General features: G+C 41.5%; 2 protein-coding genes across 2 annotated transcripts; one reads left to right on the top strand and one right to left on the bottom strand.

The window, feature by feature from the left end:
* Positions 1–13,182: 13,182 nt before the first annotated feature.
* On the top strand, positions 13,183–40,186 carry LOC145353936 (serine incorporator 1-like). Its single transcript, XM_080204946.1, has 10 exons — positions 13,183–13,339; positions 18,111–18,272; positions 19,274–19,467; positions 20,210–20,289; positions 23,198–23,335; positions 26,969–27,138; positions 30,891–30,981; positions 31,833–32,016; positions 37,177–37,407; positions 39,295–40,186. The coding sequence occupies exons 1-10, from the start codon at positions 13,301–13,303 to the stop codon at positions 39,431–39,433; spliced, it is 1,428 nt and encodes a 475-aa protein (XP_080061072.1). The 5' UTR covers positions 13,183–13,300; the 3' UTR covers positions 39,434–40,186.
* An 8,716-nt stretch (positions 40,187–48,902) lies between these two features.
* Positions 48,903–71,162, bottom strand: ttpal (tocopherol (alpha) transfer protein-like). The gene is made up of 5 exons (XM_080204428.1): positions 71,075–71,162; positions 66,133–66,610; positions 62,967–63,160; positions 52,909–53,019; positions 48,903–50,971 (listed from the first exon to the last, which is right to left on the bottom strand). The coding sequence occupies exons 2-5, from the start codon at positions 66,602–66,604 to the stop codon at positions 50,693–50,695; spliced, it is 1,056 nt and encodes a 351-aa protein (XP_080060554.1). The 5' UTR covers positions 66,605–66,610; positions 71,075–71,162; the 3' UTR covers positions 48,903–50,692.
* Between the last annotated feature and the right edge of the window lie 927 nt (positions 71,163–72,089).

Here is a 72,089-nt window from a genome sequence, read left to right as displayed (position 1 = left end):
GGAGGAAACCCACGCATTCATGGGGAGAATGTGCAAATTCCACACAGTCAGTGACCCGGGACCAAAATTGAACCCTACTGAGGCAGCAGTGCCACCATGCTGCCCTAAAGTAAGTTCTGAAGTAGGTTCTTTTTATTGCTTGCAACTGAAGAATTCCTTCTGCTAGAGGAATACCTGATGTGGTGCAAATTTTACATACCATATAAGGACCCATGCCTGGATGTTATCCAGGCCTGCTGTATGCTGGCATGAGCTACTTTATTATCAGAGGAGTTTGTAAATAGACTTGAACATTGTAGATGCACTAGCAAACAACCCCTTTCCTAACCTTCCAATAGGGGAAAGATGGACACTTCCCTATGGGACTTCTGCAGTGAAATTCTGGGGCTGTGATGATTCACCCCAACAATCATCTTCCTTTGCACCAGATGTGACTTCAACTACCATTAGGTTTTTGCACATTGTGTTCAGCTTTGTATAGGCTCCTTGGAGTGATTGAAGGCAGCTACTGTCATTTCTCCTCTTGCATTCAGCTCTTGCACCCATGCTTGCACCAAGGCTGTAATTAGATCGGGAGATAAGTGGCTCTGGTGGAAAGCCAAATTGAGCTTGGTGAGGAAGTTAAATAATTGTTATTCTGAGTTTGTCTTGGGATTCCTTTGTTTTGTACTCAAGGGGAGATCTTGCTGGACTGCTATCTGATTAAAAGTACGGGTTTGATTTGCTCTGTAAATTTCTTACTTTTTTTCTGGCCCAACCATGCTTTCCCACCATGTCATTTGGTAGCAATGTGTGAGGAAGAAAAGGAAGTTGTCCTTAGCCTGCAGCCCATCAGAAGCTCACTTGGGGCAAAGCCATTCTGCCAAGATGTAGAATGGTAACTGAGCAGAGTGATCTTCAAGTCATCATTCTTCCTCTTGGAGGGGCGGCACGGTGGCATATTGGTTAGAACTGCTGCCTCACAGCTTGAGAGACCCAAGTTCAATTCTGGCCTTGGATGACTCTGTGGAGTTTGAACGTATTCCTTATGTCTGCGTGAGTTTCCTGCGGTTATAATGTACAGGTTAGGTTGATTGACCATGATAAATTGTCCCTTAGTGTCAGGAGAATTAGCAGGATAAACACATGGGGTTACAGGAATAAGGTCTGCGGGGATTGTTGTCCATGCAGGCTCAATGGGCAGAAAGGCCTCCTGCAGGGAATCTATCATTCTATGTATTAGAGTATGTACTCTTTGTTCAACTTCTCCATTAGTCTGAGGATATTTTGACCTATACAAATCCAATGCTATGAAGGATTGGAAACACTCATTGCTAAATTGTGATCAATTATCAGAGATGATAATATCCGAAAGGCCAAATAGAGAACATCCTCTTCAAGAAGCTAATAATAGCTTTAGAAGTGAGGCCATGGAGCTTGTGCACCTCTACTATCAGGAATAATAGTCCTATTACAGACGCATCTGCCGCTACAACTGTGGGAAGTTTAGGAAAGCAGTAGGCATTCTAAGGGTGTTAAACTACAGTTTGAGATTTTGGTTCCTTAGCAAGCAGGTCATATAGGCTTATCTCCAGGAAGATCCCATGCAAGATTCCATTCCCCGCTGACAACCATTTTATCTACTCCTAAAGGAGGCAGTTTAAAATTTAATCTTCTTTTGAGTCCAGCATTTGTAACAACTGTGCTGCCCTATTGCAGTCTTAAATAGAAACACTGGATAACTTAATGTGAAGCAGGAGTGAACATATATCTACTGGGTAACGTTCTTGAACAAGTGCTTGTAATTGTTACTTGAAATAGTATTTACTTTAACAACCAGAATTGCACACTAGCTATGGAAACAGACAAAAGTCTGCCTTAGTTCACTGGTGAACTAAGGCAGACTTTTGTCTGTTTCCATAGCTAGGTGCATAATAAGTGCGTGAAGAGAATTTGAATGGGAAAGTCCATAATGGTTGTTATTATTGTTACAATGGTGTATCAGACTAAATGATGCACTCAAATTTCTGTCGTGGAATTTAAAATCTCTGAAATTTATCAGTTGCTGACCCCCTCTTGAGTGAAGGAAGGGGTTGATTTATTTAGATCAATGTCCACACTGCATTGTTTAAGTTTAAAAATTTACTTATTTGTGTCACAGGTAACTTACATCAACGCTGCAATGAAGTTACCGTGAAAATCCCCTGCTCACCACACTCTGGTGCCTATTTAGATACACTGAAAGAGAATTTACCATGGCCAATGCATCTAACCAGCATCTTTCAGACTGTGGGAGGAAACCGGAACACACAGAGGAAACCCATGGAGACAAGGGGAGAATGTGCAGACTCCGTACAGACAGTGACTGAAGCCAGGAATTGAATCCAGGTTCCTGCCACTGTGAGGCAGCAATGCTAATTACTGTGCCACCATGCCAAGAATTGCCTTTGCTTGGAAAAGTTCCAAGTTAGTGAAGGAGGCTGCAGTACACAATTCCTGTCAGTGAAATGGCACTTCTGTTCATTTATATGATTGCTTTGGTCTGGAGTTTGAGAGGGCCTAAAGACAGCGATATTTAGTGTTTCCAATTTCGATTTAGTGGAAATTCTGTTGATATTGCTAAACTGGGAACTGGTATGTCAGTGAGCACAGGGGTGATGGGCAAGCGGTGCTCGGTGCAGGCTAAGATTTCAACAGCAGAGTTTTGGTAGAGTGCAAGTTAATACAGTGGAACATGGGAGACTGTCCAGGAAATAATTGTAATAGTCAAGTCTGGAAGTAACATGAACATGAATGAGTGTTTCAGCAGTGGAGAAGCTGAAGTAGGTCCACTCATTGTTTAATTGGTGGAAATTGCAATTCATTCAGTACTGCATGTTCTTCAAGCAGTCTGACAAAGCAAGGCAGTAGAGAGGTTGAGCATAGTGGTGCTGAGATAGAGCTGGACATTGTCATGGTATGAGTGTAATCTGACGCTATATATTTGCATTATTTCGCTGAAAAGGAAGAGAGGTGATTTGCAGAACATTCTCTGGCAATCACTGGATAAGCAAGAGTGGATATAGGCAAAGATAGTCCCACTCAGTTCAACAAGTGAAGGCATTGGAACGGGATGGTGTGGTCAATTATCTCAATGGCTAAGAGGGGAGAGATAAAAGGCTGTAAGCATGTAAAATATCCCATGTCTCTCTTCAAAGAGAATGGAGCAGTTCATAAAATCATAGGACCCTACAGTGCAGAAAGAGGCCTTTCAGCCTATCAATGCTGCACCAACCACAATCCCACCCAGACCCTAACCCCATATATTTTACCTGCTAATCCCTCTAACCTAAGCATCCTGAGACACACTAAGGGGCAATTACTAGCATGGCCAATCAACCTAACCCACACATCTTTGGACTGTGGGAGGAAACCGGAGCACCCGGAGGAAACCCACACAGACACGAGGAGAATGTGCAAACTCCACACAGACAGTAACCCGAGCTGGGAATCAAACCCAGGTCCCTGGAGCTGTGAAGCAGCAGTGCTAATCACTATGCTATTGTGCCGCCCATGAGGAGTTCTCCTCATGCTTTGATGAACATTTATCCTTCAATCAACACAATTGAAAAAAAGCTGTCATCATTTATCACAATAATAATTGTGGAATCTTGCTGTGTATAAATTGGGTATTGTATTCATCTGCAATACAACAGTGGCTACACTTGTTAATCACTAACCACTTTGGTTATGTCCTGAAAGATGTTTTATAATTGAAAATTCTTTCTTTCCCATTGGCTCTTCTTTCCCCAACAACTCTTGCATTTGTTTCAATTCAAAGTATAATTACCCCTCCAACTTCGAAACTTGCAGTGAAACTGCTAGCTGATACCCTTGCTGATAATGGCTTGCTTTGCCTGAACATACTTATTGACACAGTGACAATATCTTACGCGACGAACTGATCAGTTCAGAATGTCATGTAATTGCAGGCCACATTACAACATGTTAGTGTCCACACGCTTTCAAATGATGCAAACATCTCACAACTTCATGCTATTTCTGCAAAATAGTTCAAATGTTGCAGATAGAACCTGAATGACCTTGATGCAGACATGTGAGTTGTCCAAGATTAATCCTGCACAAGATTACCATTTGACTCTGCATTAGTTCTATTATCTTTTGTCATCTAAAAAAACGTCAAGTAATATTAACTTTTTCAAAGCGATCAAATCAAGGTAAAGTTCAATGCTTTGCAGAGCAGCTAAAGCTAATTTTTCCCCTACAAGGAGAATGAATTATTGATACATGAAGACATTGATCTCCAAAGCAAATGACAGTTTATGTAATATATGACAGCACATTTCAGTTGAAAAGCTGATTAGAAGTAGTAAGGAAATCAGTTTATTTTGGCTTCATTGTGCTAGATTTCAACAAATAGCACATATTAGTAGCACTGTGACACGACATGTAAATACCCTTCCTCCGTCTGCATGTTGTGATCATACTTTAGTTTTCTACAAAAGCATTTTAGTAACTACATCAGCTGCAACCCCAACTGAGATCATTAAGAGAATTTGTTGTTTGTTTCATCTTTCCCTTTTCCTGCCAAAGGATGAATTAGTTTAACTCTCAAAATGTTGACTCAGTTTTAAAACAAAAAAAGATAGATAAGAGATAACATTATTTAAAAATGACCCAATCAGAATTAGGTTTACTTTCAATAACATGCCATAACCGTACTCTAAACATTCCAGGAAATAGAAGTTATGTGACACTTTTAGGTCATCTTTCTTCCAGTAATAAATACCATAAGCACAGAAAATATAATATGTACCAAACCAGTTTTGATAAATAATCCTGTTAAACTCTTGTAGAACAATACAAAATTACAAAAAGTATCCAAAAATATATACACACAGATTAACTTTAATTAAAACACTCCTAGGAAATGAAAATTCATGAACAAAATTCAAATAAAGAGGAAATGTAATCCTCAAAACCTTGTATTATCTTGATGTGCTGAAAAAAACACATCATAATGGAAACAAAATCTACCCCACATAAAAGTGAACATATAATCTATTCAGCATATGAACATTACATGTTAGTTTCACCAACCGCTGAAAATAAAACAAGCAAGTCTAGTTAGTGATAAGAAATTAATGAAATGTTAACTGTTACAAAATGTTGGGGTACAATATTTATAAGTGGAAATGTAGTTACTGAGAAATAAAATTTTGCGTTGGGGCACAGAGGCCTACCCACCTCCAACAGAAGCTTTATACAATTGCAATCAGTAACCTTAAAATATGATCTAGAAATGAATTACAAATCACAAGATTAACATACCTGTAAATTAGTACTTTAATATATCGGTGTCATTGCTTGTTTTAAATGATTATCCTTTGTGACCAGGCCTGTGCAATTGCCTTCCATCGCCTCAAGCTGAACAAGAATATTAGTATTTTATTTGAATTCATAGATTGGATATGAAAAAATAATATGTATTGACTATTATAAAAGGTGTGGGGAAAAGGGGAAGCTGTTAACTAAAAACATGTCACAAGCACGCCTTATGACCTAGTTTTGTCGAGAGTTTTTCAGTAGAGAGGATATGTGGTCATAAAGGACTTTCAGAATTTTAGGACTAAGATGAAGGTGCACCAAATTCCACTGTTGCTATCCCCTTTGTAATACAGTTGCAGTACAATTCAGAAAAAGCCCTTTAAGCCAGATCAATTTCTTGGTATTGCAAAGAAATTCAGCATCACTCCCCTTAGAATCAATTATAAGTGGAAATACATTGAAATCTTGTCCATGGATTAATAACTTGTTGTTATATTGATTTACTGTTTAATATCCTAACCTGTCTGATTTTATAAAAATACGGTTGCCGACATTCTTTGTTGTATATAAGAATTGGATTTCTCTGCATAATGGATATTCTTGATATACAAACCAGCTTTGTTTTCTAAATTTAGCTTAGTCACATGCTATCCACTGTTTTCAAGGAAATGCATGAAGTCAGTGTCACACTAAAGACTTGCTTGTTTTTCAATAGATGCACCATTATTTCCAATTCCCTTTCTCCTCTAGAATAACATCTTTCTTATTCATCTTTTAAGGTGGAAAAACTACATTGTCAAGATAAGGACAGGCTTTTTCTGGATATAGTCTACTTGGCAAGTCATCGGTAATTGCACTAGTGGCAACTTGGTACAATGGTATTTAATATCAAATTTCACCCAGTTAAATTCACAGAAAATTAAAAGCAAAAATACTTGTAGTTAAAAATGTTGACTTTCTGCACTGTATTTGCAAAATCTTTTTTCAGCACTGATTTTAATTTGCAGCCAGAATATTTGGAGGCAGACAATATTCTTGTTCTGATAAAAAGTCATTGATCTGAAGCACTGGGAGGGAAACTGGTAGTAACTCCACCATGGTCATATCCAGGCTCTTAAGTCCTTCGAGAAGGGTAGAACTCCCAGAAGTGACAGCTTACTGGCTGAATTGTATTCAATTCTGTGGGACTGGATCCACAGAACCTGTTGGAAGTGTACGAGAGTATGCTTATCAGAATCCATGAGGAAATTTCTCATCTATAGGTGGAGGGAGAAAGGTAGGAAATTAGAAATTGGTCATCCATTTCACCGTTGAATTATAAAATCCTGTCCAAGATTAATACCAATTAAGTCAGATCTGCTTTGGATTCAGTGATCCACCCTGTCCAGATCCTTGCTGTACCTGGCAAGAAGATCTCTGATAGCATTGCACAATGCAGGGATAGGATTGTTTATGTGCGGGTCAGTGGCATGGACACCTGCCTCACCAGCTTGTACCAGGGGAAAGCATTCGACAGAATATTGCGCTCCCACATGACGGATGTAGTCTCCAAAATGGGATTTGGGGAGGAAATGCGCAATTGGATCCAACTGCTCTAAACAAACATCAGTAGCGCAGCTTCAATCAACGGGTGGGAGTCAGAAAGCCATTTAATTAAACCTGGAGTCAGGTAGGGCTGCTCTCTTTCTCGTGTCCTGTTTGTGTGTCCATTAGAACCCTTTGCTGAGTCCATCAGCAAGTATTCGGGCATTAGAGGAGTGATGATATCAGGCAGTGGAGGCACTCAGGTTCAAAGCCTTCCCGTACATGGATGGAATCACTGTCTTCTACTTGGATCTGCTCTTGGGGTGCAGGCTGAACAACGTTTGCGACTGGTTCGAACTGGCCTTGGGTGCTTCGGTAAATCATGGCAAAAGAAAGGCCATATTCTTTGGGAACTGGGCTGACTGATTCTCTTGTTCCCTTAACCATCAGGTTAGACTGCTTGAAGGTTCTGGGGATATAGTTTGGAAGGAGCAGGGCATGTGTTAGAAACTGGAAGGAGTGAGTATCTGTAATGAAACAAAAACTGGCCTAGTCCACACTCCTACATTGTGGCTATCACTCGTCCCATCTTTTACTTTATCCGGAGATCAAAAGTGGACCAAGTTGGCAGGGATATAATGCATAAACCCGTAGGTAAAGGGAGAGAATCATACTCAACATCACCCTAATCTGAAGGGTCACCTTTGTTTCTGACTGCATCAAGCTGTGTGTGGACTTTTGGTGCACAAGCACCAACTCTCACTGCTTGTTCAGGTTTTACCTGTCCCCGGTATTTGCGAAGGATGGGTCTGGCAATGCTGCCACAGAATACTCTGAATAATTGGACTGTGCCTTACCAGCTATCCCTCATGGAAAAATTTATGCCTTTGGCCACAAGTCCTTTAGGTAATGATCTGCATTTAACATCCTAGAGACCCTGTGGGAAAAAGAAATGGTGGATCCTGTTGGATGGCACACTGAGCAGACAATCAATGTTGTTTGGCAAATTACCTCATCATCAGAACTTTCAAACCAAGCACCAAGACCTAGCTTGGCTGGTGGTGAGAAAGACCCTCCCCATCAGGTCCTTCCTACTTGCTTGAAGTCTCACCTCGTTTGCATGTTGTCCTCGAGTTGGCTTTGTTGGGAAAGAGACTCTTTGTGGAATATGCCTCTCTGGAGAGAGTTGAGGTTGTACTTGTCCTGGTTCATCCTGAGCAGCATTGTGACACATGACTCTATGCTCTATGGGCTGTTCCCAGGGACGCGTACTGAGACAAACAGCAACTGCTGCTGAAGAATCATCAACTTGGTGAAAGATGCTTTTTGGCCTATGCGAAACTTATTGGTCTTCTGGTGCAAAGAGTTATCCCTGACCAAGTTGCAGACCGGCACATTCCAAGGCTCAGGACTACATGAGGGATGCACTAAAACATAGGTTAGGCTTCTCAGAGGTGCAATGGGGGAAGGTCGCTGTCGAAGACCTTTCAGTCATAGTGAACTGAGAGGAGGGAAAATGTATAGAACTCCTCAGGACTCATATTGAATGGATATTATGAACACTGCATGTATCACAATTGTATTGAAGCACCTCAAAGTGCAACATGATCTAGGTAGGAAAAATGAAAGTTATTGCACTTTCTTCTTGAAATGTTTATTTTTTTAAAATATGTTAAGAATAAATTATATTTTTGCAAAAAATATTACCTGGGAGCCCATTGGGATTAAATCCCAATTAAACAACCTGCTGGTTGCTGTTGGAGTTCCTAGCTCCACTGGGGCAATCTTCTGTTCTACTTCCTGGAATGGGCAAATGTCCGACCTCTGAGAGTAATCAGAGGCCCCAGCTGTTCAGTATTGGTAGCACCACCAGGAACAGTGGCCACTACCGGTACTGCAGTCGAAGTCGAAGGATCTTTGCTGAACCGGGCTGAATGGGGCAGGATAGCCGGGCCAGTCAACGAGATTCTGGTGTGGTGGGGTGGAGGTGTGGAGGGGCATTGTTACCCAGGGAAGGGGGCTGGCTTGCCAAGGGTCCCTTTATTGGAGTAAGGATGCTGGAGAATGAGAGTTTCCCTCCACCAGACCATTTGACAATGAATGGGGGAATGGTCTTCAGCTTCTTAAAAAGTAAGTAACATGGAAAGTTATTATCTTAAGGCGATATAGTTTTACAGGACATCTACTGACTGATACCTGAGGAGAGATCGAATTGTTATGTTACCTCAGCCAGTATGTTGAAAAGGAATAGGTGGTACTGTAAAAACATGACTGGGAAGTTTCCCAAACCATCTTTCTCAACAATATTTTTTGTAAGGTTGTTGGTTGCTAGAAAGTAAATTCGTGTTAAGTTAATTAAATGTCTTTCCAAACAAATGGTTAACTAGTTAGCAGGATTCCATTACTGAAACCTAATTAAATGGAGGTGAGGTTTAAAACAGCTACCAGTCTACACTGCATTAATGGAATGCAATTTTTTTCAATTCCTTATCAGAGCCAGCAATTGCCCAAAAGTATTGGCAGTAGAGAAAATGAGCCTTCATACTTAAATGATTTTGTTACTTAAGAATGTCACTGCTGAGAAAATAAATGATTCCATTTAGGAAACTCAGGTGTTATTACAACTACCGCAGGAATGTTTTCTGTGCTTTGCAAGTCATTTCATCTAGAAAATCCTATTTCCTTTTCGGAACGCCCTGCAAGCTCATAGCTTACATTAGCCTCTGCAATTACCTGGTCAATAATATTTAAATAAAATATGCTAGAAGTTAAAAAGATGACAAAATACATTGTACAGTTTGGACTATGGTAGTGCTCTCTATGAATTATGTGCAAATGCTGCAGCAATGACATGGTTATATATGGAAATCTAGACGTTGCTGTCTGAGATATGTTACACTGAAGTCATTGGCTTCAGAAAAAAGAACATTTCATGGTCAGTCTCATCATCGAAATGCATTAATTGGTGGACAGTTGCTGTTTCTTTGAGGTAGTTATGAATTAAATGTGCCACAGGAAGCTATGCCTTGTTAATTTCAGACTAAGTGACCTTTTAATGACATATCAAATGACAACCTCCCTGGAATTGAACATGTGGGGCAGAATTTTCCCATCCCGCCTGCCGTGGGAATCATAGACATGGACTATGCAAAGGTCTGTTGACCTTGGATGAGATTTTCTGGTCTCGGGGCGAATGTGGCCAGAAAACCCCACCCATGGAGTCTAATTTCTTTGTGTTTTAATTGTTACTGAAAATGTTAAGTATCTATTTAAATTTTTCTTTCTATCTCTTTTTTTGCTCACTCATGGGGCTTGATTTCATGTTTTCAAATCTGTACTGTTGCCATTCCATGCGTGTGTCAAATCTGGTGTGATAACGTCAGGTTGTGAACCTGACTACACCATGCCAAATTTCAATATAGGAGCTAGGCAGTTAAATGGCAACCTAACTGCCATTAAAAAAAATTAACAGGCAATAAACTTGTTAATAAGCTAATGACTGAATATTCTGCTGCTCTTGCCATTATGCAGTTACCATGGGCAGACAAGAGAGAGTAAAGAGTTTGCTTTTTCATTACTTGCGGTGAAAAATTAAGAAGGGGATGCATGCTTTATGGGGGTGTCCTGTGCACAGGGTGGGTATGACTAGCCCAAGATTGTAATCTTCTTTGTGGTTCCTTGTCTGAACTATAGCCTCCCCAAGCTTCTGGGTAATTGAAAAAGGGCCCAAAGTTTGAATATTTTCCTTACATTTAAAGAAACTGGGTCTCGGTATGAATTCATGTTACTTCTAGCAAGCACAAATGACTGATTATCTTAAATTGTTTCTTACTGTAGCTATCAGTTCCCTCAGGGTCGTTCAGCAAGTGCTGCCCAATCTCATCTAACAGTAGATGCTTTGTTTTGGGATTTGCAAGCACGGGCTGATTTTGTTCTCGGTCTACTATGAACAACCGAAGAAACATTGTGTCTGATTCAATCAGTCATTCTACAATGCCCCTGACCTTGGAGTCAAATATGGGTTCTAAGCCAACACAGTGAGGGAAACAGTCAGTCAGCAGTGATTGTCCCTGAATTGGTCAATTATTGACTAAAGGGCATGCTCTCTGCCCAATTTAAGGATGATTCGAGGGCTCCCCAGTATGGAAGGAGTTGCAGCCTTCAACTTGAGGCATTCAACTTAAGCAACTTTTTAAACATTATTATTTGAAAATGGCTGGGCCTCCACTGGGGAGGGGAGATCCACTCAACATGGTTATTGTGTCCAGGTACATGAGAAATTTGATTTTCCTGCTCACTTGTATTGTTGCCCCCCTCTCCCACCCCACTGCACATCCCCTCCCTCCAACCTTGCCCTGTGGCATGAGGCTCAAGTATTGATCAGGGGTTACTGGTCTAATCATGAATTCACTACTATTCATTGCAATATCCTGGTGAACATTTAGATGCACAAACTGAATTAATCAGCAGTGCCTAATCTCTACATGTCCTACAACTGCAGTTCTCAGCTGGCAGTGAATTGACAAAAGAAGTAGTGTAAATCTTGAAAATTAAATCAATTTTCAGACAATCTGGCAATTCTTTACAAAGAAAACGCCAAAAAGGCAGAACTTAAAAGACAATGAACCTCTTGAATGACTTTATTTTTGATACTGACCACACATTATAATTTACCCCCAGTTCTGTAATTTCAGCAGAATTAGATCTGCACATTCCTTAAACATGGAAGTGGGCCATGCTGAACTTTATAAGCCCAAACACATTCAAACAGGTGACAGACACAGGAAAACCTAGTTCAGCTTATTGTGCAAAAACCAGAGAGGTAGCAACTCTTCAAGGGCAAAAGCTTGTCAAAACTCTGGACTGAAGTCACCTCCGTATGATTCCATTGTTACAGCTCCTCCAAAAATGAAACAGCTCATACCAACTTACAACAGAACATAGTTAACATCCCAACATGTGCTAACAAAGCGTAGGTAACATATGTGCTGTTTAAGTGTCAAACATGAAAGTAACCAAAGAGGGTGCTCAAGGTGTTGAAATCCCCCCAAAACACTTTGGACGGAATCTTACTTGCCATTCACGCCTTGCTCCCGCTGCAGCGAGGTCAATTTGGTGGCCAACTGCGATTACTGCGGAATGGACAGATCCCACCATTGTGAACAGTGGTAAGATCTCAGCTATCTTTTTTGGAAAGATCATGCCTGGGATTGTTGTTTAGAATGTTCTTCTAGAGCCAGACACAGTTGCTACAGTCTAAATGGTGTAATGCAATGAAGCTATTGATTTGATTTTGATTTTATTGTCATATGTACTGGGATGCAAAAATTAATAGTGTACACATTCTTGACCGTTCCATCAATGGATATGTACAGCTTCTTTTAGTTCAATACCAAAGAGAAGATGCTGGAAAATCTCAGCAGGTCTGATAGAGTCTGTGGAGAGAGAACAGAGCCAATGTTTTGAGCCAGGGTGACACTTCATCAGCTCTGATGGCTCCATTTGAAACGTTGACTCTATTCTCTCTCCACAGATGCTGTCGTAGCTGCTGAGATTTTCCAGCATTTTCTGTTTTTGTATCAGATTCCAGCATGCACAGTATTTTGCTTTTCTCTTAGTTCAATCTGTCGTCTTCATGTAGGAAAACGATTTTTGATCCAGATGACCTTTATAACAGACATTGGCTTATATGTGCTCATTATCCCCAGCATTACGTGGTGCACCATGGATTGCAAATCGCAACATTGCTGCAGAGAGAATCAAAAAAAAATGCAGACAAAAATCAGTCAAAAGAAAATGCAAAGATAATCTTAGAAACCCTACAGTGCAGAAAGAGGCCTTTGGGCCCATCAAGTTTGCACCAACTACAATCCCATCCAGGTCCTACTCCCATATATTTACCCCTTAATCCCTCTAATCTACGCATCTCAGGATACTAAGGGGCAATTTTAGCATGGCCAATCAACCTAACCTGCATCCTAATCTTTGGCCTAGTGGGAGGAAACTGGAACACCGACAGGAAACCCACACAGACACGATGATAATGTGCAAACTCCGCACAGACAGTGACTCAAGCCAGGAATTGAATCCAGGTCCCTGAGGCTGTGAAGCAGCAGCGCTAACCACTGTGCTACTCTGCCACCCAGAAAGAAATGCAGAGACGATCAATCAAAAAAAATGCAGAGATAATCAATCAAAAAGATGCAGAGATAATCAAGCAAAAAGAAATGCACAGAGCAGCCCCAATATACTAAATTGCCCTCCAGCAGAGTGAAGCTGCCGCGCATGCGCGCTCAGCGGCATCAGGCGCCCGCGTCACAGGCACGTGCTGGCGTGATGACGCAAGGGGCGGTGCTGGCTGGCTGGGGGATCCCGGCTGCCTGGTAACGGGAAGGGAGGGCAGCCATTTGGAGAGAGTCAGAGGCTGGTACCGCCGTTTGCCTTGCTGGTCATCCGCTAGCGTCGAGCGATGGGCTCGGTATTGGGAGTGTGCTCCCTCGGCAGCTTGGTAAGGATGGAATGTGAGGAGGGAGTTGGTCTGCCGGCCAGGGGGCCGAGGCCGCGGGGCTGCGAGCCGGGAGTTGTCATCGCCTCACACACCGCCTTGGCTGCCGGACTAACGATGAGCTTTCAGTGTCATCCGGTGATGAACCCACCAGGTCGCCAGCCGCCCGTCCCCTATCCCCGATCCCCCGTCCCCGCCGCTTATCTTCACTCTCAAAAAAATCAAACTTAAAAGCGGCTGGCGATTCCGGATAAAGGCGGGGCGGCGGCCGCTCCGTCCTTCACAGTCTGCGTTTACAGCGAGCCAGCTGTGAGCTGGATCCCGTATTCTGCTTAATCATGTTTAGAGAAACTAGCAACCCCCTTCTCACCTCTTCCCTCTTATATTTAGAGAAAGGAGCACCCCCTTCCCTCCTCTTGTAATTAATCATATTTAGAGAACGTAACACCACCTTCTCACCTCCCCCTTGTCGTTGATCGTGTGTCTTTCTCTACACTCAAGCTATGACTTCACACCACATTTTGCGTTCCTTTCTTTTCTTTATGTACGGTGTGTTTTGTCTGTATAGCACACAAGGAACAATATTTTTCACTGTATGCTAATACACGTGACAATCATAAATCAAATGTGTAGTGAAACTAAACCTCCCTTTTCCATTTCCCCTCTCAGCTGCTGTACAACTCAGTTACAGTTATTTCCTGGTAATCATGTGATGTTTTTAAACATGAGTGTATTAAATGAAGAACATAAAAGGACTTGTTTGTCAAACATTTGAGTTGAAATCCTGGCAAACACTTTCTAGAAAGCAGTGAAGTTGGGACTCCTAATAGGGGGCAACCCCCCCCTCAATATTGAACTGTATTCTTACTTTACAGTTTTTACTGTTTTTTTAAACCTGGATGTTGCCAGAGTTAATATGAAAAGTGTAAATGACTTGTTGATATTGATAGCAGTGTTTGTGACCTTGGACGACCAATTGTTCTAATATGGGAAATGTGACAGCTGGTATACACTCAGCAAGGTCCCATAAATTTTAGGATGCCAGATAGAACCTTCCTGTTCTTTTAATGAACCAGGGCATTGGACCTCTTGTATTCGTATCAGGGCACTTCAGGTTAATGCTTCGTCTGAAAGATGGCCCCACCCAACAGTGCTGTGCAGATTTTGTTGTATGGAAGTTAAAAAGCTTTAATAATGGATTAAATATAACCAATTTATGACAAATGCAGGAAAATGGGATTTGCACGCCTTTAGTGGTGGATATTATCTGTGCAGACTCGATAGGTCTTTGCTACACTGTATGATTCTATGACTCTATAACTGTTTTATTGATTTCATTTTGAAATTTTCAGTTACACACACAACTGGGTGTACTGCATCTCAAAAACATTCCTTGTAAGCCTTCAAAGTATATGCAGTTTGCTTAAATGGTACATTTGGCCTTGAATGTCATGTCCTTGCATGTCTAATTCATCAGTGGTGGATTTATGCCAGTGTTACGAGATAATTTATTAGACGTGCTAGACAGCGTGCTAGTTAGCAGATAATCTCTGTTGATTGAGGGACAATGTTAGCTGTGACAATGGGTTAACTCCGTTACTACTTTTCAAGAGTGTCATGGGATCTTTTACAGCTAAGTATAATACCTGCCAGTTACCACCTTCCTCAATCTCTAGGGCCCCGAGCTCTCAGGCAAAGCAGCAATTCATTTGCACTTTCAATTTGGTCCACTGTCTTTTTCGTTCACGGTGCAGTTTGTTTTACACTGGGGAGACCAAATAGACTGGGTGACTGCTTTGTGGAGCACCTTTGCTCAGTCCACACACATGACCTTCTTATTGCTTTCTATGTTAATTCAACATCTTGCTCTTATGCTCGCATTTCTGTTCTTGACCTGTAATGTTCCAGTGAAGCTCAGCACAAACTGGAGGAATAGCACATTTCTAATTATGCACTTTACAACCTTCTGGACTTAACATTAAGTTCAGACCATGAACTCTGTTCTCCATTTGGGTAATTTTATTTTTCCTCCCCCAACCTCTGCACCCGCCTCCAAAAGACTACGTAAAGTTTGTTTTGCTTTGAGAACATTAATCTTTGTGCTGCCATAACACATTTTGCCACCTGACCTTTAGACCACTTAACACCTTCCCTGGTCTTTAACACTATCACTAACACAGATGTCAGATCTCACCTGGGCCCAAACCAGGTTCATTTGGTTTCTTCTCTTTCAAAGTACAAAATCCATCGCCTTTCTACCTCTTCAGCTTTGAAGAGTCATGTGGACTCAATGTTAACCCCTTTCTCTTCCTACAGATGCTGCCAGACCTGCTGAGTTTTTCCAGTATTTTATCTTTATGAACAAGATTTTCCAGCCCTCTGTGACATATTTTCCAGAAGTGGCCTGCTGTTGGCTTGCAGGATCTTTTGGTCCCACAGATGTCTAGGGATTTTGCATATGCCCTGCACCCAGAAGGGAATGCCCTACAGGGGGCCATTAGCAGGACTGGAAGATCCTGCCAGCGGAATGGACTGGAAAATGTTGGCCTTTGTCTTTCACCCCAAAGTGGCAATTCATTGTCTTTTTGCACTGATTAAAATGTAGCATGTTCTACAGTAAGGATGGTGCCATTCAAAAGCAGCACCACTGAGAAATGTTTGCTCTCCATTCTGACGTTGAATGGTATCTTGTTGGTTCACTTTTTCTGTAAAGCATGTTTGACCACATTGTAGTAAATCATTGAACTGGATTTTGCTTTTAGCAGCAAACCTGTTCTTATACTTGCACTTGGCTCACAAACTTTGTGATTTTACACTGGAACTTGCTGCAATTAGAGAACAGTTTTGACATGGTGTCCTCTACAAAGATCCTGGGACCTGTATGACCTGAGCTAGCAACTGTTTATCTCCTTAACCAGTCGGTTTGAAGAATCATTAATGAGTAGCAGTGATCCTGAATCAAGAAGTGCCAATTAGAGTTGTTAATTCAATATCAAATACAGTACAGAAATTAGGAGTCAAGAAAAATGAAAAAAAGTTGAATTTCGTCCATAATTAAGATCTAAAGCAACAAGACGCTACGTTTGTAGTTAATTTTGAGCAAATGGTTTTGCATTATCTAAATAGATCAGGAAAACTCAGTGAAGGACATTTTTCATTAAGGGAAAATGACCTTTGAGCAATCTTGCTGCTGCCAGGTCGCCCTTGACAATCTGGTTTAGTCCATAAGTGGCAATGGTTACAATTCAGAATGTGCACAGGTCACGTTTCCTTTATCCAAAATCTTTGGGACCGATTGCATTTTGAATTATAGATTGCTTATGTTTTTGGCTGCTGCATGTAGGCCTTGGCCTATTTACATTGCAATGGCTGAAGCCTATGCCAGCAATATTCCAATCTAAATGAAATGGCTTGAAAAGCAAGAGGTATCACTGAATAATAAATTCAGGGCACCTGTAACAAGTTCTGACCTGTGCTGCCATCTGCTAAGTGATGAATGTGGTTGCAGGGTGTTTGTGCAGACTCGAATCGGAGACTTCCCTACGCCAAAGGTTTGTTGTGACTGGTGAGGTACACTTAGCTCAGGTCAGAAGTTTCCTCTGATAAAGATTGGGTGCAATTAGTGAGGTTCATATCAGCTTGAGTCAGACACTTCCCATGCTAAATGTTGGGTGCAGTTGGCGAGGTTCATGTTGGCTCAGGTTCAGCGACTTTCTGTAGTAAAGGTCAATATGCTTTTTAAAACAAAGTGTGGCTATTGGACTTGTTTATTGGATTTATGGATATAGAACAGCAGATTGGACAATCCCATTGGCATTTTTAAGGAGTGGTGATGTTGTGAAAAATTAATTGTCACAATTTTGGGGAGGTTCCTGTATAAAAGGTTCCACAAAGTTTTGGCGTTAGTAAAGGCTTAACTTGCTTATGCCACAATTTTCTAAAAGTTTTGTGCCATAATAACAATGTCTTCTGTTCAACAAAGGTAGAAGACTGGATGTAGGAAACTATAGCCCATTTAGCCAAGTATCTGTCATTGATAACATGCTAGAATCTATTATTAAGGCGGTTAGAGGATATTTAGAAAATCATAATATGATCAGACAGGTCTCAATTTTCTGTAAGAGAATTAATGTTTGACAAATCTATTAGATTTCTTTGAGGATGTAAGAAACAAGCAATAAGTAAATGTAGGGTATTTGAATTGCCAAAATGGCGGACCAGGCTCATTAGGCCAAATGCCTTATACCTGCTCTTTCTTATGATCTAGTGCATGCAATTAATACATCAAGGGTGGTGAATCTCTGGAATTCTCTGCCTGTTGAAGTGGTGGAGGCTGCCTCGCTAAATATTTTTAAGAAGCGGGTTGATGGGTTTTTGATAAGAGAGGGGATTGAGGGTTATGGGGAGAAAGCGGGAAAGTGGAACTGAGCAGCGACAGATCAGCCATGATCTTATTGAATGGTGGGGCAGGCTCGAAGGGCTAGATGGCCTACTTCTGCTCCTATTTCTTATGTTCTTATGTTTTCAGAAGTTTCTGAACCATAATCATAAGGAGTGATGTGCGAATAAATTTGTTGAAGTTTTAATATGCTGTGATAGGATCTGAATGTATGAATTAGATCCCACATCCTAAGCTAATTACTTTTTCTGTAATATGTAAGATGCAGATGTGTATCTTGATGCTAGCACATGCTTTCTGAATCTATGTTCCAACTTGGATTGCGTTAAAGAATTAATTGTTTGTAATACCCTTGTTTGTGATATTGCCTCATAGGTGCCATGTCTGTGCAGCAGTGCTCCTTGTTTGCTGTGCACCTGCTGCCCCAACAGCAAGAATTCCACCGTGACCAGATTAATCTATGCATTCATTCTGCTTGTGGGCACTCTTGTGGCTTGTATTATGCTGGCACCTGGAATGGAAACACAGTTGAAAAAGGTATGTTTCATGCAATCGTTCAACTGTATTTAAATTTAAAGAGGAATGGCGTTCTTGTCTTACATGTTTTATTTGGTATTGTTCAAGAAAAGGACGTGCTGGCAAAGCTTTCTTATCAGCACTCTTCTCATGCAGTATAAATTGTTGTCTCTTTTACTATTGGTATTTTTGCAAATCTTTCCCTGATGAATGCAAGATGAATAGCTTGATAGCATATTTCTTTTATTCAGCAGTACTTAAATTTTGTACTATCAAATGACTGTTGTGTTTATTTAATCTCATTTGCTGCAATTCCGCATTCTTTTTCACCAATGGTCATGCCATTTGATGTCTAGACGAACTTTGATTTTGTTCCTTTCGTGCTCGTGTTCCAAACTATTTACATAACTGGAATGCAGTGGGCCACAGCAAAAGTTTATGCAACAAGCCACTAATGTCCTTAAAATAGATAAGAATTGATTTATCTCTTGCTTTTGGTTGCACACACATCTCACTATTCATGTGGCTGAATTCCGTGTTTGTTTTAGTTTTTAATTTTTGGAAGTTTTTTTGACATGTTGGGAAATATGTATGGAATTTGACATACAACATTTGTTAATTATCTTGCATTAACTTTTATTGTATTGATTAACCCCTCTGTACCTTGTACTTGTGTGAATCTTGAGTGCATGTTTGTGTGAAAGTCAGTGTTTTATTATTTTTAGTTGGACCAATTTATTTTTGTTACTTAGTATTCATTGTATTTAAAGTATAATCTATTTTCTTTTATAAAACCTACAAGGAAAGCTATCTCTTTGTGTCTCAGTCACAACCTGTAAACTATTCGACACCTGTTGAATTGGCAAGCATATTCTTTAAAAAAAACCTATTGTGGTCAAACAGAGTGGGAAAGCAGGGGAACCATTCTACCCCTTCTCACCTGATTGTAACAGGCTAGTGTAATGAGAAATATGTTGAAGAAAAAACATTCAGTTAATTTGTAATTTGATGCTGCTTGATAGATTCCAGGATTCTGTGAAGATGGCTTTGGTACCCAAATTCCAACTGTTCATGGATCCGTGAACTGTGATGTCTTAGTTAGCTACAAGTCAGTTTATCGTATCTGCTTTGGATTGGCTGTCTTCTTCTTTCTTTTTTCGTTGCTTTTAATCAATGTGAAATCCAGTCGGGATCCCAGAGCTGCAGTACATAATGGGTAAGTAATCGTATGTTCTTTGTTCACAATTTAGTCGTAAAAGAGAAGTTGATGCTTTCAAAAATTATTGCAGCTTAGCTCCTGATTCAAGTTCTAGTCTTGCAACAGATAAAACTGCTTTGTTTACATGATAGTGATTCTAGAACAGCCAGAGTGGAGGGAATGCGTAAAAAGGTATCTATACCCCCAGGCTGAGTGGATGTGGATATCCAATTCTTGACTCTGAGGATGTGGGGGGGTGGGGTGAGTGAGACAGGAGGAAGGTGACGCTTCTGATCCTTGATCCTGTGGTGGGGTGGGTGTTCTGGGTGCTTCATCTGATTGGACGGAGCTTGGGAGGCTGGTGGTCCTGCTCTCTGAGTGTCTTTGCCTCCCTTAAGCTGCTGGGTTTTCTGAGGCTGAAAAAGCTAGCCGATGATTGTTAAATATGAAAACAGCTTAAATCATAGGCTGCCAGCTTCTTTAAATATTTAATTGGCCACCCCGTCTCCTGGGAGTGAGCTGGCTGCTCATTCTGTCTTTCACCCATTAAAACTCAACCTGATCAGATTTTGGTCTGATGTCAGAGTTTGCCATTTTTAGGTTTGTAACATCTCACTTGACTGCAACCCTCATGCTTTTAGGAGTTGAACTTTAGCCTTTTAACTCTGCAAGTTGTATCTGGGGTTCTCGTTCTGGTTTCTCTATATTTCCAAAGTTGCTTTATTTGAAAGTTTGAGATCTTTTTCTTTGCTTTTGACAGGTTCTGGTTCTTCAAAATAGCTGCCATCATTGCTATTACAGTAGGAGCCTTTTACATCCCTGAAGGACCTTTTACAAGAGGTAGAGCAATAAGATTCTTTTTAAGGGGAAGAATCTTGATGATGTATTTATAATTTTCTTATTTAATCAGCAGTTAAGATAAAGAAAATAATGTTGTCTTAGATAGGAACTTTGATAATTGATTACTTAGAATTGGACAAACAATTGTGAATTTTCACAGAAAGGCAAGATGCCAGAGATACTAGTAATAAGAAATAAAAACAGGATGTTGGAAATACTCAGGTCAGGCAGCATAAGAACATAAGAAATAGGAGCAGGAGTAGGCCATCTAGCCCTTCGAGCCTGCCCCGCCATTCAATAAGATCATGGCTGATCTGTCGTGGCTCAGTTCCACTTTCCCGCCCTCTCCCCATAACCCTTAATCCCCTCTCTTATCAAAAACCCATCAACCCGCGTCTTAAAAATATTTAGCGAGGCAGCCTCCACCACTTCAATGGGCAGAGAATTCCAGAGATTCACCACCCTTTGAGTGAAGAAGTTCCTCCTCAACTCCGTTCTAAACCGCTCCCCCCCCCCCCTTTATCTTGAGGCTGTGCCCCCTAGTCCTACTGTCTTTTTTGAGCGGGAAGAGTCTCTCCACCTCTATCCTATCCATCCCATTCATCATCTTATACGTCTCAATGAGATCTCCCCTCATTCTTCTAAACTCTAACGAGTACAAACCTAGTTTATTCAGCCTCTCCTCATAGCTCAACCCCCTCAACTCCGGTATCAGCCTAGTAAACCTCCTCTGCACTCCCTCCAAGGCCAAAATATCTTTGCGCAGGTGCGGCACCCAAAACTGCACACAGTACTCCAGCTGCGGCCTCACCAATGCCCTATACAGCTGCAGCAAGACCTCCCTACTTTTATATTCAATCCCCCTCGCTATGAAGGCCAGCATCCCATTCGCCTTCCTGACCACCTGCTGCACCTGCAAGCTGGGTTTTTGCGACTCATGCACAAGGACCCCGAGGTCCCTCTGCACCGTCGTCTTGGGGGAGAAATGGTTAATGTTCCAGATTGATGACACTTAATCAAAACTGAGGAAAATTAGAAATAACTTTGGAGCAAGTGAGGAGGAAGCGCAAAATTTAAGGCCAGGGATAGTTGTTGGGCAGTTGAGATTAAATGGCAAAATGTTTCATGGCACAAAAAACAAGGAATAGAAATGGGTAAAGAAGTAAAAGATGCATCTAGATGAGACGTGAATGACCAATAGTAATTGTCCTGATGCAAAGAAAGGAGTTAAAGAATCGAGAATAAAAACAAAACAGCAAAGTAAAAGAAACGAAATGGAGGCAAAGATGATGGTCTGAAGTTGTTGAGTTCATATTGAGTGTAGATGCCTGGAGAGTACCAAGTCCAAAAATGATATGTTGTTCCTCACGTTTGTTGGACTTCATTAAAGCAGACTGAGAACAGAAAACTCGGACAGGGAGCCAAATGGAGAATTGAAATGACGAGTGATAGAAAACTCAGGGTAAAACTTGTGGGCTGAATCTGTAAAGCAGTCATCTAGTATGTGGTTGATCTCCCCAAGGTAGAGGAGACAACATTGTGAGCAGTGACTGCATTACAATGTGCCAAATTAAAAGATATACAAATAAATCATACTTTCATTTTGAAAGGAATGTTTGGGGCATTGGATGGTGGGAAGACATGAGGTAAAAACACAGATGTTATATCTCCCACGCTTGTATGTTAATTTTCTTATTTTTCCAGGAATGCATACTGATGCTGGGATCATCTCAGTAAATCAGTTGTATTCCATTCTGCATTGCCACAAGATATCCATTGGATATCTTTCAGTCTGTAGTGAAAGCTCTGCACTTTTTTTGTTACCTTTTTCTCTTCTCTCCCCTTGGCCTCACCAAAGAAAACAGGAAAATTTGAATCCAACTGTGTTTCACACTTCTGATTGCAGGCATCTTTAAGTTTTGTGGCTGGCCATTCGAAGCATATGTATTCGGATGATTCCATTTTTTATCGCCATTACCACCTCTGCCCCGAAGAAAGTTCCATGCTAGAAATGTTATGCATCAGAATACAATTATCTTTGTGATTGTTACCTCTTGTTACTATCTCTGTTTTTGTCTCTCTGTTTCTGGTACTTGTTAATTTGTTCATCTGTCTCACACATTCCCTTTTTTCTCTTTAATTCCATCTCTCTTGCTCCCTCTGCCTTATGCCACTGCTGCTCTGCTTTATACTTGCTACTTGCCTATCATGATCTGTTCCTTCTCAATTTTTATCTGATCCTTTTGACATTAAAAATAAATCTGTTTTCCTTTACTTTCATATACGCTACTAACTTAGAATCATAGAACCCTACAGTGCAGGAACAGGCCCTTCAGCCCATTGAGTCTGCACCGACCACAATCCCACCCAGGCCCTATCCCCACACATTTACCTGCTAATCCCTCTAACCTACACATCCCAGGACACTAAGGGACAATTTTTAGCCAATCAACCTAATCCGCACATCTTTGGACTGTGGGAGGAAACCAGAGCACCTGGAGGAAACCCATGCAGACATGAGGAGAATGTGCAAACTCCACACAGACAGTGACCTGAGCTGGGAATTGAACCCAGGTCCCTGGAGCTGTGAAGCAGCAGTGCTAACCACTGTGCAACTGTGCCGCCCCTTGTTTTCCAGAATTTCATTCATAGTAGACAACATGAACCCAGTTAAGCCAGAACCAGCATGTGTGCAAAGTGGTCCCAAATATGGTAACATCTTGGTTGGATGTTTGAAATTATGGCAAAAGTGAAAGAATAGAGAAGAGGAAAATATGTAACAGCAGGGAAAGGAAAGAGCAATTAAATAGAAAAGTGAAAGAGAAGGGGAGAGATGAAGAAGCAGTGTTTCTTCTTAGATGTTAAATGTCCAGTTTGCTAAATTCTGTTTGGTTTATTTTCCCATTAGCCTTGTTTGCCATTGGTACAGCTGGTGCATTCTGTTTCATACTAATCCAGCTGGTTTTGTTGGTTGATTTTGCTCATTCCTGGAACGAGTCATGGGTAGGAAAGATGGAAGATGGAAATTCAAGATGCTGGTATGCAGGTGAGTAATAAATGATCAGTACTAGCAGGAAACAGTCTTCAGGAAATATTTAACAACTTTTATATCAAGCAGTTAAAAACTAAGTTTTCTTTAGAAGCTCATTGTATTGGACTTTGAGCTTTTGTTGAAAATGTTATTCAGTTTATCATTAAGGCTATGAATTACAATTGCTTAATTTACTTGTTGCAATTTAGTTAATTTGGCATTTCTGATGGTTAGCAGTGATGGTTACAGGAACATTTTTGCATTAATGCATAATTTCCTGTAGCGTGCCCTTGTTTGTTTAGCTACTGTGCCTTTTGTTCCTTTAGTAAGGATAAATCTACATGAGTTGGCAGTTTTCTTGTGCAGAAGTAATGGAAATATTTTAGATAAGGATATTTTGAGGGTATTGAAGACTTTTTGAAAAATATCATTCCAATCTGCTTGTGTAATTTATTATGTAATATGTACCAACCTTAATTATAAACAGAAATATCAAGATAATTTTAGCTTCCAAAGTCTGAGCACAAATGTGCTTTAAAAAATCCTATATAATAATATGCTGAAACAAGCAAAATACTGTACATACTAGAAATCTGAAAAATTAAAAATGCTGGAAATACTCAGATTTAACAACGTTTTTGGACAGAGAAATATAGTTGGAGCTTTAGATTGACCTTTCATCATATTTGGAGAAGGTTAAAAACAACAGAATTAAGCACAATTATACAGGCAGGGAATGGTGAGTGGCTGGGGTGTGGGAGAACAGCAAGAGAATGTCTATAATAATGTAGAAAAAAGAAAGGCATTAAATGACACAAGGGATGATGTTGCAACAATAATTGAGAATTGCCATGTTTCTTAACTTGCCCCATTACCAAAGGTGGAATGGGAAAAGGAGAATTATTATTAACAACTGTGATCCAAAAGCAAGAGTAATTAAACAAATAAAAGGACAAAGGTGGGTTGTGGATATGGAGGTAACAATTGTAGAATTTGTTTGCCCACTTACTTTGATTCAGACAAGAATTACAAGGAATAATGGAGAACACTCAAACTTGGATTAGTTATCCAGCCCTAGTGCAGTCACACAAAAAATCAAAACATTCGATGCAAATATAAGATCAATGGACTACTTTACCACGAACAAAAAAATGAAGCAAGTTAAATATTTGCAAATATCTGCAAGTGATCAACTTCTTGTTGATTGGACTTCCTTGGTGCTTGACCAAGTTGCTCTTTATCTACAGTTGTGATACTGCTGTTTCTTTAACAATATATTTTATGCTTCAATTCTGAGAAAGGTGTAGGTAATATTGACATACTTTATAGTTTAATAGTATTTGTTTTAGGTCAATATACTTACCTTTGTTTAAACAAGGCTGCCCTTTTGGTTCCAATCTTCTTTAAATGTCCTTCAGTCAATTTCCATTAGTTGGAAGGTGCTTGGGATAGTTCTTAACCTTTGATGTTTGGCTAGAATCAACTGAATTGGCATTCTACCAGAAGGGATGGTGTCTTTAGCCTGCCAGCCATTGTTGGTATCTTGTCTGAACTGGTCGAACTCGTTAATTCTCAAGGTCTGCTAGCACATTTCAAGCACGTTTCATCTCTGAACACTGACTTTGTTCAATTTGATAGAACTGTCTGGGAATACGTAATTACTATGGAATAAGAGTTAGCAAATTTGAACAGAAACAACTGTCTGCAACACTCAAAGCATGATGGTAATTTGGTCAACCTTTAGCATGAAGCTAATTTTTAATAAGGACATAACTATCTTAGCTTAATGTTATCTCCAGAGGCTGTAAATTATATAATTGAAAATTTAGATGCTGTTCCATGAGCTTATGTTGAACATGATTGGAACAGTGTGCATGTGTGTGACAGAATGGGAGCAAAATAATGTGTGACCAGAAGTTTGGAGCCACGCTAACAGAATGAACTGAACAGTGTATTCTGCGAAACAATACTGTAATCTGTGTTGGCTACCTTAGTATCAAGGAAATTGCATCACGATCAGCTAGTATAGTATATAAAATTGAAATACAAGTAAATCATCACTTCACCTAGAAGCTGCTTTTGCAGCCTTGAATAATGAGAAAGATGGAGGTGAAACATAGGTGTTGCACCTTCTGTGCTTCCATGGGAATGTACTGTAGGTGGAAGTGGTGATGAAGTGTTTTGGCAGTGATTAAGTATCAGATCAGGGAGTCAGTGTGACCACTTCAGAGTGCTGAATTCTGCTGCTCATATCCTGTTCTGTATTAAGTCTGCTTGTCTGACCGCTTTGCTCAAGTGGACCTACAAACATTTCCCTCTACTCATCAAGTTTAATATACTGGTCATCTACAAATTCACACTCTCACTGTACTCCATCTCAACAGCCAATTCTAACCTTGCATTTCTAAATGTCTGACACTGACCTTCAGTGCATTTATTCCTTTTTTCAACATTGACTAGTTTTAAATGATCTTAGTCCTATCTGCAACTCCGTCCCTAAAGCTCTCTGCCTAGTTCTGTCACTGATTTTAAAATCTTAACCTCCATCTCTGAGCAATTGTTGGTTGGCATCCCATAATTGCCATGTAAGTGGCCTTGTAGCACAGCGGTAGCATCCCTACCTCTGAACCAAGAGCTTGGAATTCAAGTCCCACGCCAGGATTTGTTGGCCAAGGAAGGTGCACGGTCAGACTGGTTATATGTCAGTCTACAAATCCTTCCAATATGCGAATGGCTGGTGGTAAGAGTAGGAGAGACTCCTGTTCATCCATGTTAGATGTGGAGTGGTACCTCTTAAACTTTAAGCCCATGGCAACAGACTAGAACCTGTTCTGGACACTACTATTGTGATAAGACTGTGCCTTTAAGAAATATACTTTGTCATGTTTCTGGTAAAGGATGTGTTTATGCTTCAGCACTGATTATGGTGCCGATTGTTTACAGTCCACCTGCTGATATTGCACAAGATTAATTGCTTCTAATTACTGGAGTGTTTATTTTAACTAGACTTAGAGAAGTAACAAGTGGGTAGTATCAGTTTGCATTTGAAAAGAACAGTAGTCCTTGTTCACCCTCTCTCCTCCCTTCCTTCTTGAAAAAATCTTAGTGTTGGAACAGTACCAAAACAGATTATTTGATCATCCATTTATTTCCTGTTTAAGAGACATGGTTGTAGACAAGTTTGTATCCTTTTGTCTACCTGAAAATAGTGGCTTGCTTCAGAAGGAGTCCTTTGAGGTGAAATGTGACCTTTTAAACCCTTCTACCTTTTGTCCTCCTTTTGCAGAGCTCCATTCTGTACAAATCTCTAGAAAAGTATGCTGTGGCTACCACACAAAGGCCTGGCTTGACAGGATTGTCCGATAAAGAGATGTTGAGGAAACAGGGCCTACTTTCCCTAGAATTTAGGGGAATCAAAGATAATTCAATTGAAACATTAATTTCTTTAGGGACTGAAAGTGTAGTACTCTTTCAAAGTTGTTTTGCAGTGACCTATAATTTAGGCTGAGAGAGAATATTATGGCTGTTTTTAACTTGATTGACTAGAAGTATGATGTTCAAAAAAAGTTCCGTCAGTTGATAATTCGTTTTTTTCAGTTTCTATTTTAAGTTATAATACAGATTTACCTTTTCTGAATTCTTCTACAGCTTTGATCTCCATCACTAGCCTGAATTACATCTTGTCTTTCATCGCAATTGTGCTTTTCTATGTGTTTTACACTAAACCTGAAGGATGTGTTGAGAACAAGTTCTTCATTAGTTTCAACATGATTCTTTGCATTGCGGTGTCTGTTACGTCTATTCTTCCAAAAGTACAGGTAAGACTATATTTGTCTGATTTCATGATACTTTTGTTCTCATGCCACGCACTAATATGAAAGCTCAGGATCCGTTTGAGTTTTCCATCTGCTTTGTTCTTGAACCAACTGCTTGGGTGCCTGAAATGATTTCCCTAGTTTTTTTTCCCTTGGTTTATCTGTATTGAGGGTTGGACTGAATATTTTTGTTGGGAAACTTGTTTAAATTGAGAGTTGTAATTTAACGGGACACAAGTCAAATACTCCTGAAAAGTCAGACTAAGTTATTTGCAGAAAGCTCACCATCTATCTCTTGTGTACTTAGAGAAGTGTTTTTTAAATATCAAAGAAGAAATTGAGGCAAATTTTGAGGCTTAACCTTAAAGAGGAGGTCCTACCCACAGTAAAGAGTCAAAATGCTTCTGTAGGAGGCTGAATTTTGGAATTTATCTCTATAATGTTAGTTTCAGCTTTTAAGAGTTTTTGAGCTAGACATTCTTGTGTCCAGTATCAGTAGTCTTCCCATAAACTGGTTTAATTGTCGAAGATCTGAAATAACCTTTCTCTGCGTATTTCTAGTTAAGTGACAGAATGATTCAGTGATGGTGGCAGAACCCTTGATTCATATATTGACACAAGAATCCTCATGCTACTACATGAATTCTATCTCTTATAGAAGGTGATTCTAAATCGTTGAAGCATAACTTCAACCATTTCATTATATAGTTATTGCACAAGATAGGTGAATTAACTATTCCGCAGTACAAACAATTTGTTTCTCTATGCTTCTAATTCAGGTAAAGAAATAGCTCATTAATTCATTATGACTCCTCTTTAGTTAAACTTCTCAAACCCTAACTGGTTCAGATTTGCTTTAAAACAGATTGGGTGTGTAGTATGCTTGCATGTGTTTGTGAACAAAGTGAATGCACTCTGAGTTGTCACTTAAGATTGGAGGATTTGTCAAGCACACTTAAAACTCAGGAGAATTCCCACCATCTGATTTGTTAACTTCCAAAGTTCTGCTTTAGCCAAGCAAGCAGCAGTAATTCAAATAGCATGATGTCTAACTAAAGAACAATTGCTTATAACAGTCTGAAATATTCTACGTAACAATCTTTCTATTGTAATTAATGTCATGATATTATGAATGTAAATGAATTTTCAGACTGCATTGTGTTTAAGAAAACACTTGATTACTCTGTGTAAGCTGATGAAACATTTTTTAAAAAAAATATTTCAACACATCAAAATTTTTGGTATGAGCTCTTTTTCAGTTAACTTTCAAAATTCAGCTTGGAGTACAGCAAGTCCTCATTTAATGTTGCTTGTTTAATGTGTTTCATGTCAGTGTCATTAATGTTGTGTCAGTATGTCTGTGTAACTCAGCCAGTTTCATATTAAAATAGTTCGCTACAGGCTTCATCTGTGCTCTGCCTGTGCACAGAACCTCTGCCACAGTACTTGCGTCCTTGCCCTCAGTTCCTCTATCCCACCCCCACGGCCACTTTGTCTCCCAGCATTGCTCTCTGTCCTGTCTCCCTTCCATCCCCACCGATGTTGCTGTCTGGTCTGCCTTCACTACCTGATATTGCTCTCTGCCTCCTCCCACGCCCTCTGTTCCTACATGGGTCTGTTTTCAGCTGCTTTGTTCCTGACTTTGCTCCATTATCCAATTCTGAACTGAAGCTCCTGGTCTCCATCTATTGGCACGAGTTAGTCAGTGTCAGTAGTCCCAGGATTCCAGCAGCTTCCACTGACCAACTTCTGTTGGAGCCCGATCAATCTAAAATTACTGTGCCGAGGAAAGTGTAATTTTTTAAAAAAATGCATTTTATTTATTTTACATTTAATGATTTATTCTGTTTTGGAAGTTACCTCAGCATAACATTTCACACTTGTGCAGTGTAGTATTTTAACTTTTTATGTTGGTTTACCACGCAATGATTGTTCAAAGGAAACAAACTCTGACTTTAAAATTGATTCCTCTGGGATCCCATGATCCACAAAGTTGTTTAATTTATTCACAATTTTAAGGAATACAGCCTCTGTAAATTTGAAAAAATTGCAAGTACAGATCATATTTGGGAACCTTTTTCCAATAACTCTTGTCGTTACTTGACTTTTCTTCCTAAATTAGTATGTCTTTAACTTCTGTGGTATGCGGCCTGTTACTTGATGTTGTCAAACCATTGCACCTGAAAAACTTCTTGACTGACTGAAGCAGGAAGGCAAGAAAAAGGAACTGGTGGGGGAGGGAAGTAGAAAGAAGGATTTCTGATTTCAGTGCATGGCAAGACAAAGCAACTTTGCTGCATTCATTTACATTATGATTTTTTTTCTGCCATCTCAAATTTTCGTGGTATTTCAGTGCTTTTTTGCTAGTTGTAAACCTTTTACTGCCAGTTTGTAGTCAAATGATAGAATGAATCAGAGATTATCGTAGAACTGAAAATGATCCTCATGCTGCCATATGAATTGACCTGTTGGTGATTCTTCCCAATCCACTGACATTTCTTCCCATATTAGATTTATTTGTACTATAGAGTCAGAGGTTTACGTTATGGAAACAGGCTCTTTGGCTCAACTTGTCCATGCTGCTCAGTTTTTACCATTAAGCTAGTCTGAATTGCTCGCATTTGGCTCATATCCTTCTATACCCATGTAACTGTCTAAATGCTTTTTAAAAGACAAAATTGTACCCGCCTTTATTACTAATTCTGGCAGCTTGTTCCAGACAGACACCACCCCCTGAATGAAAAAATTGCCCCTCTGGATCATTTTGTATCTCCCACCTCTCTCCTTTAACTTATGCCCTTTAGTTTTAAACTCCCCTATCTTTGGGAAAAGATGTTGACGATCTACCTTATCTATGCTACCCATTATTTTACAGACCTCTATAAGATCACCCCTGATCACCTTACACTCCAAGGAAGAAAGTCCCAGTCTATCCAGCCTCTCCTTACAACTCAAATCATCAAGTCCCAGTAGCATCCTAGTAAATCTTTTCTGTATTCTTTCTAGATATAATATCCTTTCTATCATAGGGCGATCAGAACTGTACACAGTATTTCAAATGTGGCCTTAGTGTCTTGTACAACTTCAACAAGACGTCCCAACTCCTGTATTCAGTGTTCTGACTAATGAAACCAAGGATGCCGAATGCTGCCTTCATCTTTGTGTCCACCTATGACTCCACTTTCAAGGAACTATGAACCTGTACTTTTAATTCACTTTGTTCTATAACTATCTCCAGCGCCCTACTATTACCTGCCCTGATTCAATCTACTAAAATGCATCACATCGCATTTATCTAATTAAACTCCACTTGCCATTCATTGGCCCACTGGTCCAATTGATCAAGATCCTGTTGCAATCATAGATAACCTTCACTCTTCACTATTGCAGATGACACCATCGTCTGCACACTTGCTAACCATCCCTCCTAAATTATCATCCAAATCATTAATATAAATAACAAATAACAGTGGACCCAGCACTGATTCCTGAGGCACAGAGCTGGTCGCAGGCCTCCAGTTTGAAAAACAACCCTCTACGATTACCCTCTGTCTTCTGTCAACAAGCCAATTTTATATCCTATTGGCTACCTCATCCTGGATCCCATAAGATTTAACCTTATGCAACAACTTACCATGTGATACCATGTCAAAGGCCTTACTAAAGTGTGTTCTAGAAATGTTATTATGTTGGGATTTGAAATCTTTATGCACTGTTAAAATATTTTTCTAAACTATATTGTTTTAACTTTATAGGAAGCACAGCCTCGGTCTGGTCTACTTCAGTCTTCAATCATAACATTGTATACTATGTATCTCACATGGTCTGCAATGTCTAATGAACCTGGTAAGCCCTGCATGTTTTACAAAGAGTTTATTGGCTAAGAATAAAGCTCTATCTGCTTTTGTGCGATGTGGATAATGCTGGCTCTGGAAACTGATGCAAATTTCATAGAAGGGTGAAAGAGGAGTGGATGAGAAGGAATGGGGAATCTGCTTACTTCCAGTTAACGGTCCATTAAGCTCATTGTTAATTTGCTAGTGAAGGTGAGAATACAATCTTCAAAACTGAAATTGCTAAACCCAAACAATTTGATGCATGTTATTGCAGGACATTTGGGCTCAAAGTGGGCAGAAGTTTTTTTGTTGAAAAATGTTGGGAGCTGGGGGATATTTTTCTAGATCCTGAGCTGCAACTTGCATTTGGCCATTTGACTGCCTTTCTGTTCAGTGAGGCTACTGGTCCTTCCAAGGTGCAACGTACCTGTTCTTTTCTGCAAGGCAATAGCAGGCCCAATTATGGCTGCTGCCTGCATACATGCACATGCTCTGAGCTTGCCAGCCTGTTGCAAATTTCATTGAACTTACAGAATGAACTCCTGAGTACAGAAATTATCGGGGTTACCAATCAGAAGTTCAGCTTTGTGCATAATTTCAGTTTTTAATTTAGTTTTGTGAATAACCTACTAAATATTTTGGCCTGATTTTAGTACTTAGTGAGTGGATTCCCAATGGATTTAAATTGGGCTCATTTCTAGCATCTTAATCATTGGAGCTCCTTACTATTCAACTTATGCAGTTTATTTCATTAATCAGCAACTAAACCATTGTTCATGTACACACCCACTTAAGATTAGCGTAACTTTTAGGCCAAAACCTAGCAACGTTTAAGCTAAGACCTTGTATCTTATTTTTCAGACCGACAATGCAATCCTAGTCTTTTGAACCTTATTAAACAATTGGCCGCACCTACACTGAGTCCAGCCAATAAGAGTGAACCCTTAGTAAGTGCAACACCTTCACCTCCAATCTCAATGCAGTGGTGGGATGCACAGAGTATTGTTGGACTTGCCCTCTTCATTCTGTGTCTACTATATTCAAGGTATGGTCTGAACAGGAACATTTAAGCCATATTATCATTTTAAAAAAAAGTTAAATCTGACACATTACTTCAATGAAAATGTATTTTTCATTTGGCTGTTTCCTGGAATTGGGTGGATGGCTATGCATCTGGTCAATGATCTGAAGCAACCTGATTTCCCTATTTTTATAGAAAAGCATTTAACTTAAAACCTTTGGTTGTAGGCAGACTAGTTGTGTCAGCATGTGAAGGAAAGGTAAGTTCACATTAAAAGGAATTGTAAATGCATCAATATTAATCATCATTTAGAAATTGGTGGATCTGAATGATATATTTGGAGAAGTAATAGGGCAGAACTTCACTTACACCCAAACATGAGCACAAAAATCGATCCCCGTATTCGAATGGGGCCAGAGACCAGCTCATTGATCTGGCAAGCTGGGGACACCTAATGGATGTAGTCAGGCAGCTAACTTGAGAAGAAGCCTTGAAGATCAGCTTCACTCCGGTAAGTCTTTAAAGGGGACCAGAAGAGGGCATCAGTCAGGAAGATAGAGGTGGCCAGTAGGGCGATGAGTAGAAAGTGGTTTAATCTCACAGAGCGGTTCCCAGGAGACACAACTTGTCGCTTATGACCCAACATACTTTTTACCTCCACTCTGTCTCCCAACTCAAGTCAAAGGCCAACTCTAATTCTGTGCATTCTCATTTTTGTTAATCACGTTAATGGAAACTTACTGATTGCCTTCTGGAAATATATGTAGATAACACTCACAAATGTATTCCTTGAGTGTCAGGTTTCCTGAGCCATGGAGAGCCTGTGCAGGGGTTGTTGCATGCAAATCACTGCTAAAATATCAGGAATGGAGCCTTACTTAAATATAATTACAGAACTGCCTTTGCAGACTGTTAGAGGCACTCAAAACCCAACTTGATCAAAACTGAAACATGCATGCTGCTGGCCTGTTCCCTGAATTTGTTGATTTGAGGACCCCCCCGCACCCCACCCATCCTGAAGCCGCTCTGTCCCATGGAGCAGTTAAAACTCCCACTCAGTGTTCTCTGATTGGAGCTGTTGAGTAGTTCCTAATCTGTGAACATTAGAATCTGTAGTTGCGGCATGTACTCTGGGTATGGAGGTTTGAGTATTGAGCCTAGTAGCAGAGCACTTTTTTGGATGGCGTTTGAGTTTAAGCTGTTGCAACTGTATCTACCCATGCAAATGGTGAATTTTCCATCCATTTTTTGAATTGAATCTTGTAGCTCATGGGAGACTTTAGAGATTGGGGCGAACCGTTCACCACAGTATCTTCAATTTCTGCCTTTGCTTATATGGCTAGTCGATTTAAGCTTCAGGTCATTGGTGACCAGGATAATGATGGCATTGGTTATGGTGGTTCTGCTGAAGGTCAAGGAGAAGTAGTTGGGTATTTTCTCGAGAGGGATGGGTGTTGTCTGATCTTTAGATTACAAGAATGTTGCTAGGAACTTGTCAGTCCATAAGGATGCTATCTAGATCCTGCTGCGCGCTGCCCCAGATTGCTTCATTTTTGAAATGGATATGAACGCTGGATCATTAGCAAACAGTCCTACTCCTGATCTTATAGTGGAGTAGGCCATTGATGAAGCGGTCGAAGATTTTTGGACTGAGAAGCTTCTGAAAAAAGTCTCCTGGGGACTGCAGTCGTTGGCCTCTGGAAAATTGCAATCATCTCCCGTTTTAAGTAAAACCTGATTCTAACCTCTGCAGGATTTTTCTTTTTAATTGACACCTTGTTTTTGAGAGGGCGCCTTGTTTCCAGACTGAGTCAAATGCTTCTTTAACGTGAAGAGCAGCTAATCTTAGCTCTCCTAAAATGACATTCCAGCTGCAATGAGCAATGTTAAAAAAGTCTTCTTTAGTATGTGACTATTACTGGCAAAGCCAGCATTTATTACCATTGCTCTTGAGCAGATGGTGGTGAACTGTCATCTTGAACAGTTTTAATTCATCTGTTCTAGGTACGCCCACAGGGCTATTGAGAAGGGAATCCAAGGCTTTTGACCCAACGAAGTGAAGGAGTTGTAAGATATTTCCAAGTCACGATGGTGTGTAACTTGGACAGGAGCTTACACGTGGTGGTGTGCCCACATTCAGCTGCTCTTGTCCTAGAGAGTCGAGCTTGGAAGGTGCTGTCAGAGGAGGTTTGGTGAATTCCTGCATCTTGTACATGGCACACATTGCTGTCATTGTGTGGAAGAGTGCTTAAATTGGGGGATGGGGTGCTGACCAAGTGGGCTACTTTGTCCTGGATGGTACCAAGTTTAATGAGTGTTGTTGGATTTGCATTCTTCCCAGGCAAGTGTTCCATTGCATTCCTTGTGCCTTGTATATGATGGGCAGGCTTTGGGATATGGGTAAGTGAGTTATTTGCCACAGAATTTCCAGCTCCTGATCTTCCCTTGTAGCTGCTGTTTCAAGTCAATGGCAACTCACACAATGTTGACAGTGAGGGATTCATTGAAGGTAATGTTATTGAATGTCAAAGGGAGATGGTTTAATTCTGTCTTGTTGAAAGTGGTCATTGGCATTTAGGTGACAAGAACCCCCTCACTGCACATCAGCCTGAGCTTAAATGTTTTCTGGGCATTGGTACATCTATGATGTGAAGAAAACTCATCTGAGGAAGGAGCAGCGCTCCGAAAGTTCAAGGTTCTAAATAAACCTGTTGAACTTTAACCTGGTGTTGTAAGAACATAAGAACATAAGAACATAAGAACATAAGAACATAAGAAATAGGAGCAGGAGTAGGCCATCCAGCCCTTCGAGCCTGCCCCGCCATTCAATAAGATCATGGCTGATCTGTCGTGGCTCAGTTCCACTTTCCCGCCCTCTCCCCATAACCCTTAATCCCCTCTCTTATCAAGAACCCATCAACCCGCTTCTTAAAAATACTTAGCAAGGCAGCCTCCACCACTTCAACGGGCAGAGAATTCCAGAGATTCACCACCCTTTGAGTGAAGAAGTTCCTCCTCAACTCCGTTCTAAACCGCCTCCCCTTTATCTTGAGGCTGTGCCCCCTAGTCCTACTGTCTTTTTTGAGCGGGAAGAGTCTCTCCACCTCTATCCTATGCATCCCATTCATCATCTTATACGTCTCAATGAGATCTCCCTTCATTCTTCTAAACTCTAACGAGTACAAACCTAGTTTATTCAGCCTCTCCTCATAGCTCAATCCCCTCAACTCTGGTATCAGCCTAGTAAACCTCCTCTGCACTCCCTCCAGGGCCAAAATATCCTTGCGCAGGTGCGGCGCCCAAAACTGCACACAGTACTCCAGCTGCGGCCTCACCAATGCCCTATACAGCTGCAGCAAGACCTCCCTACTTTTATATTCAATCCCCCTCGCTATGAAGGCCAGCATCCCATTTGCCTTCCTGACCACCTGCTGCACCTGCAGGCTGGGTTTTTGCGACTCCTGCACAAGGACCCCGAGGTCCCTCTGCACCGTCACCTGCTGCAGTTTTTCGCCACGTAAGTAATAGTCCTTCCTACCATTCTTCCTACCAAAGTGGACCACCTCACACTTGCCAACATTAAATTCCATTTGCCATTTCCTGGCCCATTCGCCCAGCCTATCTAGATCCTTCTGCAGACTCTCCACACCCTCCGCACATTTTGCCTTTCCACCAATCTTGGTGTCATCAGCAAATTTCGACACCCTGCACTTGGTTCCCTCCTCCAGATCATCTATATAAATGGTAAATAGCTGAGGCCCCAGCACCGACCCCTGGGGCACCCCACTAGTCACCAACCGCCAATCCGAATAGCACCCATTGACCCCCTCATTTGTCTGAACTCCAGTGAAAACAGTTCTAACCTGGTCAACCTCTCCTCATACATCAGTCCCGCCATCCCCGGAATCAGCCTGGTAAACCTTCACTGCACTCCCTCGAGAACAAGAACATCCTTCCTCAGAAAAGGAGACCCAAAACTGTACACAATACTCTAGGTGTGGCCTCACCAAGGCCCCTGTATAATTGTAACAACACATCCCTGCTCCTGTGCTCAAAACCTCTCGCCATGAAAGCTAACATGCCATTTGCCTTCTTTACTGCCTGCTGCACCTGGATGCTTACCAAAACTACTCCTTGGTGCATCAGGGCATAGATTACTTCAATATCTGAATAAATGATGAAGCAAAAGTCATTGAAGCAGCTGAAGATGGTTGGGTATACAATACCATCCTGAGGAACTCCTGCACCATATCCTGGGGCTGAGACAATTGGCTTCCAACAAGGGTAACCATCTGCCTTTGTGCTCGTATGATTCCAACCAGTAGAAAATTCTCCCCCTGATTTCTATTGGTATTAACTTTGCTAAGACTTCTTGACACTTACTACATCTGCCGAATGTTGCCTTGATGTTGCATTTGGAATTCACCTCTTTTGTTCATAGCTGGTCTAAGGTGATGACACGTTCTGGGTTTAGTGATCTTGGTGGATCTCAAATTGAGCATCAATAAGCGAATTATTGCTATGCAAGTGTAGCTTGAAAACATTGTCCACAACACCTTCAATCACTGATGCCCGAGAGTAGATTGATGACGCAGCATTTGGTGGATCGGGTTTGCTGTGCCTTATGTGGACAGGAAGAAATTGTCCATTGTCAGATAGATGCCAATGTTGTTGCCTTACTGACACAGTTTGACCAGAGACATGTGGCTCATTCTGCAGCACAAGCCTTCAGCAGTTCACCCAGGATATTGGTGGTGCCTATAGCCTTTCCTGTATGTGGCAAACAGCCTTCAATTGTTTCTTGATATCATGTGGAGTAAATTGACTTGGCTGAAGATTTGTGCCTTTGTTGCAGGAGGAGGCCAAAATGAATCATCCATTCAGCATTTCTGGCTGAAGTGGTTGCAAATACTTCAGCCTTGTTTTTTGCATTGGCATGTTGAGCTTGTTCATACTGAGGATGAGAATGTTTGGTGACCTCCTGCTTGGTTATTTATGCCTGTATTTGGCAGGACTGCAGAGCTTTGATATGATCTGTTGGTCGTAGGATTGCTTGGCTCCTTGGTTGTATGTTACTTCCATTGTTTGGCATGGATACAGTCCTGTGTTGTAACTTCACTTGGCATCTCCTTTTTAGGGATGTCTAGTGCTGTTGTGCTGATTATTCTAATTTTCTGTTTGCAGCATTCGTTCCTCGAACAACAGTCAGGTGAATAAGCTAACACTTTCTGGCAGTGAAACTGTCATGTTGGATGACTCCTTGGCTGGAGATGCTGCTGGGATTGAAGAGGGAGATGGAGTACGAAGAGTCCATGATAATGAGCAGGATACAGTCCAGTATAGCTATTCGTTCTTCCATTTTATGCTCTTTCTGGCTTCACTGTACATTATGATGACACTTACAAACTGGTACAGGTAAATAATTGCATTACAACAAAGACTGCTTTTCAAAGGGTGACTTATTCCTCTATTAAATGTAATTTTATAAACTGTGTAAGTTGATTTTTATTCTGTCTTGGTCAGTTTTTGGTGGGAATTTGGCACAATGTTGCCCATAATTTAAGCACGTGCTTCTTTTACTTAAATTCTAACAATAAAGCCCAAGTGATGCTTCCACTGAATCAATTGATTTTGACAAGTATCTGCACTCAATAATTTGAAATGCGACGGAGGATAAGCCCTTTGATGTTTTGCGCACCGGTGTTTTAATTTGAGAATAGAATAATTTCACAATTGCAGTCATAAAATGACAAACAAAACAAAACCTGCTATTTATGGTAAGTCAAGTGGACTTTCACTGTCACTTGTGCTCTGCCACCTGGGTCATCCTCCATTCTGCTTCAAGGCAACATTTAATTCTGTTCCCTTCCTCACTGGTTCTACGTAAGAGAATCTACATACACTGGAAAAGGAAAAGTTTTATTGGAGAAAGAACTGAGGTGTGAGACTTGATGAACAACATGGCCAAAGAATGATCCTATTCTGCAAATTTAAAACTTGGAGGCCGTAACAGGAAAATATGTTGAAATACTAAGGAGATCCTATGCCATGGTTGTGATTAAGACACATTGGATATGATTTTCTGGCTTTTCCTGCCAGTGGGATTGTCCTGTTCTATCAAAGGTGCCTCCACTGTGAGTTTCTCCCATGGCAGCACAGGCAAAGTACGCAAGACACTATAGGCATCAGCGGGACCAGAAGATCCTGCCAGTAGCCAATGGCAAACTACCTCTGCTACCAGAAAATGTGTTGTGGTGGAGGCATTTCATCATTGACTGCTGGGAGGATCTTCTAGTGCTGCCAAAGCCTACGGCATTTTGCCTGGCTCACCCGTCACACGCCAAGGATCTTGCCACGGGGAGGCAGAAAATCCCACCCATTTATTAAAGGAAAATAAGTTTTAATCATAAGATTATAAGAAATAGGTTCAAGGTTAGGCTGTGTAGCTCATCTAGTCTGCTGCGCCATTTGATAAGATCATAGCTGATCCGCTTATGCCTTATTCCGCTTTCCTATCTGTTTCTCCCCCATGACCCTTGGTTTCCTTGTCAAACAAAAATCTGTCTAACTAGCCTTGATTTATATTCAGTGATCCAACCTACACTGCTTTCTGAAGAAGAGTACTCCAAACTGACAATCCTCGGAGGGAACAAATTCCACTTCTATCTCTGTCTTAAATGGGTGATCCCTTATTTTTAACCTATGATCCCTTGTTCTAGATTCCTCCCTGGGAGGAAACATCAACCTTGTCAAGTCTCTCATAATATTTCTTTCAATAAGGTCACCTCTCATTCTTCTACTCCAGGTGCAGTTCCACCAATGCCTTTACAGTTGTAGGAAGGATTCCTCTCCTTGCAATAAAGGCCAAATTCTCTTTGCCTTCCCAATTATTTGCCATACCTGCATGTTAACTTTTTGTGATTCATATCCAAAGACGCACTCCGTTCCCTCTGTACCAAAACGTTCTTCAGTCTTTCTCCATTTAAATAATGCTGTGCTTTTCTATTCTGCCTGCCAAAGTGGCCAATGTTATACTTTCCCACACAATACTCCATCTGCCAATTTTTTGCATACTCAACCTGTCCATATCCCTTTGCAGACTTTGTATTTTCCTTCCAACTTGCTTTCCTACCTATCTTCGTATCATCAGCAAATTTGTACTGCAATTAGTCTTCCAAACTATTTAATATTACCTGAAATCTTGTGAATATGCAAAGTTGAAATGGCGTGGTTTGTTTGGAGGATGAGTGAAAAGCTCTTATCAACTTTACTACTTTCTAATTATTTGTTTTCCCTCTACAGCCCTGATGCTGATTACAAGACAATGACAAGCAAATGGCCAGCTGTGTGGGTGAAGATCACTTCAAGTTGGGTCTGTCTTCTGTTGTATGTCTGGACATTGGTAGCCCCTCTTGTTCTCACTAACCGTGACTTTGACTAGAGTGCTGCAATCTTGGTTGACCATGATTGCTGAATTAAACAAAGTTCAACTAACCTGAAACCAAATGGTATAGCTATTGATTTTTTTTAAAAAGCATTGCATACCGCAAAACATTTATTGGGCCTTTTGCACTGAATCATTGTATAAAACAATGTTTTTAGCCTTAATATTATCATCTCGTGACAAATATGCATCTTGTTGCATCCTATTGAAAGCTGTAGAATGGGGAGGTTGGTGGGTGAATATAGGGGCCACGGTCAATTTTGAAACTCTTAATTTAGATTGTCAATAATAGTTTGTAAGGCAGTTTTGATTAGAAGTCCTACAGTTTCCCAAAGCATTTAATGCTGCTTTTCAGAGGCTTGCTGTTATGTTTTGTGTCCATGCTCCATTTGGCTTTTTTAAAATTGAAGGTTTTAATAATGTATCATCAAGAATTATGCACTTATTTTGTGCATCATTTAAGTCACATTGATGTTATGATTGATAAATGTTATTCTTCTGTACTTGTAAGACCAAAAAAAAAATAAATAACATTAGTGATTTGTATCTAATATTTAACTTGTTTGTGTGTCTAGTAAGGAACATTATGAATAGAAATATGCCAACGAGAGAGAACAAGCAAAATGTTTCATGCATGTTGCAAATCTTGAACGTAAAAAGTTTATTTAAAAAGATTGAAAAGGTGAATGCTAAATTATCCTAACCAAACCTGTATTGAGCGTTTAGCACTATTAAAGTACTGGAGAATAATTTATTGTGTTTCATTTTCTCATTTTCTTCTCCAGAATTTATAACAAAGTATTATTATGAGAGCTTGTTGAATGTTATTAATGGAAACTGGCAAAAAAATAAAACTTTGAGACAGGATAAATTTATTTTTACGCAGAATGGTTAATTTTGTCGATGAATCTGGTCCAAGACAGTTTACAAATAAGTACTTTTTACCCAGCCCCCACACCTTTTAAAGGAAAAGAAAAAGGAAGTTGAAATATTTTTCATCCTGTGGGAGTATTCATTTCCTTGGTAGTGCCTTCATGCTGCAGAAAGATGTTCAAGTCAATCATCCTCATTATTTTTATTTCATTGTTCCTGATTGACAATACTGCTCTGTATACCCATGGTTCAATCGTAATAATACCTTCCATTTCTATTGTGCCTTAACACGAAGAAATGTTCTAAGATGCTACACAAATAGATGAGTTCCAGGCTAAGAAGGAAGAATTTGAGAGAGATGACCAAAACCTTGGTAAAGAAATTGGTATTTAAAGGTGTGGAGGGAATGTAGTTGGACAGGGAATTTCAAAGAAATTAAACATGAAAGTTTTATCATCAATATTGCAGCAAAAGGTGGTGAAGGAGAAATTTGCATTAGTTTAGAGTCTTAACAAATAATGGTGCATTTAGAAACTGATTTGTGGTACAAGATATTGAATGGTGCCACCTATGAAAGAATGTGTGCATGGGGCTGATGAGCCATTGAAGACAGGGTGACAGATGTGTGAAACTTAGTGAGGAATAGGATATTTGCAGCAGAATTTTGGACCAAGTGTGGAGGATGGAGAAATATAGAAAGGAGACCTCTCGATTTGTCTTCCTGGTCTCCATGTTAGCACGTACTTCTCTGGCACTAGATTCGCAACTCCCCATCCCTGATCACTTCAAATCTGCTGTCATCCCTCTGGGGAAAAAAAATACTGTGACCTCTGTCTTTGCAAGTTCCAATCGCTTCCACCTCTCTTTGCTCTTCAATCCTTGAATGCATTAACACAACCTAAATCTGTACCTATCTTCTACACAATTCCATGTGTGAATTCATTCAGTACTGAAACAGCTCTTTAACGTCCTTTATTTTTCATGCATGCTAGGTGCAGGCTATAAGCAGAACTAAATGATTGCACAAAGGCTCAGTTCAAAGCTCTGCAATTCTGCCACATCCAGTTGTGGACAATTAAGTAACTAACCAGAGGTGAAGGTGCCATGAACATCCCCATCCTCAATAACGGCAGGACCAAGCATGTGACTGCAGGAGACAAGGTTGAGACACTTGCAGTCATCTTCAGCCAGAATACTGAATGGATAATCCATCCTAGTCACTTTCTGATGCCCCCAGCACCCTCAGTGTTAATTTTTAACCAATTTTATTAATTCCATATGATATTAACAAACAGCTAGTTGCACTGGAAATAACAGAATGTCACACATTCCTCACATCCATGCTTAAAATTTGTGCCCCATTGTCCTTGCCTCTAGCAAAGCTGCTAGTACAGTTGCAGTACTGGCATCCACGTGACGAAAAGAAAAAGAAAATGCTGGAAAAGTTCAGCAGGTCTGGCAGCATCTGTAAGGAGAGAAAACAACTGACATTTCGAGTCCAGATGACCCTTTGTCAAATTTGTCAGCTTTGACAAAGGGTCATCTGGATTCAAATGTCTTGCAAATGTAGAATGGGTGTGCAGTCTCAAGAGTTTGATCATTTAGGATGGGGATGAGAACCTTTTTCACTCCAGGATTGTGAATTTTAGAAATTTTCCATCCCAGTGTTTATTATTAGTGTTACAAGTTGGCTTATATTGACATTGCAATGAAGTCACCACACTCCAGCACCTGTTCTGGTACACTGAGTGAGAATTTAGCATAGCCAATGCACCTAACCAGCACATCTTTCTGACTGGGTCGGGGATGTGCCTTTAAAGGCTGGGGAAGGCAGATCTTTGGTTTGTCAGTTAATTGAGGAAAAATGAGAAGTGGACGGGAAAGGGGAATTGAAACTGAAGATCAACAATGATTATTGAATGCTGGCGCAGGCTTGGTGGACCTTTATGGTCTACTGCTTCTATTACTGATGTTTCTTAACTAACTATGAGAGTTACGCTATGAGAGGACACAGGTTTAAGGTGCTGGGGAGTAGGTACAGAGGAGATGTCGGGGTAAGTTTTTCACTCAAAGGGTGGTGGGTGAGTGGAATTGGCTGCTGTTGATGGTGGTGGAGGTGAACTTGGGGTCTTTTAAGAGACTTCTGGATGAGTACATGGCATTTAATGGGATTGAGGGTTATAGATAGGCCTGGTAGGTATGGATATGATCAATGCAACTTGTGGGCTGAAGGGCCTGTTTGTGCTGTAGTGTTATTCAAAAAAAAACTTCCTGAGATTTTTCAAAACAAATTTTATTTAAAGTTGTAACAATTAACATAGAATGGAATACTCCAAAAACATTCAGTTGAGAAAAGTCCTAGAAATAATGGTGAACTGTATTTTCAAGTTGCCATTTACCCTGTTTTGAGTATATTGTGAACATGACTTAAAACATAATCAACTGCCTAGCCTGAGATTAAACATAACAAGTTCACATCTGTTAAATAGTTCTAGTACAAAAGACACAATATAAAACATTTATTAAAATAACAGTTCTTCATTTCCAGTTTTCTCCCTTGAAGATATTGTTGAGTGAGCCCTTCCTCAGGTATGGTTCTGTAGGGCCATTATTTATCTGAATGCTTAACTTGAGGGTGTGTGGGGACATAACAGCCAAGTTTAATGTTATCATTCTTAGTAATCATTTGTACTCATTCCCAAAACTGGCTGTTGGCTAGTGATCAACAGCATGAACCCCAGCTAATTTTTCAACCCTGTAAACTCAGGAGAAAGGCAGTGTAGTTATTGCCATCCTATTGTCAATCAGAACCAGAGCAAAACTTGGAAACTGTTTTGCTATCCATTGATAAGCAAGATAATCCAAAATGAACATCAGCAATATTATACATACTTTTAACATAACTCCATATTTAAAAAATAACTTTCAATTTTGAATACTCTTGAACTGAACGATGGTGGTGTGGCACAGAACACTAGAATATACAATGCAATCACCAGCAAAAATGTGAAATAATCTTTCTAAAAATAGATATAAAATATTTGTTAAGTGTTTGCCCTCCAGATATGAGAGCTGCAGTAAAAGAATTTTCCAACAATTGATTTTGGCACGAAGTAACTATGATGGGATGTTGACAGCTGCTGAAAGCTTTGTGGAATCAAACTCCAAGGGCTCCACTGAAACCATTCCTGCCCAGTGAAAACCAGGAGAGGAACAAGGGGCTTGATTCGACTTAACTCAAACTAGTGTCAATTTTACATTGCAAGGTTCTTGGGCAGGTGAAGCACCCCCCCGCCTCCCACAAAGCAGGTAAGGAGGAAATCCATGCAGACATGGGGAGAACATGTCAACTTGACACAGACGTGACCCAAGCCCGGAATGGAACCCAGGTCTCTGGCACTGAAGGCAGCAGTGCTAACCAGTGTGCCACTAAACTTTAAAACAACACCTGATTCATGATCAGATCTCCTGATACAGTCTATTGCATGTATGAGCTGTTTGCACCCTTAATAGGATTCAGTTCCTTTTATTTATTCTCTATGTAATTCTGAAATTGTATTTTTCATTTTAGTATCAGACACATCATCTGTACAGCTTTGCTGTCTTCTCCTCACATAAATTCTGTATTCCTCTTTCTGCTTCTGTTTTCTGTATGTTGATCAGCTTCACCCTCTAGCTCTCCTGCTTCTAGCTCTCCTTTCTGTCTGGCTATATGGCCTCTGTATTAACTTCCAGTTGACAAACTTCCAGACTAGATCACATGAATCAGTATTTCTTGTTATTCAAGAAAATTACAATTGATGCAAAAGCTTTTTCAATCACTCTTGAAACAAATTACAGATTCCACGCTGAGGGAAAATTTAGCATAGCCAATGCACTTAACCAACACATCTTTCAGACTGTGGCAGGAAACTGGAGCACCAGGGGAAAACTCACACAGACACAGGGAGAACATGCAGACTCTGCACAGACAGTAACCCAAGCTGGGAACTGAACCCAGGTTCCTGATGCTGTGAAGGAACAGTGCTAACCATTGTGCCCCTCAGCTGCACAGGTCCTCCCTGGCAGGTGAGATCTTTTCTTGTGGGGCCAGGAGGAGCATGAGTGCTTTGGAACTTCTGGGGCTTATACCTGTTTTCTGGAGTTTCATTTTTTTGCTGACTTAAATTACCCTTCTACTCAACAGCCGGCTACCATTTTGCACAACTGATTGGGGCCGGGCGGTTAAAGTTGCTAAAGATCACTTTCCGCCACTGCAGGATGGGCAATTAACTTGGTGAGCATGGTTCCTTCCTCTCCACCAAAACCATCAGAATTTAACTGTGGAAAATGAGTCAATGCCACTATGTCAGGCAAGCTATCCAGAGTTTGTCAGCTTGGCTATTTAAAACTTTGGCTGCAAAATGAACGTATTTCTGAAAATATACACTAAAAACACAACCAATATTCCTTTTGTCAATTAAAAAATATACTACGAGTAGATTGTTTCCAAAAAGATGCGCTATCATCACTTTCCTAAATTTAAAATAGTGTACTTGTTTTTAGTTTTGAATTAATTCTTCTTCTATGAGCTGAGTATTATTAAATAGGGTAATTTGATAATGTTGGCAGTGAGCTAAATCACCTTTAGCAACAACTTGAACAACATTGTTATATTCTGCTTAGATTGCAGCTTTGTTAAACCTTGAGCATCGCTGGACTTGTATGTGCAAATTGCTCAAAAAGGTTCAATGGTCATATGGATACTGTGATTAAAAGAGGATGCCCAATGGTAAACCAAGCCACAAGCTATGACAAAATGCAATGCGCTATGTGTTCAAAGAAAAACCTAGTATTTCACTATGATCAAAAAGGTTGTTAAACTAACTGGTAAACAGAATATGAGGTGAGGCAGGGTTTTTTTTGTTTTAGAACTATAGAATCCCTGCAGTGCAGAAGGAATCTATTCAGCTCATTGAGTCTGCAGGGACTCTCCGAAACAGAGTCTTACCCAACCCCCACCTCTCCCCCCCCAATTCCTCTTGAATCTACCAGGGCAAATCCTTCTAACCTACATATGTTTGGACACTAGGGGGTGATTTTGTGTGGCCAATCCACCTAATATGCATGTTTTTGAACTGCGGGAGGAAGCCGGAGCATTCAGAGGTAACGCATGCTGACACAAGGAGAACATGTAAACTCCACACAATCAGTTACCCAAAGCCGGAATTGAACCCAAGTCCCTGGCGCGGTGAGGCAGCAGGACTAACCCCTGGATTGCTTGGCATCCAGTTTAGAAGGCAGGCTGTGAAAGCTGGAGGATCAACAGGAGGCTCTCCAGCATGGAAGGAACTGCAGTCTGCCGTTGCAGGTCCCTCCCATCCTGAGGTGTTCTCTCAGCAACCTTACCATACTTGAAATTAAAAATGGCTATGGCTGCTGGAGCACCATTATAGAGCTGAAATTCCTCAATAAGACAGCCTGTAGCCAATTCAATATGGCAACTGCAAGGAAGAAGCCTCAAAGTGATTCTGGAGCACCGGTTCCTGGTCTGCTGCCAAGAGGTTGCCTCAAGGCATCTATCAGGCTTCCAACGCCATAGGGGCTGGAAAATTCTATCCAGCCCCATTCAATGGCCTTTTTAATTGTCAACACACTACCCATTGCATGCAGATGGTCATCACATCTCATCTCATCCAGCCTTCAGGGGAATGGCAAGACACTGGGACTGTGGCAGGAAGTAGCAACAACCCAGAACTATGGGACATAGTTTGAGGATAAAGGGTAAACCCTTTTAGGACTGAAGAGAAATTTCTTCACCCCAGAGAGTGGTGAATCTGTAGAATTCACTACCACAGAACATAATTCTGGCCAAAACGTTGTATGATTTTAAGAAGGAATTAAATCTTGCTCTTGGGGTGAAAGGGATCAAGGGACGGTGGGGGGGAAGGTGAAATCGGGATCTTGAATGTGATGATCAGCCATAATCAAAATGAATGGCAGAGCAGGCTCAAAGGGCCACATGGCCTCTATTCAATGTTTCTACATTGGCCGATGCAGGAAAATTAGGGTGGTGAATCTCTGGAATTCTCTGCCCGTTGAAGTGGTGGAGGCTGCCTCGCTAAATATTTTTAAGACGCGGGTTGATGGGTTTTTGATAAGAGGGGATTAAGGGTTATGGGGAGAGGGCGGGAATGTGGAACTGAGACACGACAGATCAGCCATGATCTTATTGAATGGCGGGGCAGGCTCGAAGGGCTAGATGGCCTACTCCTGCTCCTATTTCTTATGTTCTTATGTATTACCCATTTACCTCTTTCCGCTCTCAGCATCAGGACAAACCCCTGCCTGTGGTGAACCAAATTTTGGTAATGGAGCTATGGGAAGGTTCAGACACTCATGCAGAGGCAGGTATGACCTGGAATCTTGCTTGTGCCATTAGGAGAGAGATCCCATTTGTAAAGCAGTCCCAAATTTAAAAAGCGTCCCTCTTGCAAGTGAACAGTTTATTCTGGCTTGCAGAATACTGCTATTGTCAATGAGCCAGTTACATGAGGATCAATAAAGTCAGTTTCTGACCTGCTATTTGGCTGTATTTTAGGTTTTATTTTGGTATTAAAAATTGGGTGGAAATCTAGAGTCTTAAAAAAACCAAGGTAAATTCAAAATGTATGTATTGTTCTCTGTTGGGAGAGGGAGGGATGGTGGCAATAATAAGGCCTCTGGTGAGTTTAAATAATTAAATCAAGTATGATTTGACTAATGTGAGTAATCTCACAGGAGGTGAAATGGTACAACAGCATCCAACCATTTGGAGCTGTGGTTTAGAATCAGTAAGCAAACGTACAGAAACTACCTGCTCTTGTCCTTTAGACCAGACCTGGAATTACCACAGACATATTGCTGCTAGGAGCAAGAGCTGTACAATAATCTGCTGTCCTCCTCCTGGTAAAGCCACCATATCATTGCTCAAATACTTACTTAATTTCCTATGAACATACAGGTAAGTTGATAGTTGCCACGAATCTGGAACTCAGAAACTAGATGGATTTGGCTGCTATACACGTCACAGTAGTGACTTGTATAGCATCACAGAATATCTACAGTGCAGAAAAAGGCCACTCATCCATACAGCCTGCATTGACAGCAACCCCACGTACTTACCCACTAATTCTGACACTAAGCAGCAATTGAGCATGGCCAATCAACCTAACCAGCACATCTTTGAAATGTGGGAGGAAACCAGGGCACCCAGAGGAAACCCACGCCGACACAGAGAGAAGGTGAAAACTCAACACAGACAGTGACCCGAAGCTGGAATTGAACTTGGGTCCCTGGTGCTGTGAGGCAGCAGGACTAACTACTGTGTCACATACTGTCTTTATAGAATACAATCACAGAATCCCTACAGCGGAGAAGGAGGCCAATCGGTCCATCGAGCTTGCACCGACACCAACTCTACCCAGGCACTATCCCCATAATCCCATCTATTTACCATGTTAATCCCGCTGACACTAAGGGCCAATTTTAGCATGGCCAATCCACCTAACCTGCACATTATCAGACTTGGGGGGAAAATGGGAGCACCCGGAGGAAACCCACACAGACATGGGGAGAATGTGCAAATTTCACAGAGACAATCACCCAAGTCCAGAATTGAACCCAGGTCCCTGGTGCTGTGAGACAACAGTGCTAACCACTGTACCAACGTGCCACCTCCACGTAAACCTTTCTCTTCTCCCTTCCCAAACAAATACAAAAGCACATTATTTGACAAGTGAAATCTTCCACCGAGCCTCAATGATATACACAGTGGAAATACGCCAGATAACACTAACATCTGAGTGGGCGATTGTGACACTCAAAATTAAGGTCTTGCAGTTTGTTCCTGCTTTTCTAATGAGAGTAACTTCTCAGTGCAGCACAAAGAAATGACATTTAATTCATGTCTCTCGCAGCAATTGAGAAACAGCAACATATTTCAGGACGTTTCCACAAAATCCTCCAAACAGGAGAAACTTTGCACTTTCCAATGCTGTGTACAATACTGAAAAATAGCTGAATGAAGATAAGTTAAATCCAAGTCTGACAATTCCACAATTTTGTTGACCGTTTTGCAGCTGTTTTTCTCATAAGTTTACAATGTTGACAATATTAATACAACTGGTGCCTGTATGTCAATTCCTTACAAGTGGTACACATGAGGTATTTATGTCGCTGCACTAACCAGTTATGGTGTTACACATGTCATCATGCGTTACCATGTTGATCCTGTTCTTTCTCTTCATCAAATGCTGCTCTTTAAACAAAGGGGAGAGCAGGATTGTACAAAAAATGGCAGTGTCAGATTCTGTCTGAAAAAAGGTGTGATTCTCTCCAGAAACATAGCCAGGTTTTCGCACTATATCTTCTGACACTCTGTCTGAAACAAATCTGGGGGGGCATCTTTTATGTGTCACTCTGACAGGTCAGGATCTGATACAGCCAGTGAGGCTGGCTCCATAATAGATCCCCCCCACCACCATAGCCATGTAGGATCCCTCCACAAGCCTCAAAGCTCCCCCGCCCCCCCCAACCATGGAGCTCCCCCGACCATGGAAGTATATCAGGGAGTGCTCTCCCTCCTCCACGCGTTTTGTGTGCAGTGCACACCTTTCTCTCCATCAGACATAAGGGGAACTTGCCCTCCCCCCAGTGGAGGAGGGTAATCCCCTGGCACTGCCCTCTCTGTGACCCCTGGCACTGCCAGGGTACAATGCCCAACCTTGGCCCTCAACCCCTCTCTAGGCCTTCATGCACCCCTGCTTCCCAGGTGTGATCCTCGCAACTGGTCTTTGTTTTCAAAAAACAGTAGAGAATCACGCTGGCGTGACGTTACGCCAGTGAGGGGGGAGGTGAGGGAAACATTCCACAGGGGCCAGACAATATGGCATTGAGCCTTCTTATAATATTTAAATCTACGCAAATCAGGGCTACACCCTCTCTGGGTGTGAATCAGATTGTGTCGCCGGGGCCATGGGGCAGATGTCGCCAGCACCACTTCTGTTAAGGCCCTCACAAGATTTAGCCATTGGGTCTGCTAAATTTTGCCCATTTAAACTCGTTATCCTGCCATACTTCAGTGCATATACACTGATAAAGGAGCTGAGTGTATCATTATATTCGAACTTGTTCTTGTTATGTAACATTTGCAGTAACATACAGACTGAGCACTGCCTGTGTTTTCTTTGGGTTAATAAATAGCAAATTATTTCTGCAATATGTTTTTGAAAACACAGGGCAAAATTAAAGTACTTCCGTTACACTATTGTATAAATGAATAGAGATACGTACAACTTTATTTTTTAAAAATCTGTCACTCCTTATTAACCCAATTCATGTACAAAAAAGTATACTGCCTGTATTATATATTGCTAAAGCCTGGTGCTGCAATATTCAACCAGCTCTGGACACCTTCAGGCTTGGCTGGACAATACTGGACAGTAAAATCAAGATGAATGTGTGGAACCCTACCTTTTGTTATTGTATTAAACAATGCTGCACCAATTTCTTAAATACGGGGGGTTTTTTTGCATTATTTCATCTTCAGATCAGTTTATTAAAAAAGCAGGTGCAGGAAGGATTACACACTGCTGAATTTTTTAGTCTAATCCAATCCTGAAAGACTTTAATGAAATAAAACCTATTGGGTTATTGCAGTCGGAGAATAATAAGTTTTTTTTCAATTAGACTCTGCATTAACCTTTGTATGCTGTTTGCCTTACACACCAGATGGTCAACTGTTAATAAATACTGTTCTTTTCCTCATATCTTTGAGGCCCACAGCTACATTACAGTATCAAATTGCGCAGTTACTGAGCTAATGCTTTGAAGTCCAACATTTGCTTGGACTCTGTTATTGTGTAATACTTAGCAGTCGCAGATAGTGACCACTGCAGATACTGGACGATGAAATTATGCAACTATATTTCCAATATTCGACAGACTTAAGTTGAGACTATCTTTTTTCAGTTAAAAATCTGGCCTCAATCTCCATAAAGTTGAGAAATATGTAGCTTCCAACCAAATGTTCCTGTTTGAGATGTTAATAATGCAAGTAACATGACATCAGACAGATCAAAACGGCTCAAATCTGTGCATTTTTGACGATCTAACAACTGAGATTTTGTATAAACTAGTTAATAAAAATTTTGACTGCCACCATTTTTAAAATTGCTGCCATAGATCAAAATTATAATTGCGCTGATAAATTCGATAAATAAGAAAGTACAAGTCAGACATTTCTGACAATATTATTTCAGACATTGAAGAGACTGTAAAGTACTTAAGTGACCGCACCATAATTTTGAATAAACACCCCAGCACCAAAATAAAATTCTTCAGAAGTGTCAAACAAGAATCTTATTAATAACAGTAGTACAGTGGTGACCTCACTCCTCTAAAGGAATCGTCACATTGCTGGCCTGACTGATCATTTGCCCCCACTGCATACTGCGCGTGTGAACTTTCCAGCGGTGAATGCGTCTGACAAAATTCTGCTACAAATTCATCCTCAAAGGCCAGCAAAGATTCAGCCCAGTCCGTCGTGTTGAGTTTTCCCATTGTGCCTCCATACTCTTGAGGAAGGGTATTCGGCGGAATATCCTTGTGAAGTGAGCTTAGATCGGAACCATGAAGAACAAACTAAAACATAAAAAAAAGGGTGAAAAGACATTCAGATCTTCAAATGCAAATGGAAATTCCTGGAACATCAAAGGTGAGGCAGCCAGCCAGAATAATCTCCCACAAAAATGTGTGGCAGCCTGAAATATACCACCAATATGAACACCACCTTTTAAAATGATGGGACTTCCTCTGCTGAGTATACTCTTTTGCTTATTTAATCACCCGGAGGAGATTTCTGCCTTCAGTTTCTGCATAATTGGCCCATTCAAAACAAAACTTGCTTAGTGAACAGGCAAACCAAGAAATTACTCAAGTTACTGTAAACAAGAATTAAATAGTGCAGTGGAATCAGCTCAAATGAAAAAGCTATAACTTGTTTGCTCTATGACCATTTTACTTTTCCCATTTTCAGCATTCAGGCAGGCCTAGACCTAAACAGGGACTGGAGCAAGTGGCCTGGGCAGACTGGAGCTCTATAGCCCTAGCTCATACTCTAGTCAATTCAATTCGTTTCAATGGTCTGGAAGTCTTTAGAAAATAAATGGAGCAGCAATACCTTCAATGAAACAGATGGTTTACTTTAGACAGTAAGTGGGATTCGCCTGTTGGCTGGTACTATGATAACCTAAGCTGTAACCTTCCAATCACTGACCTATTGACCAGGAATTCTCTTACTCTTCTGAAAGGAATAATTAATTGATGACAAGTGCTAAACCACGGAACGCTGGATATAAGATCCATGCTCATATCAACATTTCCATTTAACGAGGATGCAATGTGAGTCAGAATTTCTATCAGTGTACACGAGACACATCAAAGAAAATTCTGGAAAAATGGATGGAGGAGTTTATCTACACGACCCTCTGACACAAAGCAAATTTGATGTGCTACAGTTTACCTCCTTTGGACATGCTGTACTTGGTTGAAGTCATTAAGTTACATTTCAGCTTCATTTGAAGCAATTTTTAAAAGCGGCATCTCGGCCTTTTGGCTAAGATGAAAATGAGATCAAGCCTTGGAGGAGGTGCTCTGCCTACTCCAATCAGCTTGGATCATGTAGATCAAGCCCAGGACAGGAGGTGAGAACTCTGTTTTGTCACCTTGGATTGGGAATGTCTCAACTTGTTGAGACTCTGAATTGGACTGGATTTGATTGAATTGAAGCAAAAAAAAACTGGAAATGAAAATGAACACAATTACTGTTTTAAAATTTCAGCACTTGATATGCATGTCCTCTGCCTTCCCTCACTTCCAAGCAGTTTAGAAGTACAACATAGATAGAATCCAGTGGAAAAGTGTATGGCAACATTACCTGTCTTTCCATTATCCAAATATCAGGAAATCTACTGAAAGATGACAAATTTGGATCTAGAGGCATCTTGATTTACAAAATGCCAGAAATGTGTTTCAAAATTCAGTATGTAACATTCACAGTAATGTACTACACTGAATAGCTAATGAATTTAAAATGTAATATGGACAATTTTAAATTTTTTATTTATTAGTGTCACAAGTAGGCTTGCATTAACATTGCAATGAAGTTCCTGTGAAAATCTAGTCGCCACACTCTGGCGCCTGTTCAGATACACTGAGCGAGAATTTAGCATAGCCAATGCACCTAATCAATATGCCTTTCAGACTGTGGGAGGAAACCGGTGTAACTGGAGGAAACCCACCCAGACACAGGGAGAACGTACAGATTCTGCACAGACAGTGACTCAAGCTGGGAATCAAAACCAGGTCCCTGGTGCTATGAGGCAGCTGTGCTAACCAAAGTGCCATGGTGGGAGCAAAAGTCTCAAAGACTTATAATAGGTAGCAGTATATCTGAAGCCTCTGTGTGAAAGAAGCACTCAACCTTCAAAAAGCTTTACACATAACAGTTCTACATTCTTATATTGAGGGGTGTGTTAAATTGAATGACTATACACAAGAAATGGATCTAAAGTACATACCCTTTCTGTCATCTTCTCCTTTAGAAAAGGTTTAATGATAGCAAAAATACCCTTAAAAATAATGGGCTCATTGATGACATTGACTGTTTTTATTCTCATCGGAAATCCATCCTGTGAAGAGAATTAATTGATGAAATAGGGTAAGTACCGGAATTGCATGAAGCTGATATTGGGCCTGATTTTACCATTTTCATTCTAAGTGTTGAATCTGGATGTGATTCAGATCCGACTTAGAAATCTGCTTTCAGGCACTCCCATATGCACTCAGCCTGAAAAAAAAAATTGCGGGTCTGAATCGTGCTGCGGACAGGGCTTAGTGCGGCCGAAATGATCGGAGCTCTGAACTGCGCATGGGCAGTTCGAAAAGAAATTTGAAAAAGCGCGCCCGTGTCAGATTGCTTCCAGGCCGGAGAAAGCGGCCCAGGAGCGATGGCCCCCATAGACATCACTGACCCCCCCTTATCAACCGCTGCCCCCTGCTACCCAGACCCATCGCAACTCCCTGTCCCCTTCCCATCCCCCACCGATCGCCTGCAGAGTGGCAGCGGACCGCTGCCCCCCCTTCCAGCCCACCAGAGATCCATCTGCTCTCCACCACCAGTGAGCGATCGGGCCTCCCTCACCAGAGATACATCTTACTTGGCCCCCCCCTCCCCCAAACCCCCGGAGAACGATCTGGCCTCACTCACCACCCCCACACCCCACCCAGAGGAACATCTGACCCACCTCCTCCTCCCTCTCCATCAGACAACAATCAGCCCCCTGTCCCCCACAACTAGACAACGATTGGTCCTCCCCGTCCCCCCCTCCACCAGACAATGATTGGCCCTCCCTGCAACCCCCTCACCAGAGAACAATCGCCCCACCCCTCCCTCCCCTACCAGACAACGATCGGGCTTCCCTCGCTCTTCCCCTCCCCACCAGAGATGCATCTGACCCGTCTCCAGACAACGATCTCCCCTCCCTCCCCCCAACCACAGAATGATTTGACCCACCTCCCTCCAACCCCCTCCCCACACTGATCTGAGTCAGGGAGCCGTTGGAAGCTCTGAACTCGCCTCCTTAGCAGCTGGGGCGCCCGATTCGGACTTTTATTCAGCAGGTTCATTTCGGCGAATGCAGTGATAAAGGGGGAAATGCTGATAAACTTGGGTGGGCTGTTGATTAATTCAAATGAAATGCATGCAAGTACGTTGAAATCGCCGTTGCGCCTGTTTCGGGTGAGAAGCGGATTGTGGCCGTTCCTGGGTTTCGGCAAAGTGGCCATCTGCGCGGATGCGGGTGTGGATCGCGTTAGTGGCCTCACACCCGACTTTACCACATTTTCGTATTCGAAAACAGGCGAAATGCAACAGTAAAATCAGGCCCATTATGTACAATATTGGGGAAATTAAAGTAATTTCTCCTGTAGTGATTCAAAAATCACATTCAGCATTGTTTGATAGGAACGGTTGGACAAAAGGTACTGCACACGCAACCTAAAAATATCCTAAAGCACCAGATGACCTTCCACGGAGCTCAGACTCTACAAATATAAACATTTTACATTTAAATATACATTTGTATTTTCCATCTGCATTTTCTGAATGTTAATGCTCAGCTGCCGTGTTGCTCATCTACTAAAATGAATAAGACATATTAGATACAAATTTATTTTAAAGAAAAAAATTTTATAGCCAGAGGAAAATCAGTGTCATTTATGATTGTAATGTTATTATTGTTCAGTTATATAAAGATCAGGGGTTAACGAAAAGCAGTTAATTCAAATCAATAACAGATGAAGATTTTGTAATCGTCATGTTCCTACTGAACAATTGCAGTATTCAATGCCAATGAGATGCGGTTTCCATGGAAATGATTGCTCAGTGATTATCGGGAATGAAAAAAAAATCTATAAACTGGAACCTGGTACATGTTCTCCTCTGCCTGGTTTGCTTTGATTCACACTGGGCCAAAGTTCTGTTATTCAAACACAGATTAAAGAGATGGCAACAAATTTTCCACACAGTGAAATGAACAGACTATTCAGATTCTCACTGTGGGTCAATTAATTTACTATAAAGCATCTCCAACACGCAAAACTTGAAACGATTAGCTTCAGCCAACAGCACCACTATAAAGCAATGTCATAAACTGGAAAAGTCACTCTATTATAGATGATTACTCAAATGGGCCATGTTTAAGTTACTTACTGAAAAGTGTTACAATTTTCTTGAGAGGACTATAAACCAAAATAACTAAATGTACCTAAACGAGCCCCAAATAAAGAAATTATCAATAAGATTGCACTTTTTTGTAACTTACTTTTACTCAAATCAGAACAGGCAAATGTTCAAACAGAAAGATAGATTTCACTTTCAATAGGTGACAACAACAAAGATACATCTTACACAACCACAGGCATCCACGTTACTCTCTGCAGACATGCGCAGTTCCAAAGTTCTTTAACTTGGCCTCTCTTACATTGGGTCACTCACTTTCTCACTCAATTCATTTGGTCCTCAAGTCATATTCATTGCCAGCCACATTCCAACCAAGTCCCCGGAGATGGTCGTCATCCAAACAGCACACATGCAGAACCTCCTTAGCTAGGTTCACAGCAGCCTTGATTACACAGAATTCCCAGGGGCCCTTTTATCCCAACACACTAATAAACCCCATTAAACTATCAGTTTGGGTCTGCAAAATTGAAACAGCAACACTACAATTGTACAATTGAATCCCTGTTCAAAACCTGCCTTCAGCTTTGAGTCCTGTTTAATAGTATTACAGACACAGACAGCTCTTTGTAAATGTGCCTTCCCTGTTCTCCCCACTGCTGCAGCTCTTCTTTGTGTCTGACCACAGGGCTTTTGTATGTCGTCAGGTAACAAAGCTAGATTTAAGTGACCTATATTTGTATTGTTAAATATCAGAAATAAAGAATGGATTTATTTGAGTTTAATTTAGCGGTTTTGTGTAGAAAATCCTAGTTAGATTCATGCTAGACAAAGGTGTTTGCATGTATGGGGAGGCGGGGTAGATTTTAGTTCAAACTGTGCTTCTATTGCGTTGAGAAAGCATTTACAATGAGAAAAGTAAACACAAACTTAGGGAAAGAATGAGATGTTGCTTAGCAATAAGAACATAAGAACATAAGAAATAGAAGCAGGAGTAGGCCATCTAGCCCTTCGAGCCTGCCCCGCCATTCAATAAGATCATGGCTGATCTGTCGTGGCTCAGTTCCACATTCCCGCCCTCTCCCCATAACCCTCAATCCCCTCTCTTATCAAAAACCCATCAACCCGCGTCTTAAAAATATTTAGCGAGGTAGCCTCCACCACTTCAACGGGCAGAGAATTCCAGAGATTCACCACCCTTTGAGTGAAGAAGTTCCTCCTCAACTCCGTTCCAAACCGCCCCCCCTTTATCTTGAGGCTGTGCCCCCTAGTCCTACTATCCTTTCTGAGCGGGAAGAGTCTCTCCATCTCTATCCTATCCATCCCATTCATCATCTTATACGTCTCAATGAGATCTCCCCTCATTCTTCTAAACTCTAACGAGTACAAGCCTAGTTTATTCAGCCTCTCCTCATAGCTCAACCCCCTCAACTCCGGCATCAGCCTAGTAAACCTCCTCTGCACTCCCTCCAAGCCCAAAATATCCTTGCGTAAGTACGGCGCCCAAAACTGCACACAGTACTCCAGCTGTGGCCTCACCAATGCCCTATATAGCCGCAGCAAGACCTCCCTACTTTTATATTCAATCCCCCTCGCTATGAAGGCCAGCATCCCATTCGCCTTCCTGACCACCTGCTGCACCTGCAAGCTGGGTTTTTGCGACTCATGCACAAGGACCCCGAGGTCCCTCTGCACCGTCGCCTGCTGCAGTTTTTCGCCAAGTAAGTAATAATCCTTCCTACCATTATTCCTACCAAAGTGGACCACCTCGCACTTGCCAACATTAAATTCCATTTGCCATTTCCTGGCCCATTCGCCCAGCCTATCTAGATCCTTCTGCAGACTCTTCACACCCTCCGCACAATTTGCCGTTCCACCAATATTGGTGTCATCAGCAAATTTCGACACCATACACTCGGTTCCCGCCTCCAGATCATCTATATAAATGGTAAATAGCTGAGGCCCCAGCACCGACCCCTGGGGCACTCCACTAGTCACCAACCGCCAATCCGAATAGCACCCATTGACCCCCACTCTCTGCCTCCTATTTGACAACCAATCCTCTATCCACGCTAACACCCTACCCCCAACTCCATGTCCCCTGACCTTCTGCAATAACCTCTTGTGAGGTACCTTGTCAAACGCCTTCTGAAAATCAAGAAAGACCACATCCACCGGCTCTCCTCTATCCACCGCCCTAGACACATCCTCATAGAACTCCAGTAAATTTGTCAGACACGACTTCCCTTTAACGAAACCGTGCTGCGTCTGCTCTATCAAGCAATTCCCCTCAAGATGCCTCGCTATTTCCTCCTTGATGACGGATTCTAACAATAAGGGACTGCTTTTTGAGTTTTAGTGATTAACTGGGTCCAGGCAATTGGAGATAGGAAGCTAGAGAAGGAACAACTCTAAGCTCTGCAAGAAGCAAGAAAGCTATGCAGTGAGTAATATGTGCATAAGCATGCACCAGAGAAGCTAATGAACAATTAATTTTAGAAACCAGGAAATGGAAAAGAAGCTCCAGGAATATTGAAGTGAAAAGGGACAAAGAGAAACTGCCACTGGAATAAGGTACTGTCCATTGAAGTTAAAATCAGACCTGGGAAGAGAAGTGCTGATGAGGTTGGTTATGGAAAAGCCACATATCTGTGGCAATCATGAGGTTTATGTCCTTATTTTCAGTTTTTAAAACACGCTCTGGTGAAGACTCAGTATTTGAGTTTTGTGCAGAAGTTTGGATGTATATGTTGCAATTCAAGACAAAAGAATACTGAGAGAAGCTTGGAAAACCTGGAAGTGGATCATTGCTAAAACAGCTGAGAAAAAGCCTAATTTGAAAAGGTAGTTGGAAAACCTGGAGGTGGATCTTTGACAAAAACAGTTGATGAAAAGCATCGGTTGAAAGACAACTTTGAAGCGTGTCACTTTGAGAGCGGAGTTTGGAAACACTTGTGACAATCATCTGGCCGGGGGGGGGGCGGACGGGTGCAGATTGATTGAGTGGAATCTGCCACTTGGGGGGTTTCTGACCACAGTTAACCTGTTGGGTTACAGGGGCTGAAGGTGGAATTTACCAGCTGTGCTCGCCCCACGGCCAGAAATTCCTGCCTGAGGTCAATGGACCTTAGCATGGTCAGCCAAATTTTCTGTCCCGCCCGCTACGATTCCCAGGGGTTGGATGGGAAAATGTGTGTTTATTGAGAACATTATAGTATAAGTTATATTGTATAACCTGCGTAATGCTTGAAATTTGGGTACGTTTGTGAAGGTAAAGGAGAGTGAAGGCATATTGTATTATGGTCAAACTTTTCATGTTTAATAAATACTCTGTTGTAAAAGCTAATTGACGTTCCTGTGACTCTGTTTCCGTGTTTTCTAAACAAAAATAAAATGTTACAGACTTCTGAGCGTTCCATTCTGGGACCCTTCCGTCCAGTAGTAAAACTACCTGGGATGGTAACAATGGTAACTTCTTTCCTGTAGACACTGTTTCCACATCAAATGTTGACAGGTCACATGAGCCAGTATGTCTTGATATTCATGAAAATTATAATTGATCACTTTACAATTGATGCAAACTCTTAAAAATCTTTTTCAAACGATTCCAGATTTGACAATTCCAAAGAAATTACAAATCTTCCTTAGTTCGGGGTCAAAGGTCATCGTTACAGGTGATTATAGTTTGCATTTAATAGCACATTTAAGGGGGACTGTTAAATTTGTATGTTGCAAAACATCAGTTTTTAAAGCTGTGTTAAGCTATTAATTGCGTCAGAAGCTATTAGGAGCATGATGTAAAAAATACTGCAGCTAGAATGGCAACAAGAGGGCATGTGCATGGTGTGGGCAGTACGCAATAATGTGGGCTACCTGGGTCTGCAGCAAATCTATGAAGAATATATGAAATCTCTGATTTCTACCCAGGCTTTGTTGCCTAGGTAAAACTGTGCAGAGTTCAAGGACTGATGAATTATATTCTGCACATTTAAATAACAGGAGTTAGTCACTCTAGCGTTTGTTAGCTAAGGTTCAGCAATAAAGCAGAGGGAAGAGATTGAGTAACTAGACACAGGAAGAAGAAGGAGGAATGTGAAAGACCAGCATAACAAATTCCTGACATTCCTCACTTGTCTAGTAGTTACACTGTGCTTGATATTAAAACAAACGGACTTGCATTTATGTATTGCTTTTCACAACGAGACATCTCAAAGCTAATGAAATACTTCTGAAATGCAGTCATGCAAGAAATGTGGCAACTAATTTGTGTACAGCTCGCTCCCACAAACAGCAAAATGATGACGACAAGATCATTTTTTTTAGATATTGATCGAGGAACAAATACCGGCCAGGACATGGAGGATACCTTCTTTTTAAAATAGTGCCACGGTGTCTTTTATATCTTACTGAGAAGGCAGATGAGGCCTTAGATTAATGTCCCATCTGAAAGATGGCACCGCCAACAGTGCAGCACTCCCTCAGTGCATCACACTGGAGTATCAGCCTTGATTTTTGTGCTCAAGCCCTGGAGTGACACAGGTGAGTGACACTAAGATGTGTACAAATACTGACAGAAGGGAAGATAATCAGGAGCAGCACCTCACCTCAGCATCATGGAGCAAAGGGTTGTCTATGAAAAGTGAGCAACAGGCATGTACTGTTTCATAGAACCCCTACAGTGCAGAAGGAGGCCATTTGGCCCATCAAATCTGTACTGACCACAATCCACCCAGGCCCTATTTTCCTAACCCCACATATTTACCCTACTAGCCCCCCCGACATTATGGAGCAACTTACTATGGCCAATCAACCTAACCCGCACATCTTTGGACTGTGGCAGGAAACTGGAGCACCCGGAGGAAATCCACGAGGAGAAATGTGCAAACTCTACACGGACAGTCACCCGAGGCTGGAATTGAACACAGGTCGTGAGGCAGCAGTGCTAACCACTGTGCCACCATGCCACTGTGGTAAATAGACAAACAGCTTCAGACCTTTGGGCTGGACTTTACTGTAGGGTGTTACTGCTCCCCCTCATCCCCATAAAGTCAGTTTGAAACCATCAACTTCCCCCCAGCAACAGCCAGGTAAGTGTGGGACTTCCGTCCCTCACTGTCAATGGGCGACTCAGGACCCTGCAAACAGTGCGGAGACTGCTGCGTCTGGAGATGAGCTGAGTGAAAGGCCTGTTCTGGTGCACCAGTTTGTCAAAGCCAATTAAATAAAAGCAAGAAAACAGTCCTCCAGCCCTAACTCTTCATACTGCTTTACCTCCCATGCAGTCGATTACACACTCCCCATGCCCCACCCCGTCAGCCCAATAAAACAGCCAAGGCCCCTCATATCCTCCATGCTGACCTATGTCCCTCTGCCCACTCCCGTGGGCCTTGATAGCTGCCATACCAACTTAGTGCCAAAGATGGGGAGAAGGGGAAGTATTTTTTGCTTAATTTCAAAAGCTAAAGTGACCAGCGTGAACTGGGTCCTGTTACTACAAAGCAAACTAACAGGAAATATCCATCAAGCTTATTTCTTATTGTCCAATGAGAGATTATCAAACCATGAGATGACCAAAAAGGCTATCCTGAGCGCATGAGTAGGTACCAGAAGTATACTGCCAATAATTTAAAATTCTGTAAAAATGGTCTGAACAAACTTACACAAAGTTCAAAAAGGTTAAGAAACTTCCTTTTGACTGGTGGTCAAGTGCTTAAGATAGAGTTCACCCAAATGAAAGAATAAGGAAACTCAAAAAATCAGACAGGCAAGTCAAAGCGGGCTTAAGAGAAAAGGGCAGGAATGAAAATATATCCCCAACTTTTAAAAGAAGGGACCAGGATGGAAAACTGATAGGAACCTGCCCAGTGTGCTTTCAATGTGAAAGCCTGGCTATCTAAGAAAGAATTGTTGACATGCCAGAAAACCAACCAGGAATATAGCAGACAAGACAGCGTTGATGGCCTTGAAGGTCATAAGCCTTTGTTCAAATGTGGCCAAAAACAAGAATACCTACCAGGAATTTGTATTTAAAGGGAATCCTGGGTTTTTCTCAAAAGCCAAAGAAGGAGAACAACATTCTCCAAAAATTAGTTGTTTGCAAACTCTACATGTGGCAGGAGTTGGCGATTTTCTGTCTGAGTCTGCATAGAGGTCCCTTCTATTAAAATAGACCTGCAAGGCCAGCTTGTTACAGGACTTGTACTTGGGTGTGATCACACTTGAGTGTGATCCCAAGCTTGCCCTGCAGGAGGTGGAATTTTTATTAGGGGAATGACTTAGCCAGTTGGAAGGTAATACCCACAAAGCATTCAGGACAGTCCGTGGAGACAGGAGGATTGAGGAGAATGAGCCATATCCTGCGCGGAGGGCCGAGGAAGTTTCAAGAGGCCGTAAAGATTGAAGAGATTATAGGAAAACAACAGAGCTAGGTTAGAGCCTGTGGAGTATAACTATACCAGGTTAAAGCCTGCAAGATTTAAGGAAGCAAGAATAGAGCCTGTGGAGGTTAAAGTGGCCAAAATAAGGAGAGGAAAACCAAGATGCTGGAATAGGAGCAACAGAAATTGAAGGAAAAGCAACTTGAATATGGTTTACAGAGACCTTCCTTCAACATTTAAATAGGGACCAAGGAAGTTGGCAAACAGATAATCAGAATGTAAGGGTGATGCCTCACTTATCAAAGAACCCCAGACAAATGCAACAACTGGGCGTCCACCTGAGGACAGTTGAGGCCCAGAGGAAATGGGACAGATTTGAGAAAAAGCCACTCCCGAGGTAAAAGAAGAAGTGAAGGTAACACACCTTGAGAAAAATGCTATAACTATAATAAATCTCTTTCTTTGTTAAACTCAAGCAAACGTGTCCAATTGATTCTTTTATGATCACAGTGATGCATTTTGGTAGATTGAACGGGGGCAGGACTTACTCAAGTAATGGTAGGGCATTGGGGAGAGTTACAGAACAAAGAATCTCCTTGATAAAGGAGTCACAGGTGGACAGAGTGTGAAGAAGGCTTCAGCATGCTTGGTTTCATTGGTCAGAACACTGAATGCAGGAGTCTTGTTGAAGTTGTACAAGACATTGGTAAGGCCACACTTTGGAATACTGTGTACAGTTCTGGTCACCCTATTATAGAAAGGATATTATTAAACTAGACAGAGTGCAGAAAAGATTTACTAGGATGCTAACAGGACTTGATGGTTTGGGTAATAAGGAGAGGCTGGATAGACTGGGGCCTTTTTTCTCTGGAGCATAGGAGGCTGAGGGATGATCTTATAGAGATCTATAAATTAATGAGGGGCATAAATCAGCTAGACAGTCAATTCTTTTTTCAAAGGTAGGGGAGTCTAAAACTAGAGGGCATAGGTTTTAAGAGGAGAGGGGAAAGATACAAAAGTGTCCGGGGGACAATTTTTTCACACAAACGGTGGTGAGTGTCTGGAACAAGCTGCCAGAGATAGTAGTAGTGGCAGGTACAATTTTGTCTTTTAAAAAGCATTTAGACAGTTACATCGGTAAGATGGGTATAGAGGGATATGGGCCAAATGCGAGCAAGTGGGACTAGCTTCGAGGTTTAATAAAAAGGGCGGCATGGACAAGTTGGGTCAAAGGGCCTGTTTCCATGCTGTAAACCTCTACGACTCTTTGACAGTGTATAAAACAGTTAAATACTCATTAATTTGGCAAGTCTATTCTTTTCAACAAAACCTATTGCGTTCAAACAATGAAAGGGAAAAGAGGGGGGCCACTGGACCCCTCCTCACCTGAGAAAAGAGGAGCAATATGAAATCCATGAATGGGGTGCATCAGGGTCCATGGCAGCTCTGCCTAATGCTGGAAAAGAAACGCCCCGAAAACAACTTACATTATACTTCATATCATGTCATACTGCATATTTACCTGAAGAATTCCAATGACCTTTTTGGCCATGAATGGACCAAGCTGTGCCGCTTGGGCAAGAGTAACGCCACTGTAGTCTGCAAGGATGACAATTCCATTCACCTGATTCTCCTCTGCCCGAACAAGCTTCTCTAATGTTATGTAAATGGCACGAATGTTTTCTGTGATAGGATAATCGCCAATCTTCCACTTCCCTAGAATATAAGTTACATGTTTAAGTGACTTTGTAAAGCACAATAACTCACACTTAAAATACAATGCTCCTTTGGTTAGCCTATACACAATTCGGGAAACCTAAGGCCATGAATATTTCCTTCATAATCCACGTGGAAAGACAGTATCGAAGAAAATGCCTAAAAAAGCTGCCCTTGTTAAATCCTGATCTTAAATGCCGTTAAACAGTAAATTCATAAATCTCCAGCACAATGACCAGTAACTATTCATTTGAATTCAAATAATGATGACTTTTTCCAGGTTTTGTACTTCGATGTAATGCCTGTGAGTAAAATCTCAGGAGCAAATCATCAGTTCTTAAAGTGTGTTACAAAAGGTTTAATGAGATGTATATAAAGTATGGATATAAAGCAAATACAATGTTCTCCACATGCTATTTCACTGTGGACGGTTCTTGCATGTCACCTTGTCTGCTGGCACCTCCTCAATTCAAAATTACTACACATCCCAATTAGATGATTATTGTTAGTTTCATCAATAAAGCTAACATCTTCTTAGTTTTATTAGTGAAACTGGAAGCATCTTCACTGGTGTATGGGAGTTTCCTGATAGGCCCCAGTTTAATTCCAGGTGTAGGGTAAATACTTTGTTATATTTTTCAGTCAAAGATTGGAGACTGTGCACAATGGAAAATGCAAATAATAACAGAGGACCAGATGTGAGCTAAAATCAAGGACTGGGCGGCACAGTGGCACAGTTTTTAGCACTGCTGCCTCATAGTGCCACAGTCCCAGGCTTGATTTCCGGCTTGGGTCATTGTGTGGAGGTTGCACATTCTCCCTGTGTCTGGGTGGGTTTCCTTCGGGTACTCCGGTTTCCTCCCACGATCCAAAGATTGGCAGGTTAGGTTGATTGGTCATGCTAAATTGACCCTAGTGTCAGAGGGACTAGCTGGGTAAATGCATGGGGTTTTGGGGATAGGGCCTGGGTGGGATTGTGGTCAGTGCAGTCTTGATGGGCAGAATGGCCTCCTTCAGCACTATCGGATTCTATGAAGTAGAACAGCAAAAAGGCCAGAAATAAATACTGTAGTGCAGACAATAAATTGAGGAAACAAAGAAGGTATCGGGAATTATGTTTCTTTGTACAATATTTTTTACAAGTTGCTTACACACATATGAACTTACGAATTAGGAGCAGGAGTAGGCCATTCGGCTCCTCAACCATTCAATAAGATCATGGCTGATCTGATTGTGGCCTCAACTCCACTTTCCTTCTTATCCTCTATACCCTTTGATTTCCTTGTCAATCAAGAATCTGTCTAACTCAGTCTTTACAATATTCAATGACTCAGACTCCACCACGCTCTGGGGAAGAGAGTTTCACAGTCTCACCATTTTAAATAGGAGACTCCTTATTATTTAACTGTGTCCCCTTTTTCTAATCCTTCCCACAAGGGGAAACACCCTTTCAGTATCCACACTTTCAAGTCCCCTCTGGATCTTCTTCAGAAAGATTGCCCCCTCATTCTTTTGAACTCTAATGGATATAGGCACAGATTATTCAACATTTCCTCAAATGATAACTCCTTCATCCCAGGAGTTAAGTCAAGTGAAGGTTCTTTCAACTGCTTCCAATGCAATTATATCCTTTCTTAAATCAGGAAACCAAATGTATACAGAGTACTCTAGATGTGGTCTCATCAATACCCTCTATAATGGTAGCAAAACATCCCTACTTTTATATTCAATTCCCCTTGTAACGAACAATAACATTCCACTAAATATTCATTCCTAACCACCTGCTGGACCTGTATATTAATGCTTTGTGATTCATGTACCAGGACAAACAGATCCCTCTGTACCTCATCTTTCCCCATTTAAATAATATGCTGCTTTCTTATTTTTCCTGCCAAAATTGACAAATTCACATTTTACTCCATCTGCCAACTTTTTTCCGTCTCTTAACCTGTCTACATCCCCATCACAACTTACTTTCCTACCCATCTTTGTGTCGGCGCAAATTTAGCAACTGTGCATTTGATACTGACGCCTTAGTCATTAATATAGACTGTAAATAGAATAGAATCTCTACAGTGCAGAAGGAGGCCATTCGAGTCAGCCACAATCCAGCCAGACCCTATTCCCATAACCTTACTTATTTATCTTTCAAACCCCTTGACACTAAGGGGCAATTTAGCATGGCCAATCAACGTAACCCACCCATCTTGGACAGTGCGGGAGGAAACCGGATCAGCCAGAAGAAACCCACGCAGTCATGGGGAGAATGTGCAAACTCCACATAGGCAATACTGACCCAAGTGGGGAATCAAACCCAGATCCCTGGTGCTGCGAGGCAGCAGTGCTAACCACTGTTCCGACGTGTTTGTTGTGTTTACTGTTCCTGAGGGAACTTCTTCAATAAAACATTTGGTTCTTTAATTCTAAAGTGGTTAAGGCACTTCAGTTGTCAGTAATGCTGTAACAGTAACAGATGTAACAGTGATCCTATTACACCTGTCCATGGAAATTACTACCTTAGAAAGAGTCAAATGTTAGGAAGAGGCACACAACCCTCCCACAATAAAGATGACAGAATCCTCCTCTGCTTTTAATTATTGTTTTCAAGTAAAGAGTAAACAGGAAAGACAACGTGGAATTATATCAGCTAATTGTCAGCAATAGTATTACATAGCTTAGGATTCTGCCACCAACCAATGCCCTCCAAAGCATACTGCTGATCTGTGATTAATAATCCTATAAATTTAATTATGTACAAGCTTCATCAGCTGGTAAGCGTCAATAAGCATTATTCTGGTTTAGCACAAAGATCTTTTATTTATAGGACTGGAATCATGCAATCCACTCCAATCCAAATAGCTTTGTAGAAATCCTGCCATTGCTGGATATTTTAATACATTTTTAGATTGAAGAATGACATGGTTGATTTTAAGTTGTCTCAAATAGACTTTTGCTCAATTCTGTTCATTTACCTGGTCGAATTACCAAAACACACCGACCGAATGGATCAGGATAAGGCAGGACAGTAAGAAATCCAGAGTCTAGCACATGTTTTATTGCAGATGGTCTCAAATTTGTAAACACCTCTGGCCAAGTCCTCTGGCTGGCGTGATAATTCACTAACAGCTTCAACGCCCTGTCGTAATCAAACTTGCGAGCTCTGAGAAAACGTAACAAAAAGGCATCATCCAGGCGGGTTTTTAGATTTGGCGCTTCCTTCAGTATCATGTCTCTCAGGGCCTGCACATCGCGGAGCCTCCATTCTGGCTTCTCCTGAAGCTCCTCTTGCGCCTTCGCAATCAGTTGTGGACTCAAGCTGCACACATACGGCTGCGCTTTGGGGAAGGTTTGTACTTGAAGCTCTATTGGGATTGAAGAGGCATCGCCATCGCAGGGGGCATTCTCTTCTGCCATCAGTGACTTGTGAGATTCTGTTTCCATCATAAAATGCTAAAGGGAAGTAACACACATTCAGAATAGTTACGTTTGTGATATCCAGTGCCCCACTGAAGCAGCACAATGTAGAAATTAACAAAAGTAAATTTCACACCAGTTCCCATTTTTGTGGAATAATAATTACATTTTGTATAATTATTTCAATTTCTTTCAAGGTTTTCTGAACTCGTTTTCATGGTTATTGCAATGACTTCAATCAGGCCACTGAGGCTGGCCTATTGAAATACGAATTCCCTGATTAAGGATCCAATTGATGGGCCAGTCAGGGAGTCTTTGCCTTGTCCTGAACCGGGAGTATCAGCTCCTCTGACATTCCCTGGAGGTAGACTGCTGACTGCTATCACTCTGTGTGATGCTGTTAGAGTTGTAAATAAAGGAGTTTTAGTGAAGGGACTTCTGCCTCTGCAGACTTATTACAGGTGTATTAGCTTGCAAAGCCTAAATTGATTTTTTTTGTTTGTCAAATGGATGCAACAGGACTTAACTTAGAGACCTGTGTCTAGGATTTTCACTTAATTGATTTCAAGAATAAATTAGATATAGCTCTTAGGGCTAAAGGGATCAAAGGATAATGGGGAGAAGGGGGGGGAATCAGGATATTGAATTTGATAATCAGCCATGATCAAAATGAATAGTGCAGCAGGCTCGAAGGGCCGAATAGCCTACTCCTCCTTCTAGTTTCTATGTGTAACAATGCTCCTCCATTAATACTGGCACCCAGGCTCAAATGCATGACTTCTGGCTCCAGTGTAGTCCTTAAGGCTTAACTGGATGCCCTAAATGTTATTTATTGGAGCTGGGGGGCACCAGGCACACTGGCTTCCTCACTGACCCCATGTACAGTGGCTCACAGATTTTTTTTCGCAGACTTGTCAGCTGAGATTTTTAGTTTTCAGACACCTGATCCCACTGCAGTGGCCTCTACACAGGATCTGTGGCTCTGTGCACAGGTAAAGCAGTGGGGTGACTCTTCATCCATCTTGACTGAAAAGACTTCAATGAGGAACGTAGATCGCAAGCCAGAAAGTAAAACCAAGAAATGCAAATTACGTTTAAATCATTGGACATAAAGAGAAATAAAGATTGGGGCATACAAATAGGATTAAAGTAGACAAATGAGAAAAACTGAAAAAAATAACACAACATTAATTTACTTCTGAATGAATGAGCCTCCATGCTTGTAAAATTAATTTTCCATTTCAAACATATTCAGTAGTAATCATAATTTATTATGCCGTTAAAAACACACTGAATGCTGAGTGCAACAGCTCTAATTTCTTCAGCAATTTTACTGTGACACTTTTGGGTATTTATTGGGGAGGCAGTGGTGTGGTGGTATTGTCACTGGACTAGTAATCCAGGATAAGATCTGGGGACCTGGGTTCAAATCCCAACTCGGAAATGATGAAATTTGAATTCAATAAAATATCTGAAATTAAAAGGTGATCATACAATTGTTATGATACTAATGTCCTTGAGGGAAGGAAATCTACCATTCTTACCTGGTCTGGCCTACATATGAGTCTGGATCCACAGCAATGTGGTTGATTCTCAAATGCCCTCTAAAATTGAGGGCCGTTAGGGATGGGCAATAAATGCTGGCCTACCCAGCAATCAGCAGAAGCAGGGAGCTGAAGAAACTACATCCCAAAAATGAACAGCCAGCTCTGAATTCTCAGTTCCAATATCCAACAAACTGGCTGCCAAGAATGATAGAAACTCAACTTCCAATGGAAACATTTTTTTTTGCTTTCTGTCCTCCTAAAGATAACCTTTTTTCTGAAGTTTACACATACCGATCACTCTATGACATCTTCTCCAACCGGCAGTTTGTTATTTAAACAAGGCAGTGAGGTTCAGCAAGCCATAGGGAGCTGCAAGAGTAATCCAGTTCTCATCCAGTGCCCACACTTGCATTAATAAACAAGGATCCCTTGGAGAGCTCAATCCTCTTAAAGATATAAGCACTGAAGCCAATTTCAGTGCCCCTTTTACCATTTAAACTGGGCTCAGTAAATCCAACAAACTACAAAGCAAGAAATTACAAAGGGTTGTGAAAGAAACCCAGTCCATCACGTAAACCAGCCTCCCTTCCATTGACTCTACCTACATTTCCTGCTGCCTCGGCAAAGCCGTGAGCATAATTAAAGACCCCACGCACCCTGTACATATTCTCTTCCACCTTTTTTGGTTGGGAAAAAGATACATTATCATTTATTTCCAAAAATCACCTTAAAACCCTTCTGTTCTGCCATTTTTGTTCCCCTCCATAACCTACTTTATTGTTCACTTTTTGCCCATTTGTTGTTTGACTGTAAGATTTGTACTTATATAGTGCTTTTCAGAACTCAGGACATCCCAACCTGTGTTATAATGAGATGTTTTTGAGGTATAGTCACAGGTGTAATATATGAGAAATGCAGCAGCCAAAATGTGCACAACAAACTCCCACAAACAGCAATGACCACATAATCTACGCATAGAATCACTACAGTGCAGAAGGACGCCATTTGGCCCATCATGCCTGCACCTTCTCTCCGACAGAGCTACTTACCCAGGCCCACCCCCCAACCCGCCTCATTCCTGTAACCCCACATATTTACCCAACTAATCCCCTTAACCTACACATCTCAGGACACTAAGGGGTAATTTAGCACAATTTAGCCAATCCACTTAACCTGCACATCTTTGGATTGTGGGAGAACACCGAAGCACCCAGAGCAAATCCATCAGACACGGGGAGAATATGCAGAGTCCACACAATCACCCAAGGCTGAAATTGAACCCACACCCCTGGCAGTGCTAACCACTGTGCCACCGTGCTGCCCAACCGCTGTTGATTGAGGGATGACTATTGATCTGGACACTGGGGATAACTCCCCTGTTCCTCAAACAATGACAAGACAGAGTACAGGAATGAGGTACAGAATCTGGTGAACTTGTGCAACAACAATAATCTCTCCCTCAATATCAACAAAACAAAGGAGATAGTCATCGACTTCAGGAAGTGTAGTGGAGAACATGCTCCTGTCTACATCAATGGTGACGAAGTGGAAATGGTCGTGAGCTTCAAGTTTTTAGGTGTCTAGATCACCAACAACCTGGCCTGATTTTCCCATGCCGACACTATAGTGAAGAAAGCCCATCAATGCCTTTACTTTCTCAGAGACAAGGGAAATTTGGCATGTCAGCTACGACTCTTACCAACTTTTACAGATGTGCCATAGAAAGCATTCTTTCTAGTTGTACCACAGCTTGGTACGGCTCCTGCTCTGTCCAAGACTGCAAGGAACTACAAAAAGTCATGAATGTAGCCCAAGCCATTGCACAAACCAGCCTCTCATCCATTGAAACTGTCTACACTTCCTGCTGCTTTGGCAAAGTAGCCAGCATAATTAAGGATGTCACGCACCCCGGACATTCTCTCTTCCACCTTCTTCCATTGGGAAAAACATACAAAAGTCTCAGGTCACGTACCAACTGACTCAAGAACAGCTTCTTCCCTGTTGCCATCAGACCTTTGAACGGAGCTACCTTGCATTAAGTTGATCTTTCTCTACACCCTAGCTATGACTGTACCACTACATTCTGCACCTTCTCCCTTCCTTCTCTAAGAATGCTGTGCTTTGTCTGTGTAAAGCTTAAGAAACAATACTTTTAACTGCATACTAATACATGTGACAATAATACATCAAATCAAATCAAGACAGCGAGCAGACAAGGCATTGGTTTACTGTCTCATCCGAAAGACAGTGCTCACTAAGTACTTCAAGCTGGACTGTCAGCCCTTTTTTTGGGGATTGGGGGTAAAAGCCACCTTCCTCCTGTACCAAAGAAATGACATACAAGTGCAAATTGTTAGGACATTTGTGTTCCTACATCATTAAGGGCGATAGGGAGGGCGCTCAATTAGAACAAAACTTGATTGACCTATAGAATGGGCAGCACTTGAGGATCTGTGTTGGGCTTCACCTGAGACTTTGCATCAAGGGCCTCTTGACATCCCTGCCAGGTAGCCTTTGGAAAGATGAAGTGGTTACATTAGGGGAGGGTGGTGGGGGGGGGGGGAGAGGGTGCCCCAGAAAGGCAAGTTATCAGACTGAGAGGGGGTCGGCAATTTCCCAATTAATGGGTACATTGCATACAAGAACCAGGCCACAAGCAGGAAGTGAGTTGGGACAACACTGCACCGGTGGTGCTGCAGTGCAGGAAGCCAGTGCGCTGAACAATAAAAACAAACAAGCACAGTCATCTGAATGGCAGCATTCAGTCCTGCTGGTTTGATTCGGTGCTGGGGGGGGGTGGGGGGGTGGGGAGAATGATGAATGAATGAGGGGCGATAACAACGTAACAAAAGGTGCCCTGCGTAGCTGGGGTGGGGGGGGCTCAGTCTGTCTTTTACAGTGGCGGCGGCTTGCGGAAGGGGAAATCGCTACAACAGGCGCCCGCGTCACTAACCTGCCCGGTCCGCAGTGCCGGGGAGCTGGCTGGCGGTGGGAGGGCGGGAGATGCTGAAGGTCAGGAGGTGTCCCCTAGGAGCGGGGGTTGGATTGGGTTGGGTTGGGGGGGAGAGGGGGGTGCGGTGTAGGAAAAGGCTCGGAAGACCAGGGAGGAGGGGGTGCACTGTGTCGCTTCACCTCCAGCCGCAGTTCCGCGGACACCGGCGCCGCCAACAGCTCATCCAGAGCAGCAGGCAGTGGGGCAGGACAGAGACTACATGAAGCAGCCCAGATTGAGAAAGCAACTCACCCTGTGGGCGTCAAACCCTCAGCATACAAACCTAATAATGAGGGCGTGAGGACGTAAAATGAAAAAGTCCAGACAGCACTGCCACTGACTTTTGTCCTCTCTGGAAATACTGGGGACGAGCTTTTATTATTTGCAACCCCGTTGAAATAGGAGAATCTGGGCTTTTTAGAGTAAGGTGCGTCAAAGGGTTACATTCTAAAGCAAAACCCAACAGTTACCCCTAAATTGCATCCCATCCATAGATACATTTGCTCTTGCAGCTTTAAGGTGGAGTATGAGGGTGGCACAGTGGGTAACACTGTTGCCTCACAACGCCAGGGATCTAGGTTCAATTCCAGCCTCAGGTGACTGTGTGGAGTTCTCATGTCTGCGTGGGTTTCCTCTGGGTGCTCTGGTCTCCCCTCACCATCCAACGATGTGTGGGTTAGGTTGGCTGGTCGTGCTAAATTGCCACTTGGTGTCTTGGGGTGGGGGAAACCAGTTTGGTAAATAAGTGGGGTTATGCGATAGCGTCTGGGTGAGATTGTTTTTGGTCCAGCTCAATAGGCCAAATGGCCTCCTCCTGCATTTGTAGGGATTCTATGTTAATACATGACAAATATTTTCACAAGTGTGACGGCCAGGAAGGTGCTGACCGGTAAGGTGTGAACACCAAGTTGGCAAGGAGCTACAAGGGACTTGCATGTTTATTAGTGCATGAATCACAAAAGCTAGCAAGCAGAGC

This window comes from Carcharhinus amblyrhynchos, chromosome 16 (genome assembly GCF_965287045.1).
Source record: "Carcharhinus amblyrhynchos chromosome 16, sCarAmb.v2.hapA, whole genome shotgun sequence".
Taxonomy (NCBI): Eukaryota; Metazoa; Chordata; class Chondrichthyes; order Carcharhiniformes; family Carcharhinidae; genus Carcharhinus; species Carcharhinus amblyrhynchos.
This window is presented reverse-complemented; position numbering and strand designations above follow the sequence as displayed.

What these genes read in the sequence shown, in the direction of transcription:
- LOC145353936 (XM_080204946.1), top strand. Translation starts at nt 13,301, where the DNA reads ATGGGCTCGGTATTGGGAGTGTGCTCCCTCGGCAGCTTG. An exon ending in TGTGCTCCCTCGGCAGCTTG is followed by an intron (nt 13,340 to 18,110) that starts GTAAGGATGGAA and finishes ATTGCCTCATAG; the next exon opens with GTGCCATGTCTGTGCAGCAG. An exon ending in TGGAAACACAGTTGAAAAAG is followed by an intron (nt 18,273 to 19,273) that starts GTATGTTTCATG and finishes GCTGCTTGATAG; the next exon opens with ATTCCAGGATTCTGTGAAGA.
- ttpal (XM_080204428.1), bottom strand. Translation starts at nt 66,604, where the DNA reads ATGATGGAAACAGAATCTCACAAGTCACTGATGGCAGAAGAGAATGCC. An exon ending in TGTTTTGGTAATTCGACCAG is followed by an intron (nt 63,161 to 66,132) that starts GTAAATGAACAG and finishes CTTATATTCTAG; the next exon opens with GGAAGTGGAAGATTGGCGAT. An exon ending in AGGAGAAGATGACAGAAAGG is followed by an intron (nt 50,972 to 52,908) that starts GTATGTACTTTA and finishes TTTATGTTTTAG; the next exon opens with TTTGTTCTTCATGGTTCCGA.